Source organism: Marmota marmota, unplaced genomic scaffold, assembly GCF_001458135.2.
Source record: "Marmota marmota marmota unplaced genomic scaffold, marMar, whole genome shotgun sequence".
Lineage (NCBI taxonomy): Eukaryota > Metazoa > Chordata > Mammalia > Rodentia > Sciuridae > Marmota > Marmota marmota.
In genome coordinates, this window is record NW_026000026.1 from 80,180,541 (window position 1) to 80,252,308 (window position 71,768).

General features: G+C 44.6%; 2 long non-coding RNA genes across 2 annotated transcripts; one reads left to right on the forward strand and one right to left on the reverse strand.

The window, feature by feature from the left end:
* Positions 1–20,195: 20,195 nt before the first annotated feature.
* LOC125619123 lies at positions 20,196–40,554 on the forward strand. The gene is made up of 4 exons (XR_007350642.1): positions 20,196–20,329; positions 32,774–32,954; positions 35,725–36,691; positions 39,704–40,554. It is a non-coding gene; the product is annotated as an uncharacterized LOC125619123 (long non-coding RNA).
* A 10,447-nt stretch (positions 40,555–51,001) lies between these two features.
* Positions 51,002–58,920, reverse strand: LOC125619194. Its single transcript, XR_007350706.1, has 3 exons — positions 58,182–58,920; positions 53,813–53,982; positions 51,002–52,141 (listed from the first exon to the last, which is right to left on the reverse strand). It is a non-coding gene; the product is annotated as an uncharacterized LOC125619194 (long non-coding RNA).
* Between the last annotated feature and the right edge of the window lie 12,848 nt (positions 58,921–71,768).

Sequence of the window (71,768 nt, forward strand, 5' to 3'; positions counted from 1 at the left end):
TCCAGGCTGGATAGAAGTCAAAACCAGGTCTGAGAGGGGGCAGCAGAGTTCCAATTGTTTAGAGGGATTCAAATACCAGCCTCTAGGGTCTCAGGCTCCTTAAAGATACAGAAATCATGGCAGGAGGCAGAGTTGAGAACAGCATGAGGAGTTAGGGTCAGGACAAGGGACAGTGCATGGGCCCTGGAGTGGCCTGGAGTTGTTTGAACCCCTTCACTGGAGGGCAGAATGCTCCTGGGGAGCCACAGGTGCTGGACTGGGAGGGGGTCTGGGGCTGAAGAAGTGGGGGCAGCCAGGAGCCCAGGTTTCCCACACAAGATGCCTGAGTGCAGCTCCTGACTCCACGCTCACATTCTTGACGTCCTTGAAACAAGTCAATGAACCTCTAAAACCTCTCTTTCTTCTTTGTGGGTAAACCAGGAAGTAGTCCTACCTCACAGGGTTGTTGGGATGTGGAGAGGAATCGAGCACGGGAGCACTGGGCTGTGTATCTTGTACACAGAAGGGCTTAATAAATAATGGACCCTTGGTCATACAAGACAACTTTGTCCCCTCCCACCCCTTCCTAGCATTCCTTCCACGCTTTATAGGCAGCAGCCCCCGCCCCTGCATGTTCTCTGGTCTGGACGGACCCTCCGTTGCCTCTACCCTTTGCCCTCATGCTGTGGAGCTGATCCCTCCCAACTCACAACTCTGAAAATCCCCCATGGCTGCCTGAGCTCTTTCAAAACTGAAAGCAATTGGATGTCTTCAGAGGTCAAAGATCATCCCCCTGGGAACATAACTGTGGCCATGTCCTCAAATACTCTCTGGTGATTAGAGTTAGCCATCTTGAGTGACTCCAAGCTCTTAGGGCCCTCTCCTCTGCTGAGGGCACAGCTGTGGACACCTTGCTGATAGGGTGGGCATTGGTGAGTGTACTTCCTGGTTTTGGTGTTTGATTTAGAAAAAAAAATTCTGAAAAAATTTTCTACCATTTCCCCTTAAACCACTATCAGTCAGAATAGTAACCATGAGATAAAAACATGAACACAACACACACGCACACACACACACACACAGAAAAATCTCAACATCCATCCCTTGCCCCTTCACAGATCCCTGAGGTCTCAGGCCACACAGATTCCAAGGTGTGCTACTCCCCTTAGGAGCTGTGGATCTCCCACCACCTCCATCTTGAGAATCACAGCCAGGACCAGATTTTAGTCCAGATTTACTTTCCGTAGTTTGTGTTGTGAAGATAATTTGCTTTTTTGCTTTGTTTGAGGTGCTGGGGGTGGATCCCAGGGCCTGATGCATGCTAGGCAAGTGCTCTGCCACTGAGCCATATCCCCAGCCCTGTTTTCCTTAATATACTACAATATGCCTGAAATACTTTTTTTTTTTTAAACTAAAACTGAATGTTGAATCTGAATGATCTCACTTCGTCCCCCCTCCCCCCGAAAGTCAGCCACACTTCTTTAGCCCTCTGTAAGGTGCAACACCAACAAATAACTCACCTGCATTCAGGACCCCAAAGCCATTCTTGCTAAGGTCGTCCTTGCTTTGTAAATTGTCACACCCAAAACTCCGGACAACTTCTGATTCCTCTTTCTCTCAGCTGCCCATATCAGTCCTTCAGCCAGGACTGTCAACTGCACCTCCACAACCTATCTGAAGTCGGTCCCCTCCCCCTCCTCCAGCCTCTGTGCTGCCTCCTCCCTCATCACCTGCTTGGACTGCTGCTGTCCCCTCCTATGGCCTCTGGTCCCATCGTGACCTTCCCACAACTCATGCTCCAGAGTGATTCTTCCAACAAGTACGTTAGAAATGTCTCTCCTTCACTTAAAACTGAACAAGACCCACACTCCTGACTCTAACCTGCAAGGCCCTGCATGACGGGCCTGGCCTTCTGTCCCACCTCCCATTGTCACCCTGCCCCAACAGCCATACTGAGCCACACATTGGCTCCCTCTCTATCTCCATGTATCCAAGTCCATATGTGATTCCTGACCTTTGCCTTGACTGTCCCCTTCCTGGCACACGGCTCTGGCTGGCTGTGTCTTTCCTGTGTAGGTCTCAGCTGAATGTCAGCTCCTCATGACACTTTCACTGACCACTGGGTCCAGGTGGCCCCCAGCCCTCCCCACCCAGCCCTGCTCTCACAGATGAGCCACCCTGTCTTATTTTCACCACAACATGGACCACTCCTTATTTTCTTGTTGATTTATTTCTTTGTTCATTGTGTGATCCACCCATTTAGAATGTAGCTTCCTTGAAAGTAGGGACTTTCTCCATCTTATTCAATGCTAAATTCAAATAATTGAGGGAACAGACTTATACTAAAAAAATCATTGGTAGTTTAACTGAAGTTCAAATTTAACTAAGTGTCCTGCATTTTATCTGGCAGCCCTTCTTGAGGCCCATGATCTCACATCTTGAGGACATGGACCAAAGTAAATGAAGCTGGCATATGAAGGGAAGGACAGGAGAGAGCAAATAACCGATGGAGGGGGGAGAGATTGTGAGAGACAGACAATAAGACAAAGAGTCACAGTTAGACCCACAGATACCCCCGACAGCATCTGAGTCCTGTAGTTCAGTGGCCCAAGGTCAGCTCTATGCTTGCCTTTTCTGTGGTTTGTTTATAGGGACCAATAAATTCCCCTCTTGCTTTCAAGCATTAGCCAACATTTGAGCATTTGTGTGAGCCAGGCGCTGGGCCAAGCACCTTGGATACACCATCTTATTTATGCCCTTACCTCACGATGATTCTGAGGATGTTACCATCTTTCCCTTTTCAGAGAAAGGACTGAGGAACAATATCTAGTTTCCCCAAGCTCAGAGATGCTAAGTAGCAGGGCTGGAATTCAAACCCAGGAAATTAGTTGCCAGAGTGCTTGACCACTACGTGAGGTCACTGTTCCTTATAACCAAAGAGGTCCTGAGCAGCAATTAGTGGAGAAGGTTTAGCAGATAGCATGAATGGCTTTGGGGACAGACCTTGAAGGATCAAATCCAAGTCCTCCTTACTTTTTCTTTGGGAAAGTTCTTTACCTTTTCTGATTCCTCTTCTGTAAAATGGAGCTGATAATAATAGTAGCTCTGTCCTAGGGTTGATATGGGAAATAAATGTTCCACACATGCAGCAGTTAGATCAAGTAAGCATTTAAAGTTGTTTACAGATGTTTTTATTATTTTTCTACTCAACTATGAACCCAGCACAGATCTGTACAGAGCAAGTGCTCATGGTACCTTGATGGGTAATGATAGGACTGAAGAATATTCATTAGAACCCTAATGACCTTCTGGATGAGGTGGTGCATGCCAGTAATCCCAGTGGCTTAGGAGGCTGAGACAGGAGGATCACAAGTTCAAGATCAGCCTCAGCAATTTAGTAAGGTCCTAAGCAACTTAGGGAGACCCAGTCTAAAAATAAAAAACAAAAAGGGAAAAGGGCTTGGGATGTGGCTCTGTGGTAAACTACCTCTGCGCTGGAAGGCAGGCAGGCAGGCATGAGGGAGGGAGGGAGGGAAGGGCCAGCCTAATGATGTTTTTATTCAACATCTACTTTGGACCAGGCATTGTACTGAGCACCTTCCACAAATCTCAATCTCTACATTAGTCCTGCCTTGTAGGTATTTTTATTCCCATTCTAAAGATGATAAAACATGCTTGAAGCAATAAACTGACCAGAGAGGTCCCAGAGAGAGAGGATCAGAGCCAGAATCTGAACGCTGGTCTATAAGGAGAGGACATAGCCCTGTGATTGTGTTTGCTTTAAGAAAGCCAGGAAGGGGAATGATTACACCAAGATATTTTCCCGTGGCCTGAGTTTTGACTTCTTACCATTCTCTTCACAAGCTCCCACATGTCCCTTACAGATGCCCTGCTAGGTATACTTGTCATGCACTGCTGTCTCACTAGATGGGTGTAATGAGTTCCATTCGGTGAAGGAGGCCCAGAGGCTGAGGGACTTGCCAGTGGCCACACAGGAATTGAGAACAGAGCAGGTTCTGCACCCATCTTCACCTGACTCCAGTTCAGTCTCTGTTCTTCTGACCCCTATGGAGCCCCCACAGAGGATGGCATCCCTCAGATCTCCCAAGAGTGCCCCCTTTTAGTCCTCCCCAAAGCCAGTGAGCACTCTTGTCTGATTCCAACAGCCTCTGAATGCACCTTCCCCCTCCAGTTCTTCCTGCCTTCCTTTATTTTATTTTATTCTTATTTTATTTAATGCTAACAGTTGAACCCAGGGACTCATGCATGTTTGGTAAGTGCTTTGCTACTAAGCCACACCCACCCCTATTTAGAAAGAAAATCTTTTGAGGCACAATCTCATTAAGTTGCAGAGACTGGCTTTGAATTTGTGATCCTCCTGCCTCAGCCTCCTGAGTTGCTGGGATTACAGATGCATGATACATCCCTGGTTCTGCCTTCCTCCTATTCTTCAAAAAGCCATCATCACCAGGGTCAGCTTCAGACTCTGGACTTTATATCTCTTTCCAGGGCTTTGTTTTTTTATTTCCTTGTTTGTCTTGTTTGTTTGTTTGAGATAGGATCTCACTAAATTGCTTAAGGCTGGCTAAATTGCTGAGGCCAGTCTTTACTTTGCAATCCTCCTGCCTCAGCCTCCCAAGTCACTGGGGTTACTGGTGTCCTCTACTGAGCCTGGCTTTCCAGGGCTCTTGACTATGAACTCTGCACCCTGGCACAGCTGATTCTGCATTCCCTCTCTGGGCTTTTTCATCTTGGTGGAACACCCTTCACCCCTATCCCCTGACTCCTGCTAAGGCATCTTCCAAGTGTCAGTGACTGTCATTTCCTCCCGGAAGTCTTCCTTTGGGTTCAGGTGTTCTTCCTGTGTGTCCTTCTGCTGGCTCCTTCTCCTCCTGTTAAATCTGCCTTTTTATTACTGAGCCGGCTCCACGGGGGCGGGGCAAGGGCAGGGGCAAGGACAGGGGCAGTCTGTTTTGTTCACCCTGCAATCCCGTAGCCTGGCACCATGCCCATATATGGTGGATGCTCAGCGAAAAACTGTTGAATAAAGCAACAAATGCATGGATGAGGGTTCCACTATTATTGCTATTATTTTATTTAGCACCAAACTCTGATTGCTGCACATGCTTGCTTCCAAGCATGTCTACTGAAGGAGGAATGATGGAGGTGGCTCAAGCCCCACCTCTTGGCAGGCCTCTCCCAGCTGCCCCGTTGTCTTGCAGAATAAAAGGATCCCAGCCGCTTGCTTCACTATGGTGGGTTCTGAGTGGAAAGAAATACTACTCTTCCTTCACCAGGATGAGGTTCACGCAAGAGAGAGGCCTTTCTTGCTGGGGAAGGGAGGGAGAGTCGGGGCCTCAGCCCCATTTCAGGAAGGCCTCAATTGGCCCTGAACTGACTAATAAAGTGTGAAATTGACTTCATCCTCCATCACATCTCCCAGCCCGTGCGTCCCTGTAGCAGCTCCCTGTGCTACAGCGGATGCTGTGCTGCCGCCATCCCTTCCGTCACTGGCAGACCGGAGCGTCATCAGCGCCCACGCAGCCCCGGAGCCTCTGCAGAGCCTGGGAGTTATTTGGCCCAGGGCCAGGCTGGGCTTTCGAAGCCAGAGCATCCAGAGCGCGTGTCTGACGCACCTCTAAGCAGCTACGGGGCCTCCTGTCCCTGTGGACTCCTCCCCCACGGGCTTTTTAGGGAGGGCTGGGGTGGAAGAGAGTGATGGCATTAGGTGACATCTCAAGCCCCCATCCCTGACCATGGCACCAGCTGCACGGGATGATGAATCAGAGCTCAGGGGTCTCATGAGGGCTATAAGATCCCAGAGGTGTGTAAAGGGAACTCAGTGGGGCCCTCCAGGGGGTCTTAGGGGCTGCTTGGGAGATAATGGACGGTCCCCCAGCCCCCTTTCCACTAGAACAGAGCCATTTGGGGGTCTATTTTGTTTACTCAGTCCTATTTCAGATTTCCTGGGAAGAACGGGATTCGAAGGCTCCAATGAGTCCTAAAGCCAGGGATGTGTTCAGATGTCATTCCCAATCTTGTCTGGGAACCAGAATTAGCTGCTGGCGGTAAAGAACACAGACTCTGAGCCCTGTAGCACTTTTGACTGGGTGGCATCCATTTCTTCCTCCCCTGAGGAAGCCAACCCTGCTCCACACTCCACTATGTGGTTTGCAAGGAGACCCTGCTTGGTCCCCTGAAGCTCCAAGGGCAAACACCTCTCAGGCCTGGCTAAGCAGAGGGATCCGCCTAGGGCCAAGGCTGGAGTAGCAGCCTCCAGGATTGGGCAGAACTATGGAGGGAGAGACGCTGTCTTCTCTCAGAAGTCCCAAGCTGGTGACTATTAGTTTGGAACTGCCGGCCAAGAAGAAAGCCAACACAGGCAAATGAGGACAAGGGATGAGCCAGAGAAAGAGAGACAGAGAGAAACAGAGCCAGGTGTGCATGTCTGTAATACAGGGTCTTGGGAGGCGAAGGCAAAAGGATGGCAAGTTTGAGGCGAGCCTCAGCAACTCAACAATTCCAGAAAAGAAAAAAAAGGAAGGAAGGAAGGAAGGAAGGGGAAAGAAACAGAATGTTAGAGGCAGGCAGGCAGATACACCTGACATGCTATGAGCCCCTGGGTCCAGCCTGCCTTAGGTTTTTTTCCCTTGGGCTATTCAGATATATGAGCCTATAGATCCCCCTCCCCTCCTTTTTTTCTTCAGTCAGTTTGACTTGGGTTTCTGCTGCTTGCCATGGAGGGAGTTCTGAGTCATGCACGGAGCAGAACCCATCTTAGGCCTGTTAATCATGATCTCCATGGATGGGGTCAGAGAATCCATATTTCTCAAAAAGCTTCTCATGAAATTCTGATGTGATTTCACTACTCAGGTTGGAGTTGAGTCAACCCTGAGAAGTACAGGCCTCTTCAAGAAGGGAGAAAGAGGACCAGAGTTGCTGGACAGTGTCTGGCACACAACTCCTGCAGTCCCAGGGTCTTTGCTACAGTTGGATCTCAAATGTCCCATATTTGTCCATGTGTTGAAGTCTTGATCCCCAGCATGGTGCTAGTGTGTGTGTGTGTGTGTGTGTGTGTGTGTAACCTTTAGGAAGTAGAACTTAGTGGGAGGTCCTTAGGTAATTGGGGGCATGTCCTTCAAAGGGATTGTGGGGCCCTAGCCTCTTCCTGTTTCCTTCAAATCGCCAGGTGAGTGATTTTGGCAGGCCCAAAGCAATGAAGCCAACTGAAGATGGACTAAAACCTCCAACTCTGAGCCAAAGTAACCCTTTTTCTCTTTTAAGTTGATTATCTCAGGTGTTTGTTATAGTGACAGAAAGCTAACTAACATAACACAGCCTCCTCCCTCATTCTGGACCCAGGTGCCATCTCTCATTTTACTAGTCATAGTTCTTGATAGAAGGTCATCATCCATGGCTCCTCATCTTTCCTTCAGTCCTCTCCCTGTCTGGCATCCTGAAGAAACACAGGACTAGTCCTCAAACACTGCCAGGTATTCATTGAGACCTGATTTCTCTCTCTCCTATTGGGTTGGCACCGTTTCTGGGTGGCTGGGAGGACCAAGGCAGGGTATATGGTGGTGGATGCCTACTGTCTCCTGCTTGTCACCTGATTCCCTGTTTCTAATCAAAGAATCCACATTGCCCCTTAGGGACTCAGCTTTTCTCCTCTCAAGTCATGTGGGGTAAGCAACCCAGGCCCTCAGAAGACCCCCAACTCTCATGGGGTCTCTTCCCCTGAATCCTGGGGTACGAGACTTTGGTCTGTTTAGTCTCTGGGTTTAGTGCCTCTTCCACAGGATGTGGTTTGAGATGGACAGTAATCCCAGTCTGTTCTGCAAAATCACTTCCCAAGCCTTGGGCTCAGACTCCTGGGGGGAAATGTGAGTTCCATTTCTACAAGCTTCAAGATTTGAGCCTGGAGCTTTCAGAAACCATTTCACAACTTCCTGGAGGAAAGCTAGTCTAAGAAAGAAGCTCATCCAAGAGACAGAATTAGAGAGACCCTAAGCTCCTGGAGACAGCTGAGTCTAAAGCCAAAACACCCTATACCTTTCACTCACAGGAGTTTCGAGTCCCTTTCCTGGTTGAACCAGTCTGTGTTGGCATTCCTTATAACCCAAAGGCAACTAGTATAGCATGTGTTTTTGAAAAAGCTGATCCGTGCTCTTTCTTGTTACAGACATGGATATGTAAAAGGGAATAATGGGTAACAAGCTTGAGCGATTAGGCTGGAGCCATAGGGTGCCCCCCAACCCTCCAACTCTGTGATAGGCCATAGGGTCTCTGAGGCCACTGGAGGATATAGAATCTCCTGAGGCAAGGCAATCCCAGGACTTTCCACACAGGCTAAACTTTACCCTCAGGGATCAGGTTAATGTTTCTGCAGCTGCTCATAAAGTAGAATTCTTGATCTGTAGCAGGACCCATCCTCTAGGCAGCTTTGACCCAGGGGAGATTTGGGTGAGTTCTGCATAAAAGCTGCTTGCATTTTTTAACTGCCCCTGAGGTCAGGGCTGGTGAAGGTGGGGAGAAGCCCAGTGCCACCCATGAGCAGGACTGGAGGTGCCAGCAAGTTTGTGTACCTCCTCGTAAATTCCCAGAATAGGACTCGAGTGGGCAGAGGAAAGGGAAAGCCCTCATTCCCCTCTTAAAAGACTTGCTTCTATTAATGCAGCCTGAGCTTGTCTTCACTCTGGTGGCTCCACATTATGCTTTGCATTTAAATGGATGTCACACATGTGCCATGCCTCCCTGGTCACTCTAATCCCTCTCCCATTGTGAAAGAGCTGTCCCCACCTTTAACTACTTTTCAAGACTCCATGAGTCAAAAATCTTGTGTTCTTGGGGAGGAGGGGTAGTCAAGGAGGAGACAAGGAAACAGTTTTCCTTCTTTTTTATCCTTCAATAATGGCAAAACAAAAGGAAAAGGAAACCCTGGGACAACACACTTAGGTTCCCATTGTCACCTGATACAGTCATGCATTCATTCCTGCCAGAACTTCTAGAAACAAAATTCCCTCTATCCAGTTATCCCCTCCATTTGCCCCCTCAATGATTCCACCGCGTTCATCAGAGTATCTCATTGAAAAAACGTTTGCCCAGGACAAGACCCATTCCTTCTGATTTTCTTCCAACCAAATCCAAAATACAAATGTTTAATTTTCCATACACATGACCTCATTTGATGATTTCCATAATACAATGTGCAGACATTAGTCTACTGCTTTAAAAAAAGAATTGAAGCACATACAGGTTAAGCAGCCTTCCCCAAGTCATAAGATCAGCAAGTGACCGATCAGAAATTTGAACCTGAGTAGTGTGCACCCTTAAACCTGTGCCAAGGGTTGACAAACTCTATAAAGGGCGAGATGGGACTTAGACATTGAGGGCCACATCCGATCGCTACTGCACTCCTCATCTCTGCCCCTATAGTGCAAAATCAGCCTTAGACCATGCGTGATGAATGGGGAATGGCTATGTGCCAACCACACTTTATTTATGGCCTCTGAAATTGGAATTTCATATCCTTTTTAATGTTATGAAACATTATTTTGGCGTGTTCTCTGATCATCTAAATCCCTATAATGCGTCTTGACTTCACAGCTTGTACAAACACAGGTGGGGCCAGGTTTGGCCTCCACCCCTGCTGAGCCACTGCTCTCACCTGGTCCTTTCTACTCGCCCTGATCTCTTCCATTTCCCAACAGCAGAACTGGGGCCTGGAGAGGCTGGTGACTTGTTCAAGGTTCCCCAGTGAGGAGGTGGGGAGTCTGGATTTGCATTCAGCATTGTCTTGGCCTCTCCAGCTGTGGCAGGTGGACAGGAAGCAGGACTCTGCTGGGGGCAGTGGCGCTGCTGCTTAACTGGGCCTGAAGACATCAGTCACCGAGAGCTGGCAGAACATTCCCCACCTCATTCCCACCCCAGCCGCTGAGTGCAGTAGCCTGAGGCCCCTCTGCCCTGATCTGCCACTGTGGTTCCATTTTCACACTCTCCTGGGACTTGTAGGCAACAGAAATGCTCTGCCTTCCAAGCCTGGAGCCAGAATCCCAGAAAAACCCAGAGGCTGTCTTGACTTGGTCTGATCTTGTCAACCACAGCCATTAAGGGAGGGCAGACTTGATCTAAAAGGGCCCTGAGATGCCACTTGTGAGAACACTGCAGCTCTGGCCTGGGGCAGGGGGAGGGGAAGGAGAGCAAGCAGAGGACATGAGAGACAGAATGATACAGTCCCGGAGAGATGAAGACCCAGGCGCGCGCGCGCGCACACACACACACACATCCTTTAAGAGCTGTTTCTCTGAACCAGAAACCTATTACCTCATTCCCCAACTCTGATGACAGAAAAACCAATATTGCAGCAGGAAATCTCCCTGTGTTACTTACTGCTAATATTTATTTGTATTTTCTGGGTTTCTGTAACCTTAATTTCATTCAAACCAATAAGCAGGCCTCTGAGTTGAGTACTAAAGAGATTATTTACCTGAGGAGAGATGTGGGGACTCAGAGAGCTCCAACACCTTGCTCAAGAGTTTATAGCAAGTACCAGGCGTGGGAGTGCACACCTGTAATCCCAGCAGCTCAGGAGCCTGAGGCAGGAGGATCCCAAATTCAAAGCCAGCCTCAGCAACTTAGGGAGGCCATAAGAAACTTAGAGAGACCCTGTCTCTAAATAAAATAAAAAAGGGCTGGAGATGTGGCTCAGTGGTTAAGCACCTCTGGGTTCAATGCCCAGTACTAAAAAAAAAAAAAAAAAAAAAAAAAAAAAAATTACAGCAAGTCCCAAACTGGGACCAAATATCAAGACTTCTGACAGGTGGAGCAGGGGTGCAGCTCAGTGGCAGAGGGCTGCCTAAGGCCCTGGGTTCAGTCCTCAGCTCAGCACCACACAGACACAGACACAGACACAGACACCCCCCCCACACACATATGCACACACAACCACTCCTGACTCCCAGTGCAGTATGAATCATCTACACACCATGCCCAGGAACAAAGGGGACACAGTGACAAACCAGAAATTTGAACCTGGGTAGTTTCCACCCTTAAACTTGTGCCAAGTGTTGGCAGACATTTTCTCTAAAGGACCAGTTATTTTAGACATTGAGGGGCACATACAGAGAAATGCATTTGCTCTCTTTCCTTCAAAGTGAAACCCTAGGGTCTCTTTGGCAAGGGATGGATGGTGACAGGAGCAAGGCAATGGACAAGCAAGTACATGATATCTTTGTGGCCAAACGTGCTGGAAAACTGTGGGATGATTTCAATGGCAAGTAGGTGAATGATAGCCAGTAGGAGATTGGGAGCCAAAGGATCCTCATGGTTCAGTTTTCACATACAAGGATGCTATGTCCCATAATTTTTATTACTAAAATTGTGTGACTTAAGCTCCCTTCCACCATTTCTGTGAATGGCTCTCTACCTGATGTGGGACACTATCTCCCAGAATAACTCTCAGGGCAGTTTCTGAAGCCAAGGGGTCAGTTTAGCTCCTAGCTTCTGAAGGAGAAAACCTAGGGAGCTTAATCTGTAGATATTTTGCAGTTGCTGATGTTGCCACATGGGGGCCCTGTGGAAAAGAAGCAGCTTGGTTGACTAGAGGCAGGAACCTAGAAACATTAGATCCCAAAGATCTGTAGGCCCAACCCCAGATGCCTTGCCTACCCAGTATAGGAACCACTTCATTGGTCAAGGCACACTGCATTTGGCTGGTCAGAGTGCTTTGTGAAAAGGAACAGACATCTCTAACACAAGTATGGTGACTCCATGACACATAGATCTGGACAATTTATATTGCAGTTTATTGTTTACATATACACACTGAAATACCAGTGTGTATTTCCCCAGGTTTACCAACACTTGTTAGATGGCTAGGTTGGGATCAGTTTCCAGGCTCACTTCCAGACTGTCCCTGGAAGCAGCAGCCTCCTGTATGCTCACCCTTTCTGGGATGCACTGAATTCATTCCTCCTCCTGAAGACACCCCCATTCCATGAAGAGAGATTGCCCCTCCCCTCTGTCCTGGAGCAGGGGTGGTTCTCAGCTCCTGCGCCCACTGCTGGCCGCCTCCACTTGAAGACAGAGGGGTCTGACTCTTCCTCTCACCTCTTGGAAGTCAGCAGAGACACAGGATCTAAAATGCTCCTTCCCAGGACTTCTATTCTGGTGTGAAAATGCCATGGTTTCTGTCCAGGGTTCTGTGACAGTAGCAGTTGGTGGGGGGAGGCCGTTGATAGCAGCCTATTACAGACAATGGGAACTTTTCCTGCTTCCTGCTCCTTGGACCTTCAGAGTGTCTTTAATTCCTGCTGATCCAAGCCTGTTCTTCTCGCCTCTCATCAATTGTGGAAGCTTACATTGACCTTCAAATTAAACCCCTTCTCTCTGGTTTCTGATGCTTGCATCAAGAACCTTGTCTGAGCCAACCCTCAAGAATGGGAAATTTCTCTTCCTCTCTCACCCTCAAGACTTGCCCCAATTTGTTCCCTAAGAGTATAGTTTAGGTCCCCCAGGGAAAATCTCCACCTTGCCTCATATATATAACAAAAATCTTCACAGAACACAAGCCTAAAGCCAGGTGCCATGATGCATGCCTGTAATCCCAGTGAACTGGGAGGTTGAGCAGGAAGATTACAAGTTCAAGTACAGCTTTAGCAGTTTAGCAAGCCCCCAGGAACTTAGTGAGACCCTGTCTCAAAAGAAAATCTGAAGAAGTCTGGTAAATTCATCACAATGTAAAACAAAAGCGGGGGGTGTAGCTCAGTTATCACTGGGTTCAATTCCCAGTAACCCCCCAAAAAATATGCTCCCCAAATTTGGGCAGCATTAGCTCAGGGTGATGAGATTCCTGGAGGATTTTATTTTCCCCTTTTTGCTCATCTGTGTCCCCTGAAAAAAATTGTTTCCATGTTCAAAACCTCCATTTATGATTTAAAACCACAGTGTTTATGTGTGTGCTCCCTTCATTCCAGAAATGAATTCATTGAGGAAAGAGTTATAAGACCCTTTGTATCCAAAAGGAGAAAAGCAGGCCCCTGCAGGGCGTGTCCTTGAGAAGGAGACTTGGGCAGCCTCTTGGCACCGCCCACTGGCTGTTATCACCCCACATGAAGGTGGAGTTATTGACAGAGCCCCAGGCGGATATCTCAGTTGGCTTTGCTGTGTGTATAACTCAGAGCAAGTCCTGGCCCTCCTTGACCCCAAGTTCCCCCACATAGATGGGGAGAGGATGGAACAAAGTGACCTCTAAGAGTCCTGCTGCCTAATTCTGGGGCTTTGTTGAGAACCAGGGCCTGATGGAAGAAGCAGCCCCAGGAGAGCCCTGGAATCATGCCCTCTGGGTGGGAGGTCCTTTTGGGTCCCACAAGGTCAGGACTCTCTGAGCCGTGAATGACAATATGTAACAAATGAGCTTTGTGTTTTGATCACAATTAAAATTTCAAACAATACATAAAAGACAAATAGATTTGCAAATTTGTTTTGTTCTGTTTAGATATGCATGACACTGAAGTGTAAGTTGACCTATTATACATACATGGAGTATGACTTATTCTAATTAGGATCCCATTTTTGTGATTGCACATGATGTGGAGTTTCACTGCATTCATAGATGAGTGTGAGAAAGTTAGGTCCAATTTGTTCTACTGTCTTTCCTCTTCCCATGCCCCTTCCTTCCCTTCATTCTCTTTTGTCTAATCCATTGAATGTCTACTCTTTCCCCTGCCTCTTGTTGTGTGTTTGTATTCACATATCACAGAGAACACTAGAACTGACTTATTTCACTTAGCATGACAATCTGCAGATCCATCTATTTACCAGCCAAAGTCTTAAAGTCATTCTTCTTTATGGCTGAGTAATACTCCACTGTGTATATAAACCGCATTTTCTTTATCCATTCATCCATGAAGGACACCAGTTGGTTCCATAGTTTAGCTATTGTGAATTGAGCTGCCATAAACATTGATGTGGCTGTGTCACTGTAGTATGCTGATTTTAAGTCCTTTAGGTATAAATGGAGAAGTGGGAGAGCTGGGTCAAATGGTTTCATTACAAGTTTTCTGAAGAATCTCCACACTGATTTGCAGAGTGGTTGCACCAATTTCTAGCCTGATTCTTGCTATACTATATTAGGATCCATGCCCCCTGCAGAACCCTCACTCAGTGGAGCTGAGGGATGGATTCTGTTGATTGGCAGTACTCAGGTCACGCTCCCTCCCCTGCAGTGGGGAGGTAGGGTGCCAATCACTCAACGTGACAGCCAGGAGCTGAGCAGGGGCAGTTCCTCAGCACCACACCAGGAGCTGTTACAAAGGGGTGGGGGGATGCTGAGAAGAGAAAACCGACAGATTCCCTCACATCCTCAGGGTTGTCTGAGTGTGTTCCGGACCAGACACAGCAACATCCCACCAAGACAGTTGGAAATACAGTTTGACAGGCCGAGCCCTACAGGGACTGAGTCACCCAAGAGATTGGGTGACACAATCGACTGAATATGTTCCCCAAATGTTCTTTATGTATTTATCTCATTTAAATCAGAGGTAACCCTGTGAGGCAGGTTATACTAAGTTGGAACGAACCACAAGGTCGGCAAGGTTAAGCAGGGATATAAACTGTAAGGTAGGTAGCACCACACCGGAAACTACCTGTGTGGTAGGGAATGTTCACTTCAGAGAAGACGACCCTGAGGTCAAAGGGTAAATTGACTTGAGCTCGTGATCTGAAGGTGGGCCCTCTGGTTTGAAAATCAAGCCTTATTCCCCACTCCTGCTGCCTTCTGGATGTCCTGTTTCTAGTTAGAGGTAGAGGAGCTTGGGGAGGAGTTTGTAGGTGGACCTCTGATGTCACTTTTTGTGGAAAGAGCACGGGCCTAAATCAGAATTGGGTCACACAGTTCCACCCTTGATTAGCTTTGTGACCTCGAACAAGTGACTTGGCGCTGGGCCCTCAGTCTTCCATTCTGTACAATGGACCACACTAAACTAAAGCCTCATTCAGTTGAACCCTGATGTTATCAGGAAGTTCCCAGCAGATTTATCTGCTTCCCGAGATCCTAGCGGCCTGATCTGAAGCACTCCCATGTTCTGGCTTGACCAGGTGTTGGACTCATGCTGCTCGTTACTTCAGAGTTCTTGTTGGATGAGGTGGCACCTATCTGTAATCCTAGCCACTTAGGAAGCTGAGGCAGGAAGATTGAAAGTCCTGCCTGTTTCAAAATAAAATACAAGAAGGGATGTAGCTCAGTGGTAGAGCACTGGTCTAGCATGTGCAAAGGCCCAAGGTTCAATCCCAAGCATGCGCGCGTGTGCACACACACACACACACAATTACTCTTATACCAGTGGAGGATTCCTGTCCCCCCTACCCCAAGGCTTAGAAAACAATATAGTTCAGATAGAAAGTCTAATATTCACAATTAATCTTGGAGGACTAAGAAGACTCTATAGAGTACTTGTAAAGTCTCAGACATGTTTTTATAATTTAAGACTGCAAAAATGAGACTGCCCTGATTCCATCAACATTCATCAGAACCTGCTACATGGCTCTGTGCTGGGGAGCAAGGAAGACACAGAGATGAATGAAGGGGCAGCATTCCAGCTCCAAGGAGAAGAGCCACATGTGCGGGCATGGCCCTGTACTCAGCCTCACCATGACCAGGGAAATGGGCACTCTGGCACACCATTGGTGGGTTGAAAATTGGTGCAGTTTTACAGAAGGTAACATGCAATATATTCAAAATATTTCAATGTATGTACCTCTTGGTCTAGCAAGTTCACTTCTAAGACTATCCTTAATAAATGCTTCCTGAGGGGCATGGTGGTGCATGCCTGTAATCCCAGTGGCTCAGGAGGCTGACACAGGAGGATCACCAGCCTCAGCAATTTAGTGAGGCCTTAAGCAACTTAGTGAGACCCTGTCTCTGAATAAAATAAAAAAGTGCTGGGAATGTGGCTCAGTGGTTAAATAACCCTCAGTCCAATTCCTGCTACCAAAAAGAAGAAATAATAAATAAATAACCTAAGTATTCATCAATAAATAATTGGCCAAGGAATTATGGTAAAGTGTACCGGCATGAGATAAAATCCAATGGTGAAAATGAGGTCGTGTATGTGGACTGGTGTGGCATGATCTCTAAGATATATCAAAAACTAAGAAAAAGAAGGTGCAGGAAGGACAGTGGTATAGCATGCATCTCTCATGTAAAAAAAAAAATGGTAAGAATGTTCATGCAGGGGCTGAGGCTCTAGCTCAGTGGTAAAGCACTTGCCTTGTCTGTGTGAGGCACTAGGTTCAATCCTCAGCACCACATAAAAAGAAGTATACTGTGTGTTCATCTACAACTAAATAAATATTTTTTTTAAAAATGCTCATGCATACTTGTTTTTTATAGGCATAGAGCAGGGGTTAGCAAACTAGGGTCCACAGGCCTAGTTTAGCCAGCTATCAGTTATGGCACAGCCAGTGAGCTTAGAATGGCAACAAGATTTTTACATAGTTGAAAAACAGTCAAAAGAGGAATTCTAGGCACATGATAATAGCATGAAATTAAAATTTGTGTCTCTAAATAAAGTTTGGTTGGCACATAGCCATACTTATTCATTTATATTTTGTCTATGACTGCTTTCTCAATATAATGACAAAGATGATTAGTTGTGACAGAGACCTTAAGCCTGCAAAGCCTAAAACATTTACAACCTGGCCCTTCACAGACGGGGTTTGCTGATTCCTGGCCTGGCCTTTCTGGAAGGAAACACTGAACTGGTGCCCAGCAGGCTGCTCTGGGAGGGGACTGGGCAGCTGGGGACAAAGGGTAGGAGCAAGACATCTCCCCATGCACCCTTTGGGACTTATTCAAAAAACGTCAACAAAAGCTATAGGTTTACGTATGTGAATATATTAGGATATTTTTATGTAGACAAATATTTCAGGAGCTATACACTAAATGGTTAATGAGGTTACTTTGTTGGAGAGGGTTAGTTGGGGAGAAAGGATTCAAGTGATTTAAATATATTGTTGCAATGTTTCACCAGGAGAATCACTTAATGTATAACTTGTGCAGTTAAAAATAAAGGATGCAGGGGCTGGGATTGTGGCTCAGTGGTTGAGTACCTGCTCAGCACTTATGAGGCACTGGGTTCGATCCTCAGCACCATGAAAAAATAAATAAATAAAATAAAAGTATTGTGTCCCTCTACAACTAAAAAAATATATTGAAAAAGATAATGCAGGCCAAGTGTGGTGGTGCATGCTTATAATCCCAGTGTGTTGGGAGGCTGAGACAGGAGGGTCTCAATTTCAAGGCCAGCCTCAGCAACTTAGTGAGGGCCTAAGCAACTTAGTGGAGATCCTGTCTCAAAATAAAAAATATTATTATATTTATTTAACATCCTTGGGGCTCACTCACATTGTTGCAAATGACAGGGTTTTGTTCCTTTATATGGGTAAATAATATTCCATTATCAACATACACCAAGTTTTCTTCCTCTGTTCCTCTGTAGATGGACACCTTGGTTGAGTCCATATCTTAGTTATTATAAATAGTACTGCAACAGACATGGGAGTACAGGAAATAAATACATACAAAGGACTGGGAATATAGCTCAGTGGTAAACTTCCCCTGGGTTCAATCACCAGGACCAAAATAATAGATAAATAAAATAAATAATGAATTTGTTAAAGAGGAAAAAACAAGATACTTTCATAAAAATAGCCCTTATGGTACTTTTAGAGCTGTGTGTTCTGCGAGGTCCCTCACTGTAGCTCCTGGCACAGGGTGTGGCCCACCTCAGGTTACCATAGGGCTAATCTAGTTATAGAATGAATACAGCTGTTCCAGAGATGTGTCAAGAGTGAGAGTGTCCTTAGAGGGCTGCGGAGTTCAGAGTGTGCTGGGCTCTGCAGGGATGGCCTGGGAAATGGGGCCCCTCCTGGCAGAGCAGGAACACCATCCCTGAAGCCCAGGGCTGCAGTTCTCTGTGGTCTGCAGGCACCTTGGTGGACGAACCTGATGAGTGCCTGAATCTGCTTTTCCTTTACAGTCTCTTGAAGGACCCCAGGGAATCTAGCTGGGGCTTGTGCAGGCCTGGCTCTCACTATTGCTCCTTGGATCTGCCCTTCATCAAACACCATCTGTGGTGTCACTGCTCTCTGGTGGGCAAGAGGGACTCCTCCTGCCTGCTATCCAGGGCTGCAAGAATCCCACGCCCAAGGACCAACCCTGTGGGGGCTGCAGAAGAACTACCTGGAGGACATTGAGATAGCCTGGCTCTGGGGACAGCCAGCAACAGCAGTGTCCCACACATGGACAGACTGGAGGATGCCTCTTGTTTTCCTCATCCTCACCTCTTCTTTCAGAAACAAGGCCCCTATTTTTATTTAGGGAGCCCTTTATAGTCAGTCCAGTTAGTGTGGGTGGGACTGACCCAACCTAGGATGCAAGATTGGGCACGTGGTACAGACCTGGCCAATCGGAACATTTCATTTCTCTGGCCACTGTGATTGGTTCGGAGAGGGACATGTGACCAAGCTAAGCCAATGAATATCATCCCTAGGTTTTTTGCTGGCCCTATCAAAAGAGAGGAACTGTGTTTGGTGGGATTGTTTCACGCAGAGCCACCTTTAGAGCTGGACTTTTCGCCACTGTGTAGAGCCAGTGACCTGAGATAGGAGGAAATGGCACTGAAACTTAGAGGCTGGTTCCTGATGATATTGTTCAAACTGGATTTCAGTTGTGCCTGCAGTCTTTATCTACCCTTCCCTCTTTTTCTTAGACTGGTTTGTATTGGCAAGAGTGTGGGCTAAGGCGCAGGACTGGGGGAGCCAAGCTTCAGTCGGATTGTGCACATTTCGTGGAAATACCCCCTCCCACCTCCAGCCACTCACTCTGCCCCGCCAGGCTTGCTGTGTGCATTTAGGGCCCTCTGTTACCCTACCCTATGCCCGGGCAGGCTGCTTCTCTGGCATGCCAATTGCCAACCTCGCTTTGGGTGAGGTGTCTGACCTGCCTCACAGTCCATTCCTCTAAATTCCAATCTTTGATTATCCAGGACTGCTGTCTGCGTGTGTGGGCGCACACCCACCCACCCACATGCGCTCTCTCTCTCTCTCTCTCTCTCTCTCTCTCTCTCTCTCTCGCGCGCGCGCGCGCGCGCGCGCGCGCACACACACGCACACACAGGCGTGCCTGCGCACCTACCTGCCCTTGACGATTGAAATGCAGAGACCGTTTTTGTTCTTTAACCTTTATTGAACACTTCCTGTATGGCAGACTCCATGCAAAGAATATTTGCTGTATAATCTCATGTAATCTTCTCAATAACCCTATCAAGTAGTTTTATGATTATTTTATGATTATTTTCCCTTTTCAAGAAATGGGAAGCAGTGGCTTAGGAAGGTGAGGTAAATGGCCTGCAATCAAACAGATGAGTCACATCTAGGACGAAGCACGGCTGGGCGGAGCCATTGGAGGGAACTGACCCCAGAGCCTTGCTCTGATCCCTGCACTTGTGCTTCTAACCTGAGTGGACTCCAGGACCATTTGAGTGCAAGTGTCCATTCCAGAACCTCCTCCTCCTCCTCAACACTAAGCCAGGTCTGAGCAGGCCTGAAAGATGCCTGGCTTTTCTTTCTTTTCTTTTTTTTTTTGGGTGTGGGGGGGGTGGACTGTGTTTTGTTTGTGTTTGGTGCTTGGTATTGAATCCAGAGGTGCTTTTCCACTGAGCTACATCTCCAGTTCTTCCTATATTTTATTTTGAGACAGGGTCTCACTAAGCTTCTGAGGCTGGTCTTAAACTTATGATCCCTCCTGCCTCAACCTCTGAGTCACTGTGATTACAAGTTTGTGCCACCATGTTCAGGGAAAGCCATTTAGTTAAATGAATGCTCTAGAGGACCCTGAGGTATGAGGTCCCCAGGACCTCACCCTGACAGTAGCCACTGTTTCCCCAGCAAGGACTTTGGCTCTAGAAAAGAGTTTGGTATTGCCAGATCTATTCTTGCAGGAGCCAAAGTTCTGGCCTGGCTGAGGAATGATTATGACACAAGACAAACATCTCTGCTGACAGAAGGAAAAGAGAGATCAAGGGCATAAGAATGAGCAACTCATGCAGGAGAGAAAAACAACAAATTAAAGAATAACATCATTCCACTCTTCAGGGGGTGGTTGTGAGGGTATGAACTATAAAAGGTAAGAGTTGTAAGCCAGGGTCTGGGAGAAACTCAAATTATACACGTTTTCTTCATTTTTTTCCTGAGAAGAAACAAGTCTCATGGCCTCAAGGATGAAGTTCTAAGTTTTAAAACGTATCACTCAGCAGGATCTGGCCAGGCTCCCTTGAAGCCTGGCTTTTAGGTATGCTATTCTCTCTGCCTGGAATGCTGTCTCTTCCCTTCCCCTCCTTTGCTTGATAAATTTCTACAACATGCTTCAGTCTCAGCATGGCTGGCACTTCCTCTGGGAAGCCTTCTCTGACCACCAATTCTGGGTTAGACGCCTCCTCCTCCTATCTCACTTTCATGAGTTTCGATTGTACCACTGGTATTTTGTGTTTTGATTCACACCCCTAGACTAAAGGTTCTGAAGGAATACCTCTGTCTGTCTTGTTCTGTATCATATTCTCAGCACCAGACATTCGTTAACAATTCAATGAATGAGAAATGAGTGAATGAAGGTTTAAGAAACCCCAACAGCAAGACCTGGGGCAGATTTATGCAGTACTCACTCTGACCACTAGGTGGCACACCGCTATGACATCCCCAATCGGGTTGGTCTGGGAGTGGGGGTGAAAGTGAGGGATGAGTCCGTTAATGGGATAAGGCAAGACGCCCAGTGGGCCTCTAATCTTCTCCAGCTGGAGACCTTTGTGAGCCTTCACGTGTATGGAAATACTTGCTCAGGTAGTTGCCTCCATCCAGAACCTCATTCTCATGCAGGGTTACATCAGCAGGCTACAGATCAAATGCTTCTCAGCATCTCCAAAAGTTCTTGTCTTTGGAGGTTTGTGGCTCAGTGGTAGAGCCTAGCATGTGTGAGGCGCTGGGTTCCAACCTCAGCACCAAATAAAAATGAATAAATAAATGAAATAAAAGTATTGTGTCCATCTACAACTAAAAACAAATATATATTTCTTAAAAAAAAGTTCTTGTCTTGCTTATCAAAGAATGGATGTCGTTATGGTTATCATTGTTGCTGTTGATTGCTTGAAATTGTTGTTCAAGTTGCTTTTTCTTATTGCTATTTAGGAATTAGGTAGATTCTGTCACTTTTAGAAACTGAGCCACCACTGAGTCCTGTCTTCCACTCTACAGTTTATCCAAAACCTCTACTTTTTAAAAGTAGACACACATACACACACACACACACACACACACATTTTTTTTGTGTGTGTGGTGCTGAGGACTGAACCCAGGATCTCACACATGTTAGATGAGCTCTCTACCACTGAGCTACATCTCCAATCCAAAAGCCAACTTTTTACATTACTTCTTGAGAATTTCAGGGTGCATGACAAGTGACAACAAAGTAATGCTGAAACGTAGCCTCTGGGCAGCAGGCTGGGCTCACTTCCTGGTGCTATTCTAGTGTGTTAAACTCCTGATACAAAATGATAAATTAATATATGCCACGAGCATTCTAGTTCACTCACTAATAATTTAAACTAAACATCAAACCAAACCTTGCTATGAATCTAAGGTAGCAAGCCAAGGGCTGGCTAGTTTTCCCATAAGCTCCACCAGCCCCACAATATTATTAGAACGGTGGTATCATTTGCAGAATTTTTTCCTTTGGTCCGGATGCCGTGGCGCACACCTGTAATCCCATAACTCAGGAGGCTGAAGCAGGAGGATCACAAATTCAAGACCAGCCTCGGTAATTTAGCAAGACCCTGTGTCAAAATAAAAAATAAAAAGGGCTGGAATGTCACTCAGTGGTTAAGTACCTCTGAGTTTGATTTCCAGTACCAAACAAACTTTAAATTAAAAAATAAATTTAAAAGATCTGGAAAGTAATAAAAACCTCCATGTGGCATAAATTCAGTAACTTGGAGTCCAAGTTACTTCTGAAAGAAGTCACGAACTGAACGCTGGCCTAGCGAGGTTAATTCTTGATGACCTGTTGTTGTTCCTGTAACTATTAAATAACCTCTCTGTCCCTTTGCTTCCTTATCTTCCCAGTGGAGGCAGCAGGGCTGCCGGGGCTGACCCCACCGAAGGGCTTCGGACCCTCCTCTTTGTGTATATATTTGACTTGGAGCTGGTTCCAGACCAGCACAGTCGCAGTAAGAATTTACAAAGGCCTTTGGCAATCTTGCTTTGCCGGGCTCCCTGGCCGATGCCAGTCTTTGCCCATTACACTCTCCTATCTGAACAGTGTGGGAATTATCTGCAAACAGCCTTATTTGTTCTCCTACAATCCAGCTAGGATGACAGCCATAAAGACTGCTTTGTGGCTCTTTGAGCTGTGGATTGAAGGGTGTAGAAGCAGAAGTCGAGTGGGTCAAGGGCCTTGCCCCAATATTGCCCAGAAAAGGGCACACTGGGAGCGAGCCCCAGCTAGCACTCAGGGGTCTTGTGGCCCAGGTGGTGCATTCTCTCTCCGGCGGGCTGTTTCCAGGTGCTGGGGTGGTGTGGGGGGGAGAGGGGTGGATATGGGTAGATATGAACCATTCAATCCCAGTCCTTTTCTCAATGAGGACCTAATGGGCTTCCTGAAAAATAGGTTTGTGCTAAGCTTCATATGAGATTTGGCAGTGATTTCTTGGATAAGATACCAAAGTCACAGGCGACAAAAGAAAAAGATGGAAAAACTGGACGTTATGAAAGTTTTAAAAATTCTGTGTATCCAGGCACTTTTAAGCTGGGCACAGTGGGGCACACCCATAATACTGGCCGCTTGAGAGGCTGAGGCTGAAGGATCATAAGTTCCAGGCCAGCCTCAGCAATTGTAAGACCTAGTTTCAAAAATAAAAATAAAAACAAATAAATAAGTAAATAAATAAATAAATAAAAGGGCCGTAAATGCAGCTCAGTGGTAGAGCACTCCTGGGTTCAATCCCCAGCATGCTGGGAGGACGTGAGGGGGAAGAGTAAAAACAGAATGGGAGAAAATATTTGCAAATCTTAAATGAATTAAGGGATTAATACCCAGAATATGTCAGGAACTCCAGAAACAACAATAAATCATATCTAAAATTGAACAGAGTACTTGAATAGACATTTCTCCAAAGAAAATGTGCAAATAACCAATAAACACATGACAAGATATTTATTTAATGTCACTAATCATTAGAGAAATGCAAATCAAAACTACAATGAAATACAGCCTCACATCCATTAGAATGTCTAAAAAAAAAAAAAGAAAAAAGAAAAAAGGAAAGAAAGGGAATGAATAAATAATGAAACTATATAAAAAAAATAAATAAATACCAGGTGTTGGCGAGAATGTGGTAAAATTGGATCCTTTGTGCACTGTATTGATAGGAATGTAAAATGGCCCTCTGTAGAAAACAGTATGGCAGTTCCTCAAGAAAGTTAAAAATAGAATGTGCTACCACATGGATGAGCCTGGATGACATTATGCTGAGTGAAATGTGCCAGCCACGAAAAGACAAATACTATATGATTTTACTTACGTAAAATACTTAGAGTAATGAACATGACCGAGACAAGCAGGACTTGGTGGCACATACCTGATACCAGCTACTTGGAGGCTGAGGCAGGAGGATTGCAAGTTTGAGGCCAGCCTCAGCAATTTAGCCAGACCCTGCCTCAAAATTAAAAAAAAAAAAAAGATGGGGGTACTGGGGATATAGCTCAGTGGTACAGTGCTTGCCTAGTATGCTTAAGGTCCTGGGTTTAATCCCCAGTACATTTAAAAAGAAAAAAATCAGAGATAATAGAATGAGACTTTTTGGAAGGGGAATGGGGAGTTATTGTCTAGTGGGTACATAGTTGCAGTTTACAAGGCGGAAAGAGTTCTGGAAATAGATGGTGGTGATGGCAACACAACATTATGAATGTATTTAATACTCTACACTTAAAATAGTTAAGGTGGTGAATTTTATGTTATATGTATTTTAGCATGATTTTTTTAAAAAGCGTAAGAAATGAGTTCAGTATTGAGTTCATTGTTATAGAATGGGTGGGTAGTAAGAGTTGAGAGGGTGGAACAAGAGGAAATGAGTCCAGGTCCATGGCCTCAGAGAGCCTACAGTCTAATCAGGAAGGCAGAGTATTAATAAGCCAAGAAGATCGTGGCAAAGAGCAAGGCTCTGTGTCGCTCCATGTTACCCGAGGTCGTGTGTCCTTTGAAATCAAACAGAATTGGTTGGAATACTAACCTTCCTCATGTGGGAAGCCCGGTGCCCTCCAAAAGCTTCTCTAAATTCCCTGGAGCCTCTGTCCACCTTCCTGGGTCCCCAGGCCTGAGGTTCAGCAATCCCTGAGGCTGTTTTGATTCTAGGGCAATTTTCCTTGTTTTCTCTGAAAACTTGTCCTCCAGGGATTTGATTACAGCCAATTTGACCAATGGTTGGGTGTGATCAGCAAGGCCAGCAACTGTAACCTCAATCCCAGGCAGAGGCCTTAGGCCACCTAGCCTGGCTCCTCCCTGGCCACCTGCCTCTACAGACCCTAGTTCTCTGTGTGGATGATTGGGCTGCATGCCTTAGTCAAAATTCTGTTTTCCAGGTCACCCCCTGGGGCTCCCCAGGAATGCAGCTCTCTTCACTGTGTTATTTGGAGCAAAGGATTCTCCACCCCATTTATACCTAACTCCAGGTCCATCAATCTGGCATACTAGGACTGTTTGGAAGAAGCCTTCTTCTTAGGATCTCATCTTTTCCTAGGGAGGGAAACTGAAAAGGCATGGTAATCTCAGTCTCTTGTCTCTCTTGTACTCACCAGCCTTTTTAAGAAAAGAAATCGTCCAGAAATTTATTTTTCCATTGGTAGGAATTATATCTTCCTTCCTCTTCCTGGGAGGCCTGAGGAGGAAAGGTTCCATCCTGAGGGCAGCAGGAGAGGAAGAGGCATTGGAACAAGGATGCCACAGGACAGATCTGAGCTTGGACAGGTTCCTGGGCTGGGCATGGTGGATTCAAGGAATGGACAGAAATAGGAAGCAGAGGCAGCATTTCCTGGGGTGTTGCAGCTGCCTGGGGGAGGCTAAGGGCTCAGGTCAGAGGGGAGGCCCTGTGCTAGGGTGATCGAGGGCAGGGATGGAGCTGGAAGACAGAGACTTGCTTCTGAGACCAGGGAGGTAGCTTTGGGGCTGTGGCTGGGGAGACCAGTTGGATGGAGCCCGAGTTGCAGGGGTGGATCCTCTTCTCTGGGAAGGTGGCCCTGCCCTGTGTTTTCCTGAGGGTGAGATAAACACCCCTGGTGTCCAGAGGAAGATGAGCCTGACCTAGGACTCACTCTTGGGGAGAAAGGGTATCCCCTTCCCAGTTCCCCTCCAGCTCCTCAAAGGGGAAAGCCTTGTTGGGTGCTAGCTAGTTTTTAGCACTTCTCTGGAGCCTCCCTTTTTAACGAAGAGAGAGCAGGCCTCAGGCTCGGAGGCTGCAGCAGGCAACAGCATCTGGGATTTGATAACATTTTGTTGCATTTATTTTTATGGCCGCCTTCTATTTATGGTCAGTGAAAACATATTTCCAGTTCCAGCAGTGATCTCAAATTTTGTTTTTAAACAAAGGCACTGAAGTTAAAGCGGGGAAAGGGACACTTTTAAAAATATGTTAAGTAAAAAATGATACAGGTGATATGGGGACATGGCAAAAACCAGGAAGGAAGGACTTGAAGGACAGAAGTCTAGCAGATCCTGGGATAGGAAAAGAGCATCGGGTTTGGAGTCCTGACGCCTGCGTAATTGTGTGAGCACAGGTGCCTTCCTCTTCGCCATTGTTGTGGGAGCTTGGGGATATCATGGCTAGGGAAGGGCTCCAGGAACCTTGAGGAGGAGATCTGTTCCCGGGACATTCCTCTTCTCAAGATGACAAAAGGCAAGAAAGCTCCACCTTGGTCCTCCAGCAGGGTCTCAGGCCTGATGAAGAGATGGAGGTGTGGGGGGAGGTTAATGTATGTTTTATTTGGAGGGTTTTTTTTTTGCTCTTTGAAGAAATGAAGTCTCAGGCTGGTGGTGCAGCTCAGTGGTAAAGCACTTGCCTCACGTGTGCAAGATTTGATGCCCAGTACCCCATCCCCCCCTCCAAAAAATAAAAAATAAAGAGGAAGAAAGAAAAGAAGGCTGAAAAACAAATCTCAAAGATAAAATAAGATAAGTTGTCCAAACACTTCCAAGTAGACTTTGTCCTCCTGAAGCCATGTCTCAAAACCCGGCCTCGGGAAACTCGGAATGGTCTGCGGGTCCTGGTATTCGGCTCTGCGCCGGCGCCTGGGCACAGGGTAGGTGGTCAGCAAGGGGAAGCGCCTCTCTGTGGCCCTGGGAATGGCCACTGTTGCAAGACCAGACAGAACTCCGTGCCCTCTTTCTTCCTTCCCTTTCCATCTGGACGTGGGCGGGTGTGTCCCTCCTCCTGCCCTGGTGCTGCACTCGGGCTCAGAGGGTGTCCTCCAGGGCATCTAGGCGCCACTGTAGTTGAGTGCATCTCTTTGTTTTGGGGCTTGTCATCAGTTGTCCCTGGCTGGAAGGTAAGCCAACTGAGGACAGAGTATTGTCATCTGCATCCCAGTATCACCTGTGTGCCAACGTTTTTTGCTGGGCAGAATTAGGAGGACATTGTAAACTGGCTTTTTTCTGGTTCCCATGATCTCATAATCCACCCAAAGAATTAAATATATAATCTTTTTTTTTTAAATGAAAGTATTTAAAATTACCTTGACTTTCCTGGGTTTGGTGGAGTATGCCTATAATCCCAGTGATTCGGGAGGCTGAGACAGGAGGATTCCAAGTTTGGGGTCAGCCTCAGCAACTTAGTGAAACCCTTTCTCAAAATAAAAATGAGGATGTAGCTCAGTGGTGAAGTGCCCCTGGGTTTGATTCCTAGTACCAAATAAATAAATAAACAAACAAATAAATAACATTACTTTGAGTTCCAAATCTAAAACAGAATTTAAGGAGCGTTGGTGTACTTTCACTAGCTACCCAAGTCACAAGACTGTCGCATTAATTTTTTAGTTTATGTACATGTGGAACCTGGGACAAGAGAGTTTCATATGGTTCCATGGGACAGTTAGGCTGGAGGAGGATTAGTTGCCCTCATTCCCTCTTGAGCTAATGCAACTTAATAAGTGAAACTGACTGATGCCTAATTTTCAAGCAAAACTATCCACATCTTTGCCTTCCACCTAAGTTCAAATCCTGGTTCTGCCCCTTTGTAACCATGGGATATTAGGCAAGTCACATTACCCCCTTAGATGGGGGTAATAATGGTGCCTCTGTTATAGGGCTATGTAAGAATTATCCAAACAAGTAGGGCATGGTGGAATTTGCTTGTAACCCCAACAGCTCAGGAGGCTGAGGCAGGAGGATCGTAAGTTCAAAGCCAGCCTCAACTCAGTAAGGTCCTAAGCCACTTAGCAAGATCTTGTCTCAAAATAAAATATAAAGAGGAATGAGGATGTGGCTCAGTGGCTAAGCACCCCTGGGTTCAATCCATGATACCCCCCCCCAAAAATTATCCAAATGAATGTAAAATCCTGAAAAATATGACTTACTGTTACGAGCAAATAAAATGTACACTTACAATAATGAGATAATTTCCAATAGACACGTATTGTCATCAGCAAGCTGGGGTTTCCCTTCTTCACAGTCTCAGCGACTTTCTTAAAGTATGGCCTCTGTTTATACATCTTAAGCACCCAGAGGCTTTGCTGAAGTTAAGTATGGCTGACTTTTGCTTCTCCATAGGCAAACACAAGACTCAATTCCCTCAAATCTAAGAGCTATAGCTCCATTTGTTTTTTTAAAAAATTCAACAAATTAAAAGTAAACCAGATTTATAATTATTATCTGAAGGATTATACTTTGAAATGTAATATACTGATTGTGGCAATTTGCAGAGGAAATCAACTTATACATAATGCATTTTTATGTCCTTAAATTAATAAAATGATTTTTGACCTAGAAAGGGATTGCACATATTTCAATTCTTCCTTCACTTTCCATCCAGCTCACTCTATCTCTCCTAAATGCAGCAGAATCTTTGCCCCAGGGTGTCAATATTAGTAGGGATCTTAATTTCTGCTCTGGTGACCTCTTCTCTCCTTTTTTTTTTCTCTCTCTCTCTCTCTCCCTCCCTCCCCTCCCTCCCTCCCTCTCTCTTTTGGTACCAGGGATTGAACCCAGGGTCACTTAACCACTGAGTCACATCCTTAGCACTTTTTTATATTTTATTTATATAAAGACAGGGTCTTGCTAGAGTCTCACTAAGTTGCTGAAGCTGGTTTTGAACTCAAGATCCTCTTGCCTCAGCCTCCACAGCCACTTGCTCTCCTGTCTGCCTGCCCCTCCTCCCCCCTCCCCGCCCCCCTCTGTTGCTGGGGATTGAACTCAGGGCCTTGAGCATGCTCAGTGAGTACTGCACCACTGAGCAGCTTCCCCAGTCTGGACTCAGCTCCTCACTCTTACATTGAGCTTCTAACTAGAGAAACCAAAGTCCCAGGTGTAAGGACAGAAGATTAGATTGAATATCTGCAAGGAATCAGCCGCATCTCTCCCTGTCAGAGGCCCTGCCTAGCTATTCCCCTCAAATACAAGGCTGACTCACTCCTTTCCACCTATTCAAAATGAAACTGAATTCTAGGGTTTTAAGTTCCTTTGTATATCCTACAGCATGGATCCCCATTTTGCCGATGAGGAAAGGATATGTAGGATGACATCGCCCAGGCCATTCCTTCATAAGTTTTTTTTTGCTTTGTCCTGTTTCAAGCACCTACTCTGGGCCCAGCCCGGCATTAAGCACATGGACACACGATGGTAAGCCAGACAGGTCTGCGTTTTTCTGGAGCATGACTGTCTTTATCTGTGTAATGGGAATAACAATCCTGCAATAATAACTCGGCCCTCCTCCAGGGGTCGTTTGGGGTTCAGCTGAGCTAATGGATGTGAAAGTGCTTTATAAAATATTAAAGCAGTCTACAAATAGGAAAAATGATCAGGTATAGAGTAAAAAGAAATGTTTAAAAAGAAGGCTTAGTTTTCTGGGCCATTTATTGAATGCTTAACAACAACAACGACAGGCCATTATTAAGCACCTACTATGTGCCAGCCATTTCACCCACACATTTTAGACACAACCATCCCCCAGAGAGATTTTCACTTGCTTGCAGGAAGAAGGGTGTCTTGCCTGGGCCACACCATGGGTGTGTGGGGGAGCCGGGATTTGAGCCAGCTCAGGAGATTCTCACGCAGGCAGGCTCTGGGGCAGAGCTTGGTATGCTGGAGAGAAGGTCAGGGGAAGGTGCAGGAAGAACTAAAGAGGAAGCCGTGCATCTCTCTGGATCCCAGAGACAAAGATGAGGCCCTGAAGCCTCCAGAGAACTTCTCAGAAAAGAGAAAGGAACTAGCAACTAGGGACAATGACTAAAGATTTTGAGAGAGTTTCTAAACCTGCATAACTTCCCCTTGTTGGCTCGTCCATCCTGCAGGCCTTTGGCTTACGGGGAGAAGCAGTGAAATCCATCCTTCGGCCTGCCCGTATTTCCTAAGTGTCCAGAATGGTGCCAGGTAGTCGCACGGAAATGGGTCTGGGAATGTTTCTTTAGGGACAGAGAGTAAGGAGTTGAGGGGTCCTCCTCTGTATCCACTGTGGTTGAAAAGGAGAACACAAAGGACCAAGAGGCCAAGGGAGGCTAGAAAGAGGAATGGAAAGCCCATGGTTTCCAGGGCCCTCAGGGAAGAAGAAAAAGGGAACACAGGGACAGAAGCCCAACCAGGGGTGGGCTGAGAAGGGAAAGGACTTGGCCCTGTCCCTGCCCCAGGCTGCCACAGGGCTGAAAATGGGCTTGGACTGAGCTGTGTCCTCCCTGGCCCTCCAAGCCCTCAAGTTTCCCTTCCTCCTCCCTCCTCCCTCCCTCTGCTCCATAAGGGCCTACCCTCATTCTCAGGGAATCATAGGCTAAAAATAAACACTTGCCACCAGACTTGGGGCCCAGGGGGAAATTGGTTCAACAGGAGTCTTGTGGAGAGTGGGATGGGGCTGGAGCATGAAGAAGGGGTGACAGTTCACGGTCTTAGGACCCCTGACTGATGATGCAAATAGTCTCCCCACCCCCAATCTGGCTCTTTGTAGCCTTCAGCTCCATGACCTTCTACGGCTGGGGCTATTTGGATCCCACGTAATGTCACTGTGCCTGCTGGAGAGATAGACATGTGGCAAAAAATAGCTTCACCCCCTTGCAATATTCCTACCATAACTGGACACAGCGAGTCTTTATCAGTCCAAAGGCATTCTCCCACTGGAGCAAAGGTGCTTTTCTGGGAAGGCAGAACCCGTGACTCCTCGGCTCAGGGAGGACCTCAGAGGGCTCTTGTTACCCACAGCATCGCTGGAATCCTTTGGAAGACAGTCCAGCTTTTGGGATGGGAGGCAGGGTGGGAGGTGGGGGCCCATGTCAACTGGCAGCACACATCTGTCATCGAAGGAACCTTCCTGGGTCTTAGCTGTCCTCCACTCTCCTGCCTGTGTCCCTGACAAACACAAGTCCACGCCCCAATCTTACTTGATGGATTCAGGGAATGTCACTGCCACTGAGTCCTTTCCTAGACTTTTGTCTACAGGCATCCAGGGCTGGGAGCCCCCTCTCTGATTCTGTGTTAATTCCATATTTGGCTCTATAGAGACAGCTCCTCTAGGGTCAGGGTCTCTGGTGCCTCTGATTAATATTAATAGCAACAAAACCAGCTTCCAGGCACTGAGTTCTGTTGGAATTACCAAGCACTGTGAACAGGACTTCGCACGACTTTATGGAGCCTCATTTAATCCTTATGACAACCCTAGAAGGCCATATTGTAGTTTTCTATTCATTTTCCAGGTGGGAAAAATGACACGCAGAATGGTAGCATTGCCCGTGTGCACACTCAGGGTGAGTGACTGAGCCCAGGCTTGATGGTTTACATCAGCCTGGCTCCAGACCAGGTACACTGCACCCCTACCCACTACGATGTGGTTCAGGTGGAGGATCCTAATGGGAGCAGGGAGTCGAGCCTACCAGATCAGTAGCAAAAATGCCCAAAATGTTTCCCTGGAGAGGTGTTATTGTGCTGTGTCCACTGCTGTGTCCCCAGCCTCTGCAGGTGCACATAGCATAGCAAGCTTGGGCCCCCGTGGCCTCTCAGGGTTTTGCATATACCATTCCCTCTGCCTCCAGTGCCCTTCCCTCTACTCTGAACTTGGCCAACTGCTGTCCAGAGGTGAAAGAAGTTTCTGGTTGCAGAGCATGAGAAAAAAAGACGGAGGAGGACTTGGGAGGGAATAACTGAGTTAGAATGACCATATCTTCGATCACTTTTAATTTGCCTTATTTTTTTAAAATAACATACAGAAACATTGACTTTTTCACACATGTCTGATTCTGTGAATTTTACCTTGGGTGTAGGGTTGTGTGACCAGCACCACATCAGGGTACAGAGCTGTTCTGTCAGCCCAGAACACTCCTTCTATTTGTACCCTTAGTCACAGCCTTTCTCAGCCCGAGCCCTGGCAGCCCCTGGTGGGCCCTCCAACCGGTCCCTCGAGATTTGTTTTCAAGAAGGTATGTAATAAAGTCAAGTAGCAGACCATCTTTCCAGATGCTTCTTTCTTTTGTTCAGTTGCTGCACTACCAGTAGTTTGTACCTTTTTTTCTGATGAGTAGCTCTCTAGTGCTATGAATGTACCATGGTTCATCTGTTCACCCATTAAAGAACTTTGGAGTTGCTCCTAGTTTGGGGTGTTTATGAATAGAGCAGCTATAAACATTTATGAACAGGTTTTTATGTGAACTTAAGTTTTCATTTCTCTTGGCAAATTACTTCAAAATGGGATTGCTGAATTATATGTTAGGTGTAGGTTTAACTTTATAAGAAACCACCAAATTAAATTCCAGCAAGGTGTGAGGGGTGCGGTCAATCGGTGTCCTGTCCAGCATTTGGTGGTATCAGTTTGTGTTTTTGCCTCCTCATCCTCGTCCTTGTCCTGTCCTCCTCCTCCTCTTCCTCCTCTCCTCCTCTTCCTCCTCTCCTCCTCTTCCTCCTCTCCTCCTCTTCCTCCCCTCTCCTCCTCCTCTCCTTCTCCTCCTCCTCCTCCTCCTCCTCCTCCTCCTCTTCGTCCTTTGCCTTCTTTGCCGCTGTGATTGGTATGTAGTGGTCTGTCATCGTGGTTTTATTTTGCGCTGACCTAATAGTTTCTGCTGACGGATGTCTCTCCAGGTGCTTATTTACCGTCATTGTATCTTCTCTGGTGAACTGTCTGATCAAGCTTTGGGCTTTCTTAATTAGGTTTCCTGTGTTGTTCTTCTTTTTTGTCTCTCTCTCTCTCTCTCTCTCTCTCTCTCTCTCTCTCTCTCTCTCTGTGTTTTTTTANCTGGGACTATAGGCTCTCACTACCATGCCTGGCCTGAATACAAGTCTTCTATATGTAATTTGTAAATATTTTTTCCAGACTCTAAAGATCAGTAGGATGTCTGTCATAGAGCAAACATTTCTAATTTTGGTGTAAAGCATTTTGATCAGTTTTTTCTCTTCTAGGTCATCATTTTGGTGTCATATCTGAGACTTTATCTAATGTCATCATTTTTTTGATCACTTCTTTCTGCCAGCCCTTGTTACATAACCACTTAATTTTCACTACAATCCTAGGAAGTGGGGACTATTTTTATATCACTGCATATTACTGGTGAGGAAACTGAGAAACAGAAAGCTTAAATAATTTCCCAAGACTAACGCAGCCTTCAGTGCAGAGCTGAGATTCAAACACATGCTCCAGGACTTCAGAGCCCACCCTCTTCACCTCCAGGATCAGGTCAAGTTGCTGTCCATGGTAAGTTATCAGGGCAAGGGAGTCGGGGAAATTGATTGCTTCTAGTGTTCAGTCCTTAGCTTAAATGCCATCTCCCTTCCCGGCCATCCCATCTAAAAAACATCCCTCTTTCCCCCTGTCTTCTCCCTGCCCCTCTCGTCCCTGTTCTCTCTTCTTAATTGAGAATGACTCTCTCCATGGTGCATTCCATTACCTGAAATTTGTTAGTCTTCTTTTATTATTTGTTTTCTTCTACATAACATTTCTTTTTTTTCCCACTGAAAGTTCAGCTGGGTGAGAACAAGGACCTTATCTGTTATTTATTTATTTATTTTGTTCTAAGGATTGAACCCAAGGCACTTTACCATTGAGCCCCATCCCTAACCCTTTTTTTTTTTATTTTTTATTTTTTTATTTTTTATTTGAGACAGAGTCTCCCTAAGTTGCTGAGGCTGGCCTTGAACTTTGGATCCTCCTGCCTCAGCCTTCTGAGTCACTGGGGTTACAGGCTTACACCACTGCACCCAGCATAAGGACCTTCTTTATCTGAGTTTCTAGCCCAGTGCATGGCACAGAGTGAGTGATCGATAAATACTTCTTTGTGAATGTTAGTGCGTAGATGAATGCATAGCCGAGGCGCCTCCCTTAGGGAGATTTGGCAGGAAGGAGCTGCAGCCTTCAAACTAATCAGGTCCTGGCTGGAGAGAAAGGAAAGGCATTAACCAGAGGAACATACTCGTTTGTGTGTATAGGCATTATGTACAGCATTGGTGTTTAAAAATAGAATATACACATATTTATGCTAATATTTGCATGGAATATCTCCAGAAGGATACAAAAGAAGCTGGTGTTCTCATTGCTTTCCAGGGATAGAGCTGGGCTAGAATATTGGCTAGGATGTTAGGAAGAGATGAGACCTACTGTCACTATGTACCGCTTTGTTCATTTTGAGTTTTCTACCATATGCATGTATTACATATTCAAAGCATATATTTCTTTTTAAAATAATAATGATTTAAGATCTCTTCCCCTAGGAGGCCAGGCAGCAGTTCAAGCTCTGAGGTTAATCAGAGGAAATTTTTCACAAGACAATTAGCTTCTTCTTTTCAACGAGCAGCTGATTTGTAGGAACTGAAGCAGAGTGAATGTGAATGCGAAAGAAGGTCTTGTAAGTCTAGAAGGACAAGTGACGTTCATTGAGTCATCACTAAGTCATTACTAAGGAGCAGTGCTTATCAATTAATATTTGTAGGGTAATATATGCTCATTGCAACAATTCAAACTTAAAAGTGACTCTGAAGTAAAACTAAAACCCTCCAACCCAATCCAACTCCTTTGACACACACTAGAAGAAAAAAAATTTTTTTTTTTTTCAGAATTGGGAATTCTTCAAGCACTGAACTACATTCCCAGCTCACTTTATTGTTTAATTTGGGAACAGGGTCTTACCAAGTTGCTCAGGCTGGACTGGAACTTGCAATCCTCCTGCCTTACCCTCTGCAGTCACTGGGATTATAGATGTGTGCCACAGTTTGTAATTAGAAATTTGATTTTCTTACTTTTTTTTCTTTGCTTAAGTATTCGTGTGATTTGACCATATTTGTTGTGTTCGTTTTCTATAAAAATGATAACAAAAGGTTGTGGCTCAGGGGTAGAATAGTTGCCTGGCATGTGTGAGGCCCTGGGTTCAATCCTCAGCACCGAATAGAAAGAAAGAAAGAAAGAAAGAAAGAAAGAAAGAAAGAAAGAAAGAAAGATCCATTGACAACTAAAAATATATTTTTTTAAAAAATGATATCTAACCGTAGACATTATTCTTTAACATTCTTTTTTCACTGCAGATGTTTTCACATGGAATCACCTTATTGTTTTCATATACAACTCTATTGATGGAAGCAGATGTTTCTTTGTTCTTGCTATTACAAAGACATTGCAAAGAATATTCTTGCACCTATACTATCTATCATTGTGCATTATTATTTCCAAAAATTGTCAAACTTTCTACAACAATATTTTGGGAAATTTTTCCTAAGGGTCTGTACATTTTCACAGTCCAACTATGGGATGATGATTAAGTTGGTTTTCTCCTGTCACAATATTTTTCTTTTTTTGCCAGTATTAAGAGAAATACGGGAGCTCATTATTGAATTTCCATTTCCTTACTTATACACATGTTGGTTACCCATTTTCATTTCCTGTTCTGTAAACTATTCACTGTCTTTTCCCCTTTTTCCACTGGGTCATTCATAGATTTTTTTTCCAATTAATGAGTAAGGGTGTGTTAACACCAGGGATAGTAAGCCTTTGCCATCTGAAGTTTAAATATTTTCTCCCACACTTTTATTTATCTTTTGACCTTGTTTGTGGTATCTTTTGTTGTACAGAAGTTTAACATTTTACGTAAACAGATCCTTCTATTTTTTCCCCTTTCTTTCTAGCTATTAATAACTGCGGATGTTTGTGTAACCCGGTGGTTTTCATACTGGGTTCTAACCTTAGGGTTTCATGGGGATGAATGAATGTCAAGGGGAAGGGGTGACTGGGCTGTTGGTGGTTAGGGACTCACCAACACCCCTTCCTCTGTTCTTCACTGGTCTTTCCCATGTTACCACCAGAGCCCTAATGGGGGACAGCCCAGGCTCTGGAGCTGGAATTATTGGGCCAGGAATTAATATCTGTTCAGGCCTCAGTTTCTTTCTTCCTTTTTTTTTTTTTTGAATATTGGGGATTGAGCCCGGGGGTGCTATACCATTGAGTTGTATTCCCAACCCTCTTTGTTTTTTATTTTTAGACAGGACCTCACTAAGTTGCCTAGACTCACCCTGAACTTGAGATCGTCCTGCTTCTGTCTCCCAAGCAGCTGGATTACTGGCATGTGCCACTGCACCTGACAGGCCTTAGTTTCTATGGTTTTTCATCTGTGAGATGAGGATTTTGAGTAGTACCTGCCCCCAGGATTGTGAGGAGGCTTCAGGGAGTTGATACATGGAAGCCACCACTTAATTAGCACTTGCCATGTGCTCAACCCTATGGTAGGGTATGTACATGCATGCATTTTTACTCAGCCTTACATTGGCTGGGTGACCAAGGGGCCAGCAGGATTATTTCTGTTTTACAGAGAAGGAAACTGAGGCTGGGGCTAAAGGCACAAGGGTAGCGTGAATGGTGCTAAGATTTATACCCTAATCTTTTTTTTTTTTTTTTTTAAGTACCAGGGATTGAATCCACTGAGCCACGTCCCCAGCCCTTTTTTGTGTTTTATTTAGAGACAGGATTTCACTGAGTTGCTTAGGGCCTCGCTAAGTTGCTGAGGCTGGCTTTGAACTCATTATCCTACTGCATTAGACTCCAAAGTCGCTGGAATTACAGGGGTGCACTACTGCGCCCGGCATTACTCTGGTCTTTGTGTGACTTCTTATCTTGTCCCCTCTCTTTGCCCATTGATGCTTATTGAACACCTAATATGTTCCTGCTCAATGCCAGGTAAATGTGAGTGAGTCCCAGTTTCTTTTCTTTTCTTTTTGTTTTGAGAGAGAGAGAGAGAGAGAGAGAGAGAGAGAGAGAGAGAATTTTAATATTTATTTATTTTTTTTTAGTTTTTGGCAGACACAACATCTTTCTTTGTATGTGGTGCTGAGGATCGAACCCAGGCCGCACGCATGCCGCTTGAGCCACATCCCCTGCCCAAGTCCCAGTTTCTTGATGCTTACAGTCTACTGAGCAAGGAGGCGGTGATCAACAATCAATTTGAAGTTGTGGTAATTGCAATTGTGCACTAAGCAACTAAGCAACTAGAGACAGTAACAAACAGTGCTAGTTCAGATTGGAGGATCAGGAGAGGCCTGAGAAAATTCTAACTGAGCTTAGATATAAAGGATGAGCAGAGCAGGTCAGGTGGAAATGGTGGCATATCGAGTGGGTGGGCTTTTTGAGAGAGCTTGGCAATCCTCCAGAATGGGAAAAAGGTCGATGTGCTGGGAAAGCAGATTCTGAGAGGGCAGGATCTGAGATGGGAAGATGGGTGCCAGGCAAACCAGGTCTTTGTAGGCTGAGACAAAATTGTGGACTTAACCTAAATGCAACGGGAAACCAAGGAGTGTTTAAGCAAGGGAATGCCGCAGTTTGTGCTTTAAAAACATCACTGTGTGAACACATACTTCATAATGAGGCAAGTCGACTCCTCTGTTAGATGCCTAACAGAAACACATACTTACGTGCACCAAAGACAAAATATTGATGATAACCCATTGCTGTTTGTATATGTGGTATTCTCCCCAAAGCTCATGTGTGAGACAATGCAAGAATTTTCAGAGATAAAATGATTAGATTACGAGTTATAGCACAATGGGTGGATTAATCCACTGATATGGATTAACTGGGTGGTAACTGTAGGTAGATAGGATGGAAGGAGTTGGTCTCTGGGGCGCTCCTCTGGGGTTGTGTTTTGTGAATGGAGCTCTTTGTCTTCCTCTGCTTCCCACCTGACCTATCCTGTATCCGAGCTGCTTTCTTTCACCACATCCTAGTCATGATATTTTGCCTCACTTCAGGCTCAGAGCCGTGGGGGAAGCCTTCTATAGACGGAACCCTCTGAAACTTTCCCTCCTCTAAACTGTTCTTGTTGGGTCTTTTAGTCATAGTTTTTAGTGTTTTGACTAAAAACAATACCCTCTGTTTGAAACAGCCCCAAGCATTGTGCAGTGGCTCATACCCATAATCTCAGCCACCAGGGAGGTGAGGCAGGAGATCACAAGTTCAAAACTAGTCTCAGCAACTTAAGGAGACCCTGTCTCAAAACAAAAAACAAAGAAGACTGGGGGTATAACTCAGTGGTAAAACACCCCTGGGTTCAATTACCAATAAGGAGGGAGGAAAGATCGACCGATGAACGAGAGAACATAGCTTCAGTCCATAGGCCACTCAAACGCCTCTCAGTACTTGATTGAATAAATCAGGAGATTGTCATAGATTGGAACACTATAATGCAACGAAAATGAACAAATGATAAGGACAGCATCATGATGACTCTCACAAACAGTGACGAGTGGACTAAGGCTGACATAAAATGTGCACATTGGATGAATCCATGCATACAAAGTTCAAAAACAGACAAAATGAATCCATAGTGCTGGAAGTCAAGATAGGAGTCATCCTGGGGGACAAGGGGCACAGGGTGGGCTTCCGGAAGGCTGCTGATGCTCTGCGCCCTGATTCGGGCATTGGATCCACAAGTGAGTCCGGTGGAGGCAAACTTGTCAAGCTGAAGGCTTATGATTTGTACCTGATTCTCTGGCCAATATGTGAGCGATGAACTGCAAATGGGACAGGTGACAAAGTAAGGCTATTGCAGGATCTATGTGAGTGGTGGTCAGCCAGAGGGGTGGTGACAGCCATGGAACTGTGAGGGTGGACCAGGGACACATGTTGAAGAGCCCCCTGGGCTGGTGACAACGGGGGTACCCATGCTGCTTCTGCACTGAGCACCTGGGTGGCTGGAGGAGTCAGAATCAAGAGGCAGAGGGAAAGGCAGGAGAAGTTGGAAAAGATGGCAGAATCCAGAACCTTAGTTTTGAACATGTGACATTCACAGTTATTTCCAAAGGGCAACCTTATTGGAGCAGCTGCACATGTGGATGTGCAGTAAAATTTTATTTGGTGAAAAACAAAACAAAAAAAAAACTTTGGTTGCTTAAGAGAGAAATAAAGTTCTGTAGCCCCTTTTCTTTTTACAAAGCACTTTCACTTCCAATACCTTGTTCCATTTTATTTCATGGCAAAGATACTTGTCTGTATGGGAGGCAAGGTGTGGACAAGTTGTGGAATTTTGTGTCCTTCTCTAGAAATGTGAGCCCTGTGACTTGGGCAGGCCTTATCCATCTATTAAAAGCGAGCAGGCCCTGGGTAGGAGCATCAGCCACCCTGGGAAAGATGGTTGAGGCCGGTCACTCTACAGTAGGCTGAGCCAAGGGGTCAATTGTAGCATGCAGAGACTCGTTCAGACAGCCTCGGGAACCGGGATGGGCCACATTTGAAAAAGACAGGGACTCCATTACTTTTTATTATTTTAATTTTTTTTGTACTGGGGATTGAACCCAGGGATGCTTTACCACGGAGACACATTCTGAGCTTTTTGTTTTTTATTCTTGAGATAGGATTTCATTGAGTTGCTTAGGGCCTTGCTAAATTACTGAGGCTGACCTCAAACTTGTGATCCTTCTGCCTTGGCCTCCTGAGTCGCTGACAATACAGGTGTGCACCCCCATGCCTAGCTTCCATTACCTTTTGATTGAATATCTATTCATACCTGCCCCTGGAGAACAGAGATCATACCTCTCTCTTTCTACAATCCTCCAAGGCTCCCCATTCCTCCCAGATGAGAATCTTTAGCATGAGCCCCCAGGCCAGGTGGGAGCATTTGCCACTTTTTGTGTGTAAGGGACAGGTGTTACTGGGAACCCCAGGGATGCTCTGCCACTGAGCCACATACCCAGCTCTTTATTTTTTGAGACAGGGTCTGGCTAAGTTGCTTAGGCCTCACTAAATGGCTGAGACAGAACTTGAATTTATAATCCTTCCGCCTCAGTCTCGGGAGTCAGTAGGATTAAGGGTGTGGGCCACTACACCCAGTTTTTATTTTTAATTTTGAGACAGGATCTCACTCAAACTTGTGATCCTCCAGCCTCACCCTCCAGAGTCACTGGGATTACAGATGGGCACTGCTGTGCCTGCTGCTCCTCGGTCTTCTAATGGGTTCTTTTGATTTAAATCAGGCAGGGCTTTCTGCTGAAGACTCTGGGTTCCAGCCTGTGGTAGGCTTCGTCCTGTGTCTGGGCCACTGTTCACTCTTCATTGGACTTACCAGTGCACATTCTTCAAGACTCAGATCAAAGCCAGTGTTTTCCCAGGAAGGTTTCACACTCCCTGAGCAGGATGTGCTGCTGCCTGTTCACCCAAGTCACCAGCTCTGTCCCGGCGTGAACCTTCGCTCTCCTTACAGCATCAGTCTTTGCAGATGATCTGGGAGCTCCAGTGCCTTGTTCCCTACTGCCATCCAGCACTAGCACAGAAGTCACAATGTGGGGGGTGGCCAGGAAGGGGAGGGTTTGACCGATTTGTCCCCTGATCTCCCAGGCTGAGGACTGTGCCCTGTGCCCTGCTATTGCATGCCACGTGTGTCCTCAGAGCCATGTTCTTCCCTTGCCTTCAGGGCTAACCCCTAGGGATCCAAACAGTGACCCTGAAGCTGGGCATTCCTTTGTCCACACCCCCAGGCCCAGCAAGACCCATGGTCCGCTGTGCACTCAGGGACTTGTCCTTGTGCTCTCCAAATCCCCTGGACATTCTCATGACCATGGATGACCCCACACCTACTTTTTCAACAGAATTTTTGGGCACAGTTTATGGGCAGATTGCACCCAAAGCCTGGACCCTCTTCCCAAAGGACAAACAAGGGTCAAACATTGGGTCAACTCAGTCTGTAATAGTATAATCCGTGAAGGTGTCCAATGACCCTGAAAGAGGCACTAGGCACAGGGCATTGAGGCAGTCCTTGAACACCCTTTGCCATAGCAAACCGCGCCCCCCAAATCCTTTCTAATAAAATAATTCATGGGAGCAAAAATGAATTTATGAGAATGTTTATCGCAGCATTGCTCATCACAGTGGAAAAAAAAAAAAACAATCAAGATATCCATCCACAGGTGATTAGCCAAAAGTGGAAATCCAGGCAACACCCTGTTACCTTTAAAGGTGATGTGCTGCCAGGTGCAGGGGCGCATGCCTGTAGTCCCAGCAGCTCGGGAGGCTGAGGCAGGAGGATGGAGAGTTCAAAGCCAGCCTCATCAACAGGGAGGTGCTAAGCAACTCAGTGAGACCCTGTCTCTAAATAAAATACTAAACAGGGCTGGGATGTGGCTCAGTGGTTGAGTGCCCCTGAATTTAATCTCTGGTACCAAAAAAAAAATAATAATAAGTGATGTGCATGTTATCATGTTCATGAACTTGTATCTGTGACACATTGTGTGTGTGTTAGCAGCTGCTGATTAGCATGGGGAAGGACCACAATATGGCCAGAGCTAAAGAACAACTAGAATCCAAGATGGACCCCCTCTCCATCCACTGTGTTTGCCTCACTTCCTCGCTCAGTCCAGATAGTGTTAACAAGGTTGGGGACACAGGAAACAGTCTACCTGAAGCTTTCTCTAACCCCAAATCCAGAAATCGCAAGCAAGGACTACTTGGCCACCTCATGTCAAGTACCTCAAGTCAGCTATGAGAGGTGCCCCTGGGGGCTGTGATTTGTCCAGCTTGGGTCAAGACCTGCCCCTGGGCCAATCAATGAAGACCAGGGAGCAGGTATCTTTGATTTCATCTGGGGGCCCCTGAATTAAACAGAGAAGGGGAAGATGGGTACCCAGGAAACAGAGCAGGGCTGATAAACTCCTTTGCCTCCTACCTGTTGACAGGCACCGTTTCAGTAAAGATAGGAGTCAGGGATACATAGTGGCAAAATTCTAAGACAATTCTAAAATGTTTAAAGTGGCTTTCCTGCGGCTGGGCTGTGTTCTTGATAATGAATACCAATTATTAGCGAGATTACATTTTTGAAATAGAGATGCTGTATTGACTGTGGCTTGGGAACGTGCACTCGAGCCGCCGGCCATGTGTCTCTTCCTCTGTCGGCTCCTGTTGGATTCGAAATGCACGGAATGCTGTGAGCTGAAGCCCTGATTCTCCTTGCCAGTCATCCAAGGCATGCATCTAAGCCAATAAGTGGATATTCACAGGGGCCCAGGAAGTGGCAGGAGGTGATTTGTGCTGGAGACACAGTGTCCACTAAGGGCCATATCCTGCCCTCCAGAAGCTCATGGTCTGGTGGAAGAGAGATGAGTACACACTGGTTAGGCAGTATGTTAACCAGCTCAGGGCAGGAGTGGGAGCAATGTGTTAGGAACATATAGACCAAGGGACAACCAGTTCTATTTAGGGGGATCTGGAAAGATAATGTTGAGATATTGGGGTTTGAACTGGGCATGCACTTAGAGCATGCATAGGGTCCACCAGCAGGCTCTGGAGTTGGCAGGTGGCAGGGTGTGACAGGAAGTGTGAGGGGCCAATGGTGAATTTCATTCATTATGTATTTAGTGAGCATCTACTATATGTCAGGCTTTGGGCTAAGGGCCTGCTTAGATTAGGAAGAGCATTTGGGACAGGAGTCAGAAAGTCTTGAATGCTATTCTACTGTTTTTCCAATAAAATTAAATTGAGATAAAAATGTGGGTTTTAATTGCTTCTCCATAGGAGGAATCCATGTCTTTCTTACTCAGGTCATGTGTCTCAGGAAAGAAGAAGTGGAGCAAGTGTTCTGACACCCTAATTCCTGAGTTCATAATTCTACTGAAGTTCCAGAAAAAATGGAGAAGAAGCCCTTTGGGTGACTCTCCCAGGGGCTGTTGCACAGGCGCACTGTGCTACCACCGTCCTAGCTGGGCTTTGCAGTGCAGGCCTAGAGCCACCATCTTGAGTGCTGCCCTCCCAGCTCTGGGTCTCTAGAGGGACTCTGGGGAAGGGTGATCACTGGCGTCTGAAGTGTCTTTCATGCACTAAGTCGAATGACCTTGGCCTGAATCACTGAGGGTTATGTAAGATTAGGTAACCACTTAGTCAAAAATAGCTTTCATGCTGACTCCAGCCCACAGGACAGCATCCAAGGGAAGGGGACACAGATGAGCCAGAGCTGAGCACGCACGGGGAAATTCCCTTCCTGGTCCTCACCACTGGAAAATCATTTGAGAGTGTTAGAGGGGACTTACAACTACTGACAGGTGATGTTCCATACTTCAAGCAGAAATATAGTTGTTTATTGAAGCACAGAAAACAAAAGAACATGAATATTGAAAGGTGCAGCAAACATTAGAATAAAAGTAAGAGAGCGCAATGTGATGGCACATGCCTGTAATCTCAGCTAATCAGGAGGCTGAGGCAGGAGGATTACAAGTTTGAGGCCAGCCTCAGCAACTTATAAATATCCTAAGCACCTTAGTGAGACCCCATCTCAAAATAAAAATATAAAGGGCTGGGGATGTAGTTCAGGGATGTGGTAAGGTGTCCACCACCACATTTTGATCTCAATTGTGTTTTATTGGAAAAACAGTAGATAGCATTCAAGACACTCTGGACTCCTGTCCCAAGTGCTCTTCCTAATCTAAGCAAGCCTTTAGCCCAAAGCCTGACATACAGTAGATGCTCACTAAATACATAATGAATGAAATTCACCATTGGCCCCTCACACTTCCTGCCATACCCCACCACCTGCCAACTCTAGCTCAGTACCCTCCCCCAAAAGTAAATAATTAAGGGGGTGCAGCAGGCAGAAACAATAAGGATTCAGGAGTTTTCAGATCTCGTACTACCACTGACTCTCTAAAGCCAGCTGCTTTCATTTATTCAGTCAACAACAAATCCTGAGCAGCTGTATGCCAAAATCTGTGCTAGCACTGGAGACACAAAAGGGAAAGATGCTATTGCTAACCTTGTGGAATTTGAACTTAGGGTAAGCTGCCTTGACCCCCATCCTAGTGATAATTTACATTTTCTGAGGACTTTCTCTGTGCCAGGCACTTTAAAGACTCTAGGCCCACATGGTGAACAAGCCAGGCAGTCTCTGGCCACATGTAGCTTGTAGTCTACAGGGAGAAACAGACCAAAATCTCAAATTTCATTGAAATAAAAATTCCCATAAAGGTTTGTGAAGGGCCCTTCCTGGTCTAAGAGGAAGTCATCTCTGTTGACTGGGGACTGTTGCCATCCTATTCAAAATTTCTGCCCAGTGACGGAGCATGCCAGGGCCCCTGTTTTCTCCCCTGGAAGTGACATTGGGGAAAAGCAATTTGAACATCCCTGCTGTTCAGAGTGGGTGTTGGTCTGATATTTTTGGAGGAAAATTTGGCAACATTCATCAAAGCTTTAAAAGTATGCCTCTCCTTTGACCTAATAAGTTAGCTTCTGGGAATTTATCCAAAGGAAATAATTGGATAAGTGCACAAAGATGTACATTACAAAGAAGCTCATTGCATCCTTCTTTCTGATAGTTAAAAATTTGAAATGACCAATATAGTTAATAATAAGAGATTGTTGAAACAAATTGTAGTATATTCAGTAAGTGATGTAAAATAATTTTGATCTCTATATTACTAACATGAAGATATGTGCATAAGTTTTTTTTTTTTTAAAAAAAGTTGGTTTAAAAGTTGTGTATACATTGGTATAGTTCAGTGATAGAGCTTTTGTCCATCCTGCACAAGGCCCCGGGCTTCAGCCCCAGCACCAAAAATAGGTAAGTAAGTAAATAAATAAATAAATAAATAAGATAAAATAAATTGTGGGTAACGGTACTATACAGAACAAAACACTCAGGAACAAATTGATTGATTATACTAGGGATTTGACCTAGGGGTGCTTAGCCACTGAGCTATATCCCCAGCCCTTTTGTTTTTTATTTTGAGAGATATTCTTGCTAAGTCTCGCTTAGGACATCATGAAGTTGCTAGGCTGGCCTTGAATCTGAGATCCTCTTTCCTCGGTTCCTTGATCTCCCAAATTGCTGGGATTACAGGAGTGTACCACCGCATTGGCTTTAGGAATAAATTTAACCAAGGAGATGCAGGCCCTGTTTATTAAAACTGAAAAAAAAAAGTGTTGAGCCTAGCATGTACAAGGTTAAAAAAGTTAGTGAACTGAGACCTTAATAGACATTGCTTATCCAAGGGCTAGGAGACTTATTTTGTTAAGATAGAAAAACTCCTTCAAATAACTTGCAGATTGAATATAAACTCTATCAAAATCCCTATGTCTTGCAGTTGCCATTTTGCCAAAGTGGATAACACTGATTATGAAGTTTGTTTGGAATTGCGAGGGATCTCAAATAGCCAAAACTGTTTTGAAAAAGAAGACCAAGACATGAAGACTCACACACTTCCCAATTTCAAAGATTACTACAAAGATATAGTAATCAAAATCATGTGGTACTGGTATAAGGATAGTCACACATAGATGAAAGGAATCAAATTAAGAGGCCAGAAATATACATACACGGGCTGGGGATATAGCTCAGTTGGTAGAGTGTTTATCTCCCATGTAAAAGGCCCTGGGATGAATCCCCAGCCTTGCTAAAAAAAAAAAACCAGAAAGAAAATACCTGTTCCTACTGATGGACAGAATTAAAGATGCCCTGTGTTTCTCCTTTACTAGCAAAGCAATAAAAACCTAAAAAAATAAAAAAAGAAAGAAATATACTTACACAATGATGGTCAATTGATTTTCAACCAGCTTACCAAGATCATTCAATGGGGGAAGGAACAGCTTCTTCAAGAAATAGTGCTAGAACAACTGGTTATGTACATACCAAAGGATAAAGCTGGACCTTACATCACACCATGTGCAAAAACTAATTCAAAATGAATACAGACCTAAATATAATACCTAAAACTATAAAGCTTTTAGGAGACAAATCTTCATAATCTTCAATTTGGCAACAGATTCTTAGACCAAAAGAAAAAGGAGCAATAGCAACAAAAATTGATAAATTGGGCTTCATCAAAATTGAAAATACGCCAGGCATGGTGTCATGTGCGTATAATCCCAAAGACAGGAGGGTCAAAAATTTGAGGTCAGCGTCAGCAGCTTAGTGAGATTCTTAGCAAGAACCTGTCTCAAAATAAAAAGGACTAGGGATAAAGTTCAGTAGTAAAGCACCACTGGGTTTAATCCCCAGTACAAATAATATACTACTAATAAAATAAAATAAAGAAAATAAAGGGCTGGGTGTGTACCTCAGTGGTAGAGGGTTTGGATTGTATGTGTGTGGCCCTGGGTTCAATCACCAAAACTGGAGTTGGGGGTGGGGAAGAGCGAGCAAAGACCATGAATAAATATTTCTCCAAAGAATTTATACAAATGGTCAACAAGCGCACGAGAAGATGCTGAATGCCATTAGCCATTAGGGAAATGCAATTCAAAGCCACAATAAGATGCTACTTCATACTCACTAGGATGGCGGTCGGAATGATACAAACAAACACAAGAAGGGAAAATAGCAAGTGTTGGTAAGGATGGTGAGAAATTGGAAGCCTCGTACATTGGTGGTGGGAGCACAGCCACACTGAGAATAGTTGGTGTTTCCTCAGTAAGCTAACCACACAATGGCCCTGCAATCCCACTCTAAGCACCAAAGAATTAAAAACAGGTGTTTAAATAAAAACGCATACATACATGTTAACGGCAGCACTCTTCACAACAGTTAAAAGGTGGAGATAATCCACATGTCCCTCAAATGATGAATGGATAAGTAGAATCTGGCACATCCATATTATGGAACATTGTTTGGCTAGAAAAGGGAATGAAGTGCTGTCATGCTATAACATGGATCACCCTTGAAAACATTAGGCTAAGTGAAAGAAGACATAAAAGGCCACATATTGCCTGCTGCATTTATATGCGAAGCCCTGTATACACAATCCATGGAGAGATTAGTGGTCACAATCAGTGGTTGCCAGGGACTGGGATGGAGGAAAAAGAGGAGTGACTCATGGGGTTTCCTTCTCGGGTGATAAAAATGTTCTAGAATAGATGGTGGTGACAGTTGTATGATACTGTGAATGTACTGAATGCCACTGAATTGTACACTTTAAAAAAGGGAAAAAAGCTGGGCATGATGGTGCACGACTGTCATCCCAGAGACTCAGGAGGCTGAGGCAGGAGAATCTCAAGTTCAAAGCCAGCCTCAGCAATGGCAAGGCTCTAGGCAACTCGGTGAGACTCTGTCTCTAAATAAAATACAAAATAGGGTTGGGGATGTGGCTCAGAGGTTGAGTGCACCCTAGTTCAATCCCTGGTACCCTCCCCCCAAAATGGTGAAAAAAATGTGGATATTCCAGAAAAATGACTGGAACAATAAACTATAAACTATTAGCAACTATTTGGGGGTAAACAGTAGTTGTGACTTTTTACTCTCTCCTTTTTTCTTTTTGTACTACCTGAAAACTTTATAATAAGCATCTTTTTCATTAATAATAAGAGTGAAAAAACACAATAAGCTGGTTTTATTTTAGAAATCAGGAAGGAAAAGACAGAAGAAAGGAATGGAAGAAAGGGAGGGAAATCCCTGACCTCACCCCCTCTTCTCTCCTCCACTTGGAGATGTACTCAGGTTTGCATCAGGATGGGAGCTGGGAGGGTTTCTAGATAGGGCCTTCAGGCCAGGGATGGGGTCACCAGCCAACAGAACTTTTTGTGTGTTCCATGGAAGATCCTCAAGGCATATTGTGTAAAAACAAAATTTAAGAGTACCACAATTAAGTGTGATGCACACCACATACACACACACACACACACAATCACTAAAGGGGGCACACACATATGTTTGCAGATGCAAAGAGACTCTGCCAAAATGAGTAAAAACTAGCAAGAATGTTTTTTACCAAGGAAGGCAACTGGGTAGTTGGGAAACGGAGAGGGAGAGAAATAGACTTTTCCCTGTATAAACCATCTCTCTGCCTTTTGACTTGGTAGTACGAATTTAGTACTTTCCAAGGGATATATTTTTTCCTGCATTATGTTGTAAAGCAAGTTTCTGAATCATAAGATCAAAGATATTTAAGGGAAATATATTACTTTTTTTTTTTTTGGTTTCTGTCCTGTTTTGTATTTACCACATTTTTATAACAATTGACATTACTTGACAGGTAAAAACAGCAAACATTTCTTAGCACACTGGAACAACCAGAAGTGTTTAAAGTAAAAACAAAATGTTCCTTCCAGCTTACGTTCAAATGGAAAAGATATTTATTAGAAAAAGTATTTTAAAATAAATATAGGCATCACAGAAATAAATTTTCTATAATGTGTCTATTATTTTATGTTGGAAAAGGTCCCTGATTAACGGAGCTTTAAACATAAAGCTAGGAGTTTGGAGCAGCTGGTAAAGCAGTGATAGCCTGACCTTGACCTTCATGGAGTCCCCTCTGGCCCTGCTCTCTGCAGCCTCCTTGGCACAGACCCTGGGCCCTGCCTGTCCCGCTGCCCTCATGGGCCCTGTGCGGACTGCCAGGTCCAGCCCTCAGGACTCCCTGGGCAGAGGCAGGGCGGGACAAGGGCAGGGGGCTTTCAGATTTCTGCTGGGGGTGCAAGGGCTATTTTGAAGCTCTGTTTATTTAGCAAACATTGTATTTTCACTTTGATAATATATTATAGTCCAATAAAAATAAAATTTTCAAAAGAAATTGTTATTCATGGTTTATGTTGGGTTGAGCAAACATTATTTGTCCATGTTAAGGAAGGGGTTGGACAGGTGGGGGGAGCCAGATGGAGGTGGAGAAGTGGGCCAGCTCCTGAGTCACCCTCTCTGGCCCCATGATGTGCATGCAGTGAGGTTTGACTGCCCAACCCCTCCCTAGAGGAATGAGGGAAGCACAACCTCCCAGCCTCTTGGGCCCAGTGGTGCCATTGGAAGACCTCCTGTGGCTGCCCCAGGATCTGGGATTCGGAACCTTTCCCCATCTTGGCTTCTCTGCTCTGTTATTCCCTGCACATGTCAGAGGTGACACTAGGTCAATGAAAGTGGGCCAGTCAGGAACTTGCCAAGGTCTTTGGGGGCTGCTCCAGCCAGGCCCTTACTGCTCCCAGTAGCTCTTCTGCTGCCTGGAATCCTCCCCCACTCTCTGAACCATCCTTTTGCATTATCAATTCTCCATTTCTATTTTAATTAATTAATTAATTTGGTACTGAGGATTAAACCCAGGGGTACTTTACCACTAAGCTACATCCCCAGGCCTTTGTTAATTTTTTAAATTTTGAGACAGGTTCTCACTAAGTTGTTGAGGGTCTTAATAAGTTGCCAAGGCTCTTACTAAATTGCCAAGGCTGGCCTCGAACTTGGAATCCTCCTGTCTCAGGCTTCTGGGATTAGAGGCATGTATCACCACGCCTGGCATGCATTCCCATTATAAAACAACAAAAAAAGTTCATATCCCCCCTCTGAATTTCTACTGTATTTCTACTGTTAAAAGTAGACATAACCCATCTCACTCCCCACCAAAGAAGTCACACAAATGCCAGGCATGGTGGCAACACGGGAGGCTGAGATAGGAGGATTCCAAGTTCAAGGCCAGCCTCCACAACTTAGTGAGATCTTCTCAAAATAAAAAATATAAAGAGCTGGAGATGTAGCTCATTGGTGGAGAGCCCCTGGGTTCCATCTACTGTACCTCCAAAAGTCATACAACCTAGGAGAAGCTCCATAGTATTTTCGAAAATTTCATTGAAGTCTTTAAAAATAAATCAGGTTTTTTTTATCTACTTGTGACATTTCATACATTAATTTTGATCCTTTTAAAAGCATCTTAACAGAAACCTATTTTTCATGCTGCTAACAGTATGGCTTTGATGTGTTTTTAGCTATGTAATCTTGGTCAACCTCTCTGTGTGCTAGTTTCCTTATCTGTAGAATGGGATATAACACCAGTATCTACTTTATGGGACTCCTGAAAGGATTCAGTGAGATAATGCAGGTAAAATGCTTTTGCCAACAATCTGATGCAATAAACGCTAGCAATCCGTACGTTGCTAACATAGACATTTCATTTTGCTGCTAGCACAAATAAGGCCACATGAACCACCACTTTGTCTAGAGCCTTGTCCAGATTGAAATTCATTCCTTATACCAGTTTTCCAGAAATGAAAATGCTGCAGCAAAGGGGTCCGGATCTCTTTAAAGTTCTTGATCCAGATGACTATTGACACTCCTGTGAGGAGAAGGAGAATTCTGTTTTAAGTGTAAATCTGTTGTCTGGGGGCAGGAAATGGAGTCTCTTTCCCTCCAGCGTACACAACTCTAATGAGTATGAAGTTAGAGGGCTTCCCTCTCCAAGCAAACCCGAGTGTGATAAGGCCTCTTGACATCATACCGGTATTTGCTGGAATAACCCTGAGAATGGAGTTTCACTCTGTCAAACTAGAGCAAGGATCTCGCCCAAGGTGTGGTGAGCAGTAATCAATGGCTAATGGCTGGAGCTGACTTTTGTCCTCTTGGTCATAAAAGACCTTTGAATTGCTTGGCCACTTTTAAATTTCTCAGGAAAAGTGATAACATAAGGGCCAAAGTTCATACCAGTTGGCAGGGCTGCCTCTCCCCAGCACACACGAGGCTGGAGGGAGAGGAGATGACCACAGTCCCATGAGTGTTGGGCTGGGCTCATTGGGATTGGAGTCACTGGGGTAGGAGATGTTTTCCTATTGATTCTCCTGCATATCACGCCACAGAACATATCGCCATGCTTTGTTTAGCTACCAGTCCCACAAAACTGAAGAGTGTTAAACTTGACACATGGTAGACAGAGGACTCAGAGGACTCGGTCAGCCCTGATGTGAAGGACACAGATCAAAACCACGCTTGTCGCTCCCGGATTGCTACCCAACCTCCCCTCTACATTTCCCAGAATGACTGAATCAAACCTTCCAGTCCCTGAGTCTGGACATCTGCATTTCATCCAGCTCTTCAGAAGATCTTATCATCTAGCCAGCTTAGGCAGGGAATATACTGACCTATACATCTGAATATCAGCTCGGCTCTCCTCTGTGCTCAGATAAGGTCCTCAGCTCCTACACTTCAGACTCAAGCTTCAGCTCTTAGGCTGCAGTCCACCTGTGCAGATCCCCCTCCAGCTCTTACCAGCACCACTCACCACCCCTGCAGCCATTCTGAGCAGTGCCTGTGCCTGGACAGGCTATGGGCCTTTAGAGAGCCACCTTGTTCTTCCTGTTCTGTGAACTTGAACTCCTTCCCGACACTAATGCTCCAACTCCACAAATAATTTCCACATATTTGTGAATCTCCCAAATTTCTGTCATTCATTTTGAATTTCACTCCATTGTTACCAGGGAACATACTTTGTATGGTTTCAGCCCTTTTAAATTTACTGAAATTTGTTTTCTGACCTAGCACAGGGTCTAGCCTGGAGAATGTCCTGTGTACACTAGACAAGAATGTATGTTCTACTTTGGTTAATTGGAGTGGTCGAGAGATGTTTATGAGGTCGAGCTGGTTTATAGCATTGTTCAAGATTTCTGTTTCCTTGTTGCTCTTCCGTGCCTCATATAACTTTATCTCTTTGATGGAATAGAAAACAAATGCTTCTATGAAAATCGATTTCACCGCCCTTTAGAGATTCAGTTTGGGAGTCCTAACTATCAAGTTTGACTATCTGCACAAACTTAATCACTTTTATGATCCCTGGGTTCACCTAGCATATGAAATATTGGTTAAGGCTTAGAATGCAAAATCTCAATGAAAGGAGGACTCCCCTACTTGATGCTCTCTGGGCATGTGATTCCAAAGGGAGGTTCTAGATAAGCCAACACTGGATCCACTCATCCGTCCATCCATTCTTCTTGCTTCTATCCACTGTTCACCTTCCCGTCCCTCCTCCCTTTTCTCACTACCTCCTTTCATTTTCTCCCATTATTCCTTCCTTTCTGTCCTCTATCTACTCTTCCACCCATTTTCAGCAATAAAATATCAGACAGAACTCACTACCTGAAATGCCCGAGCTCAAGGTGTTGGAAAAAGTCTTGTGGTGGTGAATTGGAGTGAAGAACCCTGATTTCAAACCTTCATTTCCCACCCAGGAATCTGCAGAGTGTCTAATGTGCTCCTTCACTCACAAACTCTTATAAAATACCTGTTATGAGCCAGATATGGTGCTTGGCATTCATTGGGAGTGAATAAGACCTGGTCTTATTTTCAGGGTCAGAAACAGATAGATAGTCCAAAAGCACCATGGTATGGTGGTAAATGCTCCATTGAGCCTTGAAGGATGAGTTTTGTTGTTGTTGTTGTTTTGTTTTGAGAATCAACCGAGCAATAGCATATGAGATTGTGAAAATGTAAAAATATCACAGAGAAGGAATGATGTTTATTATTAAGGTACTCTGGTAAAAATGGTTTCCTCGAATAACTGGCCAGTGTAGGAAAGGTCTTTGTCAGAAGCATTAGCAAACCTCCATGCAGGCTTTAAGACTGTAAGACAAGGTTGCTATGGTGGGAGTCAGGAACCCCCAAAGCCATGAGCCAAGGAAGGGGAGTTCTTCAGAGCCTGGACTTTGTTGTCAGACTCACTGGGCTTCTTCTAGTCACTTGTTGTCCTTGTACTCACCTGTGGAATGGGAATGATAATGCAAGAGGATTAAGTGAGATGGAAGTTGTTGGAGTTGGTAGCTCATAGAAAGTGTTCTGTAAATTCCAGTTGCTACGGTCATGGGAAAGGAATTCAGAAACAGGTGCTTCAAGGTGGCATGGATTTATGTTTTCCTCCTGAAAATATGCTTTTTATCTGCCACCAAGAAACCAGATATAAAGACCGGTGCAGTGGCATACACCTGTGATCCCAGTGATTTAGGAGGCTGAGGCAGGAGGATTGCAAGTTCAAAGCCAGCCTCAGCAAAAGCGAGGCACTAAGCAACTAATTGAGACCCTATCTCTAAATAAATATAAATAGGGCTGGAGATGTGGCTCAGTGGGTGAGTGCCTCTGAGTTTAACTCCTGGTACACCCCCTCCCCACCAAAAAAAGAAACCAGATATATAACCTTGAAGAAATGACTTGGTTTTTCTTAGCCTTTATTCTTTCTTTTTAGTGAAATCTCTTAATATTATCATGAGAAAAGCAGGATCTTTGAAAATTATGACATATTTCATTATCTCAGTATTGTTCGTCATGGAGATGTAGGAGACTGGAAATGGCCTACATGTCCAAAACGAGGAGAGTGTTAAATGAATAATAGGATTTCTCTCAATGAACTTGTGAGCAGTGAAGAATTAAAGTCCCATGAAAACTAATATTTTTTTCCTCTTATTCAGTGATGAGTCCCTCATCGCCCAAAACAATGCCCACCATTTAACGCTCAGCATTTATCAAAGGACTGAATGGGTAAGTGAGGAACAATTAACTTCCAAGGGGCATCCCGCCTGGCTGTTGTTTTGCTGCATGGGGTAGAAGTAGAATGGAATAACTGGGGGTTGTTTGGGGAGGTTAGGGTGGGGAGCAAGGAACTCAGACCTTAGAGAAATAGCTAATGAGTGGGATGTTTACAGGTGCTTATTGGATGGTGACCATTTTAACTCTTTCCCCTGTGGCCCACAAAGTGTCCAGTAAATACACAGCGCCTGGCAGCTCTTTGGGACTGGATCTATGTCTTTGGAGGGTGAAATGAAATACAGAGACTGGCCTCAACTGGAGAATACCCAGGGGCATCCAATCACATCAAGTGTCATTTAATGATGCGGAAAGATGTTGACAATATATTGTTAAAAGAAAATAATCGGGTACAGAAGAGGATATGCAATTGCAATCCCATTTTGGTTAAAATAGAAAAACATCTGCTCATGTCTGGATTGTAAGATTGAGGTTTTTTTTCTTTCTTTTTGATTATTCATGCTTTATACTTTTCTTTAATCAACATCTACTGCTTGTGTGAATCTGAAAATAATGTGAAATGTTGGATGAGCTTGAGCTGTCCTTATTGGGTTTGACTAGCTGCTAAAGAAATTGAGCTTGAGGTCAACCCACATTGTCAAGGTAAAGCCAAGGCAGAGTGACCCATTGATTTATGGCCAGTTCAGTGACCTTTCCACTTGACCAGGAAGAAAACACTTCCCAGTAGTGTTTACAGTGCCTCAGACACAGAGCATCAGAGAGATCTGAGACACTGGGCCAGGCCTTCTCCTCCTCGATCCTTTTTTCTAGATTCCAGAGAACATGCATCCTCTAGGAGAGTCTCCACGGTTCTAAGTGCATTCCCTCTTGTCCCGTTTCAAAGGACACTCACCAGACTTTCTTTTGCACTTCAGGTCAGTAACATGACCCTCTGGGTAGAGAGTCTTGTCAGCTCCTCTGGGCAGAGAATCTTGTCAGCAGGATGGGCTGTGAAGCCTCCTGCAGATGAGCCGGTAATAATCTCTGACTCATATCTGCAGATAACAATTTTCTTAAAGGTGTCTGTTGAGTGATAAGAGCACACAGAGAGACAGAGTCAGAGAGCAACATAGTGAGAAGCATAAAATCACAGCCCTGGAACTGAAAGGTCCTCGAGAGATCACCCATCTCATGGCTGGATAATCTGGGGAAACTGAGATTTGGGCTATATAGAAAGGGCCAGAATCCAGGGTGGTTTGCTCCCTAAACATCTCTCAGTTCCATTCTTTCCTGTCCCTTCTTCGACTCCAGCCCACAGGGATACAACAATACCCACTAGCTGATCTTTTAATCCATTGTCTGTCACAGAGGGCCCTGTGAGCCAGGTTGAAGAATTTGGACTTCAGTTTGGGGTAGTGAGACATCATGAAAGAATTTTTAGGCAGGAGACCAATAAGGTCAGAGCTGAATTTCAGTTGGTAGTGTTAGTTTTTAGATTTTAGTCATCACTGAGAATGTGTAGTAATAGTATTTGTGAGTTTCCTGTGGCATTTCCATAATGATTAATAATATAGAACACCTTTCCACTTGCTTTGGCAATTCATATAAACTAGATATAACTTTAGCCGGGTGCAGTGGTGCAGGCCTGCAATCCCAGTGGCTCGGGAGGCTGAGGCAAGAGGATCATAGTTCAAGGCCAGCCTCAGCAATTTAGTGATACCCTAAGCAACTCAGTGAGACCCTGTCTATTAATAAAATACAAAAAAAAGGTGTGTGTGTGTAGGGGTGCTGGGGATGTGGCTCAGTGGTTAAGTGCCCCTGGGTTCAATCCCTGGTACCAAGCAGGGATTGCTACATTGTGGAATTGCTACAGGCATCAAATAAACACACAAATAAAAAAACTAGACATAACTTTAAGGCAATCATTTCTGCTGTTTGAAATAGCTAAGATCTGTTTATTGACTCATTTCAGTTTAAAAATATTCAGTGATCCCTTACTCTGTGTCAATCACTGTGAGATCTGATGTACCCAAGATGATGAAGAGCTAGCCCTGGCCTTGATCCGTTTGCAGACTTGTTTGGGGTGACAGATACTTAAAAAAGAAAAATTTCTCTCTCAAGGTGTTGGTGCTCAATAGAACTAAGCCCAAGGTACAGAGAGGAATGAGGAGGAGCACTCTCCCCAGCAGGGTGACAGTGGCTGGTAGAGGTTGGGGAGTATTCAGAGGTACTTCCACCCTGGCTCTGACTGTGACATCACAGAGCTGTGGACATGAGGTCATTCATTCTTCACACACTCACTGAACTCTTTCTGTGGTCCAGACCTGTGCTGACCCAGAAGGCAACCATGAACCACGCAGACCTGTCCCTGTCTAAAGGATCCTACTTGAGAGCTACAAGTTCACTTCCTTTCCTCATGGCAAGTGTGCTGGGCATGGTGGTGCACACCTGTAATCAGTTCAGGAGGCTGAGGCAGGAGGATCACGAGTTCAAAGCCAGCCTCAGCAATGGCGAGGCACTAAGCAACTCAGTGAGACCCTGTGTCTAAATAAAATACAAAAAATAGGGCTGGGGATATGGCTCAGTGGTCAAGTGCCTGAGTTCAATCCCCAGTACCCAAAACAACAACAACAACAAAAACTATCATTTCTGCTGTTTGAAACGTCTAAGATTTGCTAAGTGATTAGAAAACATCAAAACAGATTTATGCTAATTGTAAAGGTTATGTAAGTTTCCACTGATTCTTCATTATGATGGCTTCATTTGATACATATGTATTTACTGCGTACTTGGTTATTTCCAGTGGTTACTTCACTCAGTCCACATGATTGGTGAGAGAGGTTGGGCTTGCTACTGTCTGAAAGTGAGAGACCTGCGGGGGTCGTGACTCAGTGGTAGAGCACTTGCCTAGCACATATGAGGCACTGGGTTCGATTCTCAGCACTACATTAAATTAATTAATTAATTAATTAATTAAAGGTATTGAGTCCATCTACAACTAAAAAAAAAAAAAGAAAGAAAAGAAAGAAAGTGAGAGTATACTAGAAATACGGCCCAAAGCAGTTTAAAAGTAGAACCATTCTTTGAATCTGTATCTTGGGAATCTTGCTACTTTGAATAGAATTTGAGTACAATTGGCATATTTTTTGTATGATTTTAGGATTAAAGTACTGATGATAATCAGTTAAAATTAAGGTCCCAGGGCCAGGCGTTTCCAAATATCTTCCCAAATCCCTCATTCAGCCTGGGAGGCTAGCTTGAGGCCAGTGGCATGGGCGGCACAGTGAGGCTGAACCAAGTCCAGGTTTTCTGACCCGGCACTGTTGCTTGGTGAGAATGCGGCCTCTGGTTGCTCACTAACTTGCACGATCATCCCTGTTCACCTATTCAGTCCACAGACATTTGGCACAGTGAGTACTGCTGTAGGCCCAGGTGAGGGTTTCTGGGAGAAGACACTCCAGAGCTCTGAGCTCAAATCTCAGCTCTGCCTCTTCCAAGCTGAATGACTTGGCAAGCAGTTTAAACTCTCAAAGTATCATTTCCTTATCTGTGAAATGGAGCTAATAACAGAATTGACATTGTAAAATTGCTACAGGCATCAAAGAACAAATGCATGGAGGGGCTGGGGTTGTAGTAGAGTGCTCGCCTAGCATGCATGAGGCACTGGGTTCGATCCTCAGCACCATATAAATGTAAAATAAGGAACTATGTAATGTTTTGAACAGCCAACAATAAAAAATTAAAAAATAAAAAAAAATAAATAAAATAAAATAAAATAAGGATATTGTATTCATCTAAAAAACCTTAAGAATAAATATTAAAAAAAAAAAGAACAAATGCATGGAAAACCTTCCCCTCCGGCTCAGGATTTTGCTATTTATTGAATAAAGGAAGGAATGCAAACACTTACTTCCCTGCTGGGCCCATAATAGCACTGGACAAATTACATAATGACCAGTTTTTCTATTTAATAATTGCACTTAAATTATTTTTATGAAGATCAAATTAAAGTAAATTTTGGTAGGGAACATTTTCTCTAAAATCTGAACTCAAATACAATGTTTTTATCTTTTTATTCCCATTTGGAAATTGCATTACGATGATTTATTAATAAGAACTTGCAGTCAGCATTAAGGAAATCCTAAAGGTAAATTCTTATATAAAGCCGACTACTCAAACCCACTGACAGTTTTATTTCTTCACATTGCTTTCCAACATTTAACCAGACTTTTGTGTTACCCTTCCTTCCTTCCTTCCTTCCTTCCTCTCCTCCTCCTCCTCCTTCTTTTTCTTTTCTTTTTTTTTGGTATTGGGGATAGACCCCAGGGACACTTTCATCACTGAGCAACATCTCCAGCCCTTTTTATTTATTATTTTGAGACAGGGTCTTGATAAGTTGCTTTAGAGTCTCACTAAGTTACTGAAGCTGGCCTTGAACTTGTGATCCTCATGCTTTAGCCTCCCTAGTCCTTGGTATTACAGGTATGTGCCACTATGCCCAACTTGTGTTACTCTTCTTTTTAAAAATTTATTATTTTACTTCAATTATTCAATAAATTAAGTTGCTGCATTAACTGTATGCTTGGGATTTCTAATGGTTCCATATGATTCTACTCAGTGAAATCCATCAGTAACATGGAAACTTAACTCATGAAGGAAATCGCGTCACATTCTCATCCATCCCTCAGTATGCTCAGGCTATTGATTCCAGGGCCCATTGAGGGTACCAAAATCCAAAGATGCTCAAATTCCTCTTATAAAATGACACTGTGTTTGCATATACCCTATGCACATCTTCTCATATACTTTAAATCACGTCTTGATTACTTATGATACCCAGTACGATGTTAAAACTATGTAGGTAGTTGTTGTACTGTATGGTCAAGGGAATCATGATAAGAAAAAAGTCTGTATGTGTTCCATACATGTACAATTTTTCCCCTGACTATTTCCTGACATTTTCAATCCATGGTTGGTTGAATCCCTGGAAGGTTGAATCTGGGAATAGGGAACCTGTGGATACAGAATCTGTAGCTCCCGAGGTCCAGCTATATCTTAGATAATCCACAAAATCACTAAATATTTACTATGAGGCCTTTGAGCATCAGCACAATTCTATAAGGTAAGTACTAAAATCATCCCGTTTTACAGATGAAGCAACTAAGGCTCAGATTACTCTATTAACTTGCCAAAATTCATACAGCCAGTCCTTTACTTATCTAAGGCTCTATAACAAATTGCTCCCCAAAAATAGTGGCTTCAAAGCTGCAACAACCACTTACTTCTTCATGATCCCACAATTTGGACAGGCTTGGTGGAGCTGGCTCGTCTCTGCTGCCCAGGGTTCCAACCTGTGTATTTGTATCATGGCTGGAGGATCCAAGACGGTTCACTGGATGCCTGGTGCCTCAGCAAGGGAGGCTGAAATGGCCCAGGGCTGGCTGGGTTTCTGTCCCTGTGAGGTTTCTCATCTTCCAGGTTTTCTTTTTTCTTTTCCTTCCACGTGTTCGGTGTGCAGCAGATTAGCTGGATTTCTTTCCATGGTGGCTGGCTTCCTAGAGAGCAAAATCAGAACTTCCCAGGCATCCTAAAAACCAGCCCGAGAATTGGCACAACATCCTTTCTGCTGCATCCTTTTGGTCAAAGTCCAGAGGGAAATAGACCCCTACCCTTGGTGCCAGGAGGATGGATGGGACTGGAGGCTGACACCCTCCCACTGGCAGAACGGGGCCTCCAACACCTGATTGACACAGGGCTCTGAACTCAGTCCTCCTGCCCACTCACCTCAGGGAGCATTTTTGCCTAGTTAGCGCTCTCTCTTCTTTTCCCTCATTCTTTGGGGTGAATTCCTAAGAACAGGGAGACCTGGTCAAAGGGCAGGGACGCTGTTGGGCTGGTGCTGAGATAAGACTTCTGTAGAGCAAACCCTCTGTAAGTACTGAGTTAGCTAAGTCTTTTTTTTTCACCTCGTCCTTCCTCTTTACAAAGGAGATGTGGGTTTAATTTTATTCATTCTATTGTTGCCTCTGCTGTAGTGGAGGGAATCTTGGCTCCTGCTATGAACAGCCTCTTCACGACTTCTGGGCAACAATAAAGTCAGCAAAGAGGCGTGATGTTCAGCCGCTCCAAGAGCTATGCAGGACAGTGCTCCCTGTGGATCAGGCGCACGTGGGGAAAGTAATTTGCTGAACTTGACTTTTCTCAGAACTCGGGATATAGTGGAAGGAATGCAGTGGCTTAGACTTGCCAGTGTGCAGTCCTCCTTCTGAAATGTAAGCACATGTCTTTGCTTGCTGTCCCTCCTTATATCTGTCATCCCACGTCTTGTCCAGTTTAGTATTTGTCCAGAGCAAAAGCCTCCTCGTGTAGGATAATAAATTATATGATCGTTCTCACTGTCTCTGGAACTTGGGCAAGTCATTTCTCCCAGAGTGTCAGTTTCCTCATCTGTACAATGGGCCTGGCTCTCTGCTTCCTAGAGATGTGGATGACTCTTCATTAACGGCATTTCAATGAGGCAACAGTTGTCTTGGGCCTTGGTGGGTACCATAGGATATAAAGGTTCCCGATCCTCCTCCTTCTCTGGTCTTACAAGTAAATAAATAACCAGGATCATCTGAGATACTTAATTTATATCAGGTTGCCAGGTAAGGCCTCTCGGAAATGAGACTTGGAAAAGGCATGAGGATGAGAGCAGGCTAGAGGGGAGTTGAGGGAGAGCTTCTGAGGTCAAGGAAACAGCAGGTGCAAAGGCCATGAGGCAGCAGAAAATTCACTGTAAATAACAGAATGGAGGTCAGGTGCGGTGGTACACACCTATCATCCCAGTGGCTCAGGAGGCTGAGGCAGGAGAAGCACGAGTTCAAAGCCAGCCTCAGCAAAAGCAAGGCAGCAAGCAACTCAGTGAGACCCTGTCTCTAAAATATATATATATATATAAAATAGGACTGGGGATGTGGCTCAGTGGTTGAGTGCCCCTGAGTTCAATCCCCAAGAACCCTCACCAAAAAAAAAAAAAATGAAACAGAATGGATTTTATGAATAGCGTTATGCTCTTTAACTGTGAAGAGCCCTGTGTTAATTATCCTACTAGAGGGCTTTAAAATGCTTGCACCTCCTTTATCTTAAATGAGCCTCAAAATAACTGCAAAAAGATAGGGGACATAGGGCATATTAGTATTATTAATCCTGCTATGGAACAACAAACATTTTGGGGGGGGTACTGGTGATTGAACCCAGGGTACTCAACCATTGAGCAATATCTTCAGCCCTTTTCTTATATTTTATTTAGAGACATGGTCTCACTAAATTGCTGAGGCTGGCTTTGAACTAGAGATCCTCCTGCCTCAGCTTCCCAAGCCACTGAGATTACAGGCATGTGACACTGTGCCTGGGTGGAACAAAAAATTCTTATGAATTGTCCATGCATATTTTTCCAAAATGGTCCCACTGTACTTTTATACTTAAATTTAACTTGATATATCTCCATTATCTTTTATTGCATTTGGTGATTGGAATCTTTTGGGAACCAGAGACATCTTTATACGTATCTTTCTATTATGATATTTAATTCTGCCATTAAATTCTCATGTGCACTGTTTTGGGATCCATATTTGTAAGATATATTGGTTTATAGTTCTTTTTTCTTGTGGTGTTTTTGTCTAGTTTTGGTAACAAAGCAAATACTGCCTTCAGAGAATGAGGTAGCAAATGTTCCCTCCTCTTTGACTTTTTTGGATGAGGTTGTAAAGAGTTGGTATTAATTTTGTAAATGTTTGATAGATTCCCAGTGGAGCCATCTGGGTCTGGGTTTTTCTTTGTGGTTGTGTTCTGATTACTAGTTCAAGCTCTTGTTTAAGGCCTATTCAGAGTTTCTATTTCTACTTGAGTAAGTTAGAATAGTCTGTATTTTTGTAAGAATCTGTCCATTTTTTCTGGGTTTTCTAAATTATTGCTATGAACCTTTCTATTTCAGTAAGATCGGTAATTATGTCCCCTCTCCTATTTCTTATTTTAGCAATATGAGTCTCCTCTTTCTTTTTCACTAAAGTTTTGTTTGTGGTACTGGAGATTTTACCACAAACTACATCCCCAACCCTTTAATTTTTTTTTTAAACTTTTGAGATATGGTCTTGCTAAGTTGCTTGGGGCCTTGTTAAATTGCTGAGGCCAGCCTCTCCTGGCCATCCTCTTGCCTTAGCCTCCCAAATTGCTGGGATTACAGATATGTGTCACCATCCCCAGCACAGACTAAATTTGTATTGATCTGGTTGATCTGTTCAAAGGAGCAATTATTGGTTTTATTGGTTAATGTTGGCTCAAATTTTTATTATTTCCTTCCTTTTCTCACTTTAGGTTGAGTTTGCTCTTCTTCTGGTGTCTTAAGATGGAGGGTTACATTATCAACCTGAGATCTTTCTTCTTCTTTAATATAAGCATTTCAGGATACACATTTTCTCCTGTCATGTACACTATTGGAATGTGTGTGGGGGTCTTATTATACCCTCACCATTTACCTTGAAGGGGCTGGAGTGAGACAGCCAGGTACAGATGCAGGGAGCCATGGCTGAACCTGGTACTGCTACTGGCTGAATGGCCTCTGGTGAGTCCTGGCCCTCTTCAGTCTTAGCTGGTCTTATCTTTAAATGAAGAGGCTGTACTGAAGCATTTCCAGGAGCTTTGCAGTCAAGCTGGCTTGGAGGGAGCTCCCATCCAGCTCTTCTCTATCTTTGGAGTGGACATCTGCTGTTTCTGCTGGCTCAGCACCTTTCTCCTCCTCTGGCAAAGGCACCTGCTTTCTCTTTGGGGAGATACCCACCTCCTACATTATATACAGACTTTTTTTTTTTTTTTTGCCGTGGGCTGCTCTGATCTCTCTGGTAGTTTATTTTTTATTTGTTCTTATTTTGGGTGGGGGGTACTGGGGATTGAACTCAGGGGCACTCGACCACTGAGCCACATCCCTGGCTCTATGTTGTATTTTATGTAGAGACAGAGTCTCACTGAGTTTTCAGCACCTCACTGTTGCTAAGGCTGACTTTAAACTTGTGATCTTCCTGCCTCAGCCTCTTGAGCAGCTGAGATTACAGGTATTTGTTATTTTTAGTTTTATATGACAGTAGAATGTATTTTGACATACACAAATGTATTTTGACATATACATGGAGTATAACTTCCCATTCTTGTGGTTGTCCATAATGTGGAGTTATACTGGTCGTGTGTTCATATATGGACACAGGAAGGTTATATCAGGTTCATTCTACTGTCTTCCCCCTCTGGTAGTTTATGAGAACCTATGGACTCTCTTTAGATTGATGTTTTTGAAAGTGTAATATATATGGCATATGGTCTAAAAGAAAGCAATTGTCAAATTATTAGATATCAAATTCTTAGCCATCAAATTGATAGAACGAAAAATTTATATATAAAAAATCTATGTAATTCTTTACTAACACATTAACACATTAAATCTAGTTGGTCTAATGATATTTTGAGAGATCTGTAACAACTGCAATGCAATATGAAATATCTGTGATTTCTATTAATGACAAAGTTATATGTACTTTCTTTCTCTGGTGTTAGGAGTAAAACTTAGAGTCTTGCGTATGCTAAGCACACACTCTACCACTGAGCTATATTCTCAGACCAAAGATATGGGTATTTTTTTTTAAATTATTTTTTAGCTATAGGTGGACACAATATCTTTATTTTATTTTTTTAATGTGGTGCTGAGGATCGAACCCAGTGCATCATGCATGCTAGGTGAGCACTCTACCTCTGAGCCACAAACCCAGCCCAGATATGGTTATATTTAATACTATTGTAACTTGCTGACCACAATCATAACAGAAGGAAATGCTAAGTTTCAGTTAGAAATTAGTAAAAAGAGATATAATTTTTTTTTCTCATCCAAATTAATGGTTCCATGGGGCTGGGGATGTGGCTCAAGTGGTAGCGCGCTCTTCTGGCATGTGTGCAGCCCGGGTTCGATCCTCAGCACCACATACAAACAAAGCTGTTGTGTCCGCCGAAAACTAAAAAAAAGTAAATATTAAAAAAAAAATTAAAAAAAAAAAAACACAAATTAATGGTTCCTTAAGAATCCCTGGTTTCAGGGATTTATATGGAGCTGCTTCACTCCTGCATCCAGAAGTAGGCACATCACCCAATATTGGCCAATTAGAGCCCAGACCAGCCAAGGGATGGGCATTTGTACCAAATGGATGCAGAGTGAATCGAAGATTTTGCTGGATGCCCATGAGGGCTCTTTCTGTGGACCTTGCTGAGAGGGTGGGGCGTGGGTCGGGAACACATCACCTTGCCATCGGCAGGAGAGCATCTGCCTCCAGATGAAAGCTAGCGCGGAGGACAGCAGAGCTGGAAGTGAGCATCCACCTCTTCCTGACAACACTCCTCCCTCTTCATGTGCTCACTAGGAGAGCCAATATGTTATCTGTTAAAGCCAGTTTGAGCAGAGGTTTCTGTTTATTGCAATCAGAAGAGTCACAACTCACATGGTTCCACAAAGCTTAGCAGAGAGCCTGGTGCAAAGTAGGCTGCTCATGAAGGAATGATGAATGAATTTCAAACAAGGCAGCAACATGATTAATGTTCTTCACTGAACACATACATGCAGATCTGGCTTCATTGTGTATTCAAAGATGAAGGCTCAAAGCAAGTATTCCAAAGATTTTTGTTAGCTGAATGAATCCATTGTCATTATTTTCTGAGTAAACTCTGCATATTTTTCCTTTTTTTAATAATAATTTTTTAATTTGTTCTTTTTAGATATACATGACAGTAGAGTATATTTTGACATATTACCTATACATGGAATATAACTTACTCTAATTAGGGTCCTGGTGTTGTGGTTATATATGATGTGGAGATTCACTGTGGTCTATGCATATATGAACATACAAAAGTTATGTCTGATTCATCTCACTATCTTTTCTATTCCCATCCCCACTCCCTTCCCTTCATTTCACCTTTTCTTTCTTTCTTTTCTTCTTTTGTGGTGCTGGGGATTGAACCCAGGGCCTTGTGCATGCGAGGCAGGCACTCTACCTATTGAGCTATAGTGCCAGCTCCCATTCCACCTTTTAAAAAAATTATAACTCTTTTTTTTTTTTTTACTAATCTCTAACTTCCAAAACACACATGTAGATGGACACAATACCTTTATTTTATTTATTTATTTTTATGTGGTACTGAGGATTGAACCCAGTGCTTCACATGTGCCAGGCAGGTGCTCTACCACTGAGCCACAACCCCAGCCCCACTCCATTCCCTTTATTTATGTTTATTTTATTTATTTAAATGTGGTGCTGAGGATCAAACCCAGGGCCTCACATATGCTAAGCAAGTGCTCTACCACTGAGCCACAACCCCAGCCCACTCCATTCCCTTTTGTCTCATCCATTCTTCCCTCCCCCATGCCTATTTTTCAGTAATATAACCAGAACCATATTATCATCTAGAGAATGCAAGTCTAGAATCATGATGGACCCATAGTTACAAAGGAAGTCCATGCTACACTCACATGGGGGAATAGCATGCAGCCATTTAAAGGATGAGATACAAGAAGCTAAAAGCAAGAATTCTGAATGTTTTCATCTAGAGAAATGATAAGGTATGTTTAACCTGATTTGAACATTACACAATACAATCATGTATTGAAACACTGCAAAGTACCCCACTAATATGTACCTTTTTTTTCCCATACTGAAGATTGAACCCAGGTGTGCTCCACCACTGAACCATATCCTTAGCCCTTTATCTTTAGAGACAGGGTCTCACTAAGTTGCTGAGTCTGGCCTAGAACTTGCATTCCTCCTGCCTCAGCCTCCTGAAGCACTGGGATTACGAGCATGCACAACCATACCTGGCTAATATGTACAATTTTTATGTTTTAGTACCAGTTAGAAAATAAGTTTAAGTTAAAATAAATAAAGATCTATATATATTAATATGGACAGACTTTCACAACACACTAAGAAGGAAATTTCAAAATACTAATTACAGTAAGTTTCCATTTTTGTAAAAACAAAACTCTGAGTTTCTCTATAAACCTAAATGAGTCTAAATCCAAGCAAAAGATCTGGAGGACCACTCATGAAACATTAATAGTGGGCATCTCTTAAGAGGGGAGTGGTCGGAGACACTTGTCCTTTTTCTGTTTCTAATACAAGGATAGTATAATTGTATCTATCACCTGTATAGTTTAAAATAATTTATCATTTAAAAATGAAACAATAAAACAACTCTGATCAAAGGTGGAATAGTCTCTCTCAACTTTTTTTTTTTTTTTTTTTGGTTGTTGTTGTTTGTTTGTTTGGTACTAGGGATGGAACTCAGGGCCTTGTGCGTTCTAGAAGCTCTCTAGCACTGAGCTACGACACCAACTCTCTCCTTGTTTTTTTCCTGAAGTGTCCATCAGGATTCTTGGGGAAGCCCAGAGAGCAGGAGTGTACCCATGATGCTCCGCTCCACCCTTGATTCTCCCTGCTTGTTCCAGATGCTGTCCCCACGATGTTATACTGCGCCTGCGAAGCCGCGCCCTTTTTCTGGGATCCTGCAGTCTTCCTGGCTGCTCTAAGAGCCCAGGCAATTACTCCCCATATAAAAAACCTCCTGGAGTGGCCTACTGACCTGGATTCTCCTCTCAGTATCCTGACTCCAACTGCCTCTGCTGCCAAACTACGGACAGTCCAGATGACTTTTCCTGCAGATGAGAGAGGGAACCCGAACATCTCACAGTTCAGGCAGAGACCCAGGAGATGCCCATCCGCAGGAGGTTTGGGATGGCTGATCCAGTTCAAGCCCTTCATTGTGTAGAGGGACAATATGAATCTCAGAGTGGAAAAGAGATTTGTCACTACCATCTCCAGTTTCTGGTCCCCCAACTTTCTCCATTAAAGAAATTACTGCACCCTACCAAACTGCACGGCAAGTCTCCTCTCCTCCGCACATTGTGGAGACCAGAGCTGTGAGTTACGTGAGAAGAAAGACTGCATCGTGATCACCGTGGAGCATGGTGCCTGGTGCCCCAGAATTAAAAGTGTTTGTTGAAGCAAAGTATGTACACACACCATGTTTTGAACCAAACTCTTAAGGTAAACTCCCCCAAAGGAGCATTGTTGATACTTTAGAATAATGAATGTCAAGTTCCAAGTCTTACATAAGGTGAACTTGATCCACACAAAATTCTGGGTCAAGTAAAACAGATAAGACGATGTTTCCCAAGGAGTGATTTTTCCCAAGATCCCAAAGCCAGTAAGTGACAGTGAACTAAGGTCTTTGTTCCATCTGCTTGTCTTATTTGATAGGTCTACTAAATTTTATCTAATAGAAACAACATATAATGATGTTGTCCTTTAATATTAAGTTACTGTATCTTTAAAATGTTGCCATTCTAGTTTACATACATATTATATACCATTCTAATACAGATATATGTGTACATATATAAAATACACATATATGTTTAACAATAACCTGGTGGAATTTGCCTCTCTGTAAACACAAAAAAATACATCTAGGGTCTTTTTTTCTCCTTTTATTCAATGGGTATAAGAAGAGCCCTATAAAAATCCTACCTTGGGGAACATCATCTTATCTGTTTTATCATCTTATCTGTTTTATCTAGGATTTTTTCCCTGTAAGAGATAAGAAAAAAATGGATGTTTTTCTACTCCTGCTGACTGACACTTATGAGGCAGGGGAGGGTACATGGACAACAGTCCTTGCAAAACTGAGAAACAGTCCTGGCTGACTGGAGAGCACTTTGTGCCCCTTACCTGTGGATTTGGAAAACCTTTAAACATTTGTAGCATGTGAGACAGAAAGTGAGTTGTTAAATGTTTCCCCAAATATATGGGTGAATTCACAGATTACTACCATAGGGAAAAGAAGACATTGCCTTGTTTATGAAGGGCTTTCAAGAGTTCCTAACTCTGCTGGGTGTGGTGGCACATACCTGTAATCCCAGTGGCCCCAGAGGCTGAGACAGGAGGATCTCGAGTTCAAAGCCAGCCTCAGCAAAAGCAAGTTACTAAGCAACTCAGTGAGACCCTGTCTCTAAATAAAATACATAATAAGGCTGGGGATGTGGCTCAGTGGCCGAAAGTCCCTGAATTCAATCCCCGGTAGTCCCCTTCACCAAAAAAAAAAAAGTTCATAACTGAGACCCTTAAATGACACTATCTATGTGATATCTTTCCAATGGATCATCTCTGAAAAGAAATTTGTCCTATGGAGGCTGCCTGAGCAGTTCACACATGATCTGGAGTCCTGGCTTCTGGTCTTGGCTGTGCCACTGAGGGGCCATGTGACCAGGCCGCACTCCTCTGTCTTTACAATGAAGCAGGTGGGTAGCTCACTTTCCATTGCTCTTCGACAGTTCCCAAGTCCTGTTGCTCAATGGAAGGTGAAGATGGCTTTCTCTTGGCAGGAGTCCCTGCCTCCTGGACAGAAGCTGGGAAATTGGTGAGCACCTGGCAATCTGGCCTGGGCCACAGAATCACAGAGTCGTGGGTCACTGGCAAGAAACCTCAGTGATGATCAAGACCATGTCTTCCCTTCCTCATTCAATACAAGTTTACAAAGTAGTTGGTGTTGAACATGGGCAGGGATGGCGGCTGTGGAGTTCATTGCTTTATCTGTGGCACCGAGTTCCATGGCTGGCACATAGCTCACATAGCTGGTGCTCATTAAACATCTGCTGAATGGTGGGTGGGTAGTCTTTTGCAAAAGAGTCATCTAGAGGAGTCTATTAAGGCTGAACTAGAATCCCATTAGACCCACTGAATTAGAATTTCTGGTGACAGGGCCCAGGTGACTGTCATGCCCTCCAGAGTTGGAGAACCACAGCCATAGTATCTGAATAAAGCATTCTTCTATTATCAGAAGGGAGAAAATGCTGATGTTTTCACATTTGAGCATTTGCCGGTAGAGACTAAAATAGTCAAGCCCAACCCTGTAGGTTGCTTTTCCCCTTGCCATTGCTGAGGAGCTGGAAGAGGGCTGGGTTTTGCAGACTGTGCTCAGGGCTCACTTTCACTACTCTCCGGGGAGGCAAGGCCAATAAAAAGGCAGAGAAGGTAGAAGTGGAGCCACATGAAGTCCAAGTTTGGCATTAATATTGCCCTTCACTTGGAAGTCATAAAATAAAAAATGTGCCACCGTTCCAGTCTCCCTGGGGCAGTTAGCTGCACAGATCTCTGTTCAAATCTCAGCCGCGTCTCTAGCTGCTTGCGCTGGAGCTAATCACTTTAACCCCTTTTAAGCTTTTGTTTCCTCAGTCATAAACTGGACATCATGATTCACCCTGCTGAGGGTTGTTGAAAGGATTAGAGATGTTGTGAGCTCAGGTGTCTGGCACACGCTCACTACAGAAGGACTGCAAAGTTTTGGCTGAGACCTATAAATTGCCAGCACATCTGGGCTGGGAGGTCTACAGAGGCTCCTGCAGCCTTGGGCCTCTTAAATTTCCCAGGGGGGAAAAGTCACTGATGGCAGAGAGCAGGCAAATGGCTTAAGATTGTCTAGCACCTGAGGTTTTTTTTTTTTTTTTCCTTTTATTTTTTTTGGGGGAGGGGTGGGGGAACCAGGGATAGAACTCAAGGGCACTCGACCACTGAGCCACATCCCCAGCCCATTTTTGTATTTTGTTTAGAGACAGGGTCTCAATGAGTTGCTTAGCATCTCGATTTTTGCTGAGGCTGGCTTTGAACTTTCGATCCTCCTATCTCAGCCTCCTGAGCTGCTGGGATTACAGGCGTGTACCATCACACTCAGCTCTAAGGGTTCTTGAGGGTCTTGAATCTCAATGAAGAACTTCAGATTCCTGCATGAACTGGAGAGGTGATTGATAGGCTGAGACTGAAGGAGGCCTGAAAGGAAGAAATTCCTGGAACAAGATGCTTTTGAAAAGGAAGCTGGATAACTTGGGAGAGGTACCTTCTCCCTTAAGTTTTTGCCTGTTCCAAGGATACAGAGATTGTGAAAAAATCCCAGAAAGTGGGCATTTTATAACTTTTCTAACCACATTGCCATTGTAAAAACAAAAGAAAAAGCTTCTGGGCAAGTGGTGTGGAGGCCTTCCCTGGCAAGGCTCTGAAGGCTGCTGCGTGACCATGACTAGAGATGCCTGGCCTGGGGGACTCTCCAAGTTTGGCCTTTGAATTATAAAGGGCACCACAGCCATCAAGAGCCGAGCTGCATGGGAATGTCTCTGGAAACTGGTGTCCAGCAGGAATAACAAAAGAGGGCCTTGGGAGAGTTCAAGTCCTTGGTGATGATGGTGATGATGATGGTGATGACGGGCACTTCCTATCTGCCAGATGCGAGGCCAAGCAATTTATTTGACACACAACTTTTTCATTCAATATATATTTTTTTCTTTTTAAAAAAAGTTTGTTCTTTTTAGTTATGCATGACAGTAGAATGTATTTTGACATATCATACATGGAATATGACTTCCCATTCTTGTGATGGTACATGATGTAGAGCTGATGTAGAGTCACACTGGTCATGTATATCATATGTGTTTCCTTCAGTGTTTACAAGGTCCCTAAGGGGAGCAGCACCATTGTTGGGATTTTCTTACTAATCTCTGTGTCCTTGGAATAGGCTTGGGGCTGGCAAGGCACTTAGGTGAGAAGGCACCTCACCTGAGTTATCCGGCTTTCTTTTCAAAAGCTTCTTGTTCCTTCCCCACAGGCCACCCTCAGTGACCATTTTAATAGATGGGGAAACTGGGTCTCTGAGAGATTAAGTAAATGATCTTTTTAGTTTAAAGTGAAAGAATAACTCCTGGCTAGTTTACACCAAGATTCAAGTTCAAGTTAAGCTAACAGGCTGTAAGTGCTGGGAGGAAGGCAAATAAGTAATGTCAGTGGTCCCTTCAAGGGATTTATATTTATCCCCATTTTTACAGATGAGGAAACAGGACCAGAGAGCTTAGCATTTTCCCTCCTAGGTCAGGCGCTGTGCCAAGCACTTTACATATATTATCTCTTTGATCATCATAACATCCCTATGAAGTAAGTAATTTTATGATCTGCATTTGTATAAAATGAGGAAACCAAAGTCTGAGACCAAATAACTCTCTGGGATTCAAAACAAGGCAGGGTGACTCCATTGCCCATGCTCTTCACTTCCTGAATGGCCAACACTGGAACAAGATGTGGCAGGGGGGTTGGACCAGAACCCAGGACTCCGGGACTCCCAGTCCAGTGCTCCAAGGCTAGATGTAGGCTCCTGGTTGGCATGCATTGTTCCTTAAAAGCATGCTGGCCTGAAGCCCAAAGAGTGAAATCACACCCTGCGGTTCTGGGAACCTCAGACTGGAGAAGGAAGCTCTGGCTCTGCTGTTCAAGTCTGAGCAGGTGAGCCGGGGACTGTTTCCTCCTCTGGCTGGAAAGGAGGCCTTGCTGGCTGGGCAGGGTGGGGCAGTCCTCATGAGTACAGGGTGGGAATAGGGCAGGAGGCAGGCATGCCGAATAAAACTGGCCTCTATCTTCCCGCCTTCACCCAGGTGGCATGTCACCTTCTGCCTGGCAGACTGCAGGGCTTAATGACAGAGCTCCAGACTGAAGTCAGGAGGCCTGAGCAGTGGTTCTGTACTTCCTGCCACTGTCAGTTTCCTCATCTGTACCATGTGCATGGTGGTGGTGGGGGCATCCACGTCCTCCAGCTTTTTCAGAGAACATACTATTTATTAAACACCACTATGAAGATATACCAAACTGCTATGGAAATATACCGAACGCAGAAGCAGATTTGGGGCCTGCTTTCATGGGTCTTAGAGTCCAGGAAGGAGAAACTCAAAGATCATGTATTTCAGCTGCGCACATGCCTGTAATCCTAGCGGCTCCAGAGGCTGAGGCAGGAAGACGGCAAGTTCAAAGCTGGCCTCAGCAATGGCGAGGCACTAAGCAACTCAGTGAGACCCTGTCTCTAAAAAAAATACAAAATAGGGCTGGGGATGTGGCTCAAACGCCGAGTACCTCTGAGTTCAATTCCTGGCACAAAAATCAATCAATCAATCAATCAATCAATCAATCGGACATCTTCACTGAAACAAAACATAAAGTGGTAAGTGACCAGTATTCAAAGAAAGGCTTCTAGAGCTAAGGGAGCCCATGAGGGAGGGACGGGAGACATTGGGTTGATAGTCTGAAGGGTGGTGGAAAAAGATGCCCAGAAGATGCCTTTACTAGGTGAAGAGCTGCTGGGTATAGAGGCCGGTTGTGAGAGGTTTCATCCCAAGAACTGGAAAGCCATCCGGTCTGGGGAAGTTGATGGGAGCCCAGTCAATTGAAGACATTATTGGCTATGGAAGAGAAGTCATTGATTTTTTTGGGTGGTGGTGATGGTGGTTATTGGGTGACACTGGAAGAGAGAGATGATCGAGTTTAGCGGACTATGGGTCAACGCATTCTTCAAAGAAAGAATAAAAATGCCACCTCCTCCGTGGAGCCTCCCTCGATTTCTTTGCCTTTGACTTGTGTATCTCCTTCCCTCTCTGGTATTGCAGCCGGGTAGACAATCTCAGGCCTTCGGAGCTTTTTTCCTCCTGCGACTGAAGCACATTGTGCTTCAAAGAAGATTCTACGCTTCCTTGAGCCTCAGTTTCCCAAGCTGTGCAGAAGCAGGTTGTCTCGCAGTGCCCGCCCAGCGCTAACGCAACGTGATTCGCTCTGGCAGGAGTGGGGGGCTGCCCGCATTGCTGCGCAGGCATCCGGCTGCTGGCTGGGGCACAGCCACCTGGCTGCGGGTGCTTTTCTCCTTGCTGGGGGCTGCGGGACCGGGTCGGGGCGCCAGACGCTGCGCAGGAAAGTCGGGGTGCGACCCCTGGCTCGCGC